At 41.6% G+C, this 70,699-nt stretch overlaps 2 protein-coding genes across 2 annotated transcripts; both read left to right on the forward strand.

Annotated features, from left to right (window-relative positions):
- Positions 1-33,547: 33,547 nt before the first annotated feature.
- On the forward strand, positions 33,548-36,261 carry LOC139915913 (homeobox protein HMX3). The gene is made up of 2 exons (XM_078282702.1): positions 33,548-33,842; positions 35,636-36,261. The coding sequence occupies exons 1-2, from the start codon at positions 33,548-33,550 to the stop codon at positions 36,259-36,261; spliced, it is 921 nt and encodes a 306-aa protein (XP_078138828.1).
- Positions 36,262-38,574: 2,313 nt separating this feature from the next.
- hmx4 (H6 family homeobox 4) lies at positions 38,575-39,576 on the forward strand. Its single transcript, XM_071904716.1, has 2 exons — positions 38,575-38,791; positions 39,002-39,576. The coding sequence occupies exons 1-2, from the start codon at positions 38,575-38,577 to the stop codon at positions 39,574-39,576; spliced, it is 792 nt and encodes a 263-aa protein (XP_071760817.1).
- Positions 39,577-70,699: the final 31,123 nt, after the last annotated feature.

Below are 70,699 nucleotides of genomic sequence, written 5' to 3' on the forward strand. Positions count from 1 at the left end.
AAATTCAAAGCAAAACAAGACACAGGAAGGGGTGCAGAACCAAAACAGGACTCCATCTTCCTGTGCGACAATTGTGTGTCATGACGATGCTGTGGGCAAAACAGAGGTCACTGACATTCTCCATTGACTAGCATGGCAAAATTTTAAAAACAAATCACTAATTACAGCTCACTTTGTGCTACTACATAAGATTGTAATTTTAGAAGTTCTTCATAGCAGAGCAGAGCTTGTAACTGTTCAAGTGGTAGCAGTCCGGTGATGTGACAAAATGAATGATTGTTTGGGAGCATTTGTTTTTGCTTGATTTTCAGCCAAGGTTAACCACAAAGTTAGCAACATTTTTGCCGAACCTTTTGCAATTTTTTGGTTGGCTGCCACTCAAACAGAAAATAACATGATTTAAAAAGGAGCTATTAAACAAACACAAGCATCAGTTGTAACCAGCCTCAGACTTCAAGGCCGTTTAGTTCAGACTGGACAAGAGCTAACAGATTTTCAGATTCTCATGGCAGCTGTCATCCATGACCAAGGGTGGAAGTCAGGAATTACATTTACTCTTGTTACTGTAATTAAGTAGCTTTTTTGCGTACTTGTATTTTTTAAAATTAGTAATTTTAATTTTACTAAGTATGTTTTGACTTAAGTATTTTACCTCACTACAGTTTAAATTGCATCCATTACAGAGTACAAATAAGATAAGATGCACTTTATTGATCCCCTAGGGGAAATTCCGGTATCACAGCAGCACAAAAAAATTGTACAATAAATTGTGCAGGCTCTCTCCATAAGCATTGTATCAGAAACTGGCTAATTGAAAATGACATCTGCATCAACCCTGCTGTTACGACCCTGGCTCGGAGGGAGGTAACATAAAGGGACACTGACAACAAAATTAAGTTGCAAAAAGGAAGTGGTTGATTATCTACAAATAATTGCCAAAACCAAAAGGGGAAAGGGGGGAAAAGAAAGGTGGTAGCTGAGAACACTGCTCCTGCCGCCTGCTGGAAAAGAGAGCGTCTGGTGGGGGGAGGAGTGCTTTTATGCAGGCTGGAGCAGGTGTGGCAGATTGTCAATCATTCCAGCGGTGTCAGACATCTTTTACTCCACCTACAGGGTGGGAGGACTAAGACAGCACTGTCATACATAACACCCGCACAATCATGAGGACCCTTAAGTGAATGAGTCGTCACCCATAGGTTTCTGAAGGGCCATTTTGAAGCCAAAAGATTGGGTTTACGATCACCGCCACGCTGAAATTTTTTGGAGCCAGTGCAGCCAAAGCGAAGCCGAGGGTCGTCCGCAGAACCACAGTGCTGCCTGCTATTGGCCTGTAATCGGCAACCTGACTATCACTGTGCAGGCGACCTGTCAATCACTAGGAAACCCTGTTTTATAACCGTTATATCCCGTTAATGACACAATTATTTTGAAAATTGCCATAAGGACACACATTAGAAGAAGGGAAATTAGCTACTGAGACCATAACGTCCTTTCGAAAAAATTTATTGACTTTATACTTTGAGTGAGAAGTTGGGTTGTGGGCCCATTGACATGCATGGAGTTGGGCCGGTTTTGGAGTTATTTGGAGCCGGCCTCTAGCGGACATTAGAGGAATTGCTGCTTGCTGACACTTCCTTATTGGCTTCAAAATCCACCCGTGGTTTTGGCTGCTTGTTGTAGTCTAGCTAGTTTGCTAGCCTTGCTAACTTCTTGTTAGTTAGCAAAAGAAACACCAATGTGGAACTGTTATTGAATAATGTGGATAGGTGTTTTAAGTTATTTTGTCACAGGTTGAATAATGACACGAATGTCAGAATTGTATTTTTAGGATGCTCAACATAGACTATAAAACGTGTAATACTGACCTCACCTTGTTTTAACATTGCACAGGAAAAATGATACAGTATATAAAGTAGCTGTTTTTTTTTTTTTTAAGTAACTCAGAGTACATTTTAAAGGAGCTACGTTTTACTTGTACTTTAAAGTAGATTTTTACACCAGTAATTATACTTCTAATTCAGTAACATAGCAAAAGTACCAAAGTAACAGTAGGCTACATCTAGTTGAGTAGGATATTTTGGTACTGTTTCCACCCCCATGAACCACCATCATGAAATTATGCCAGACTCAAGTTTTACCACTGCTAAACTGTGATTGTTTGAAGTGGCAGTGTAATAAGATTACGTAACCCTTGACTCCTAACAATGCTGCATAGATGCCATTGCCTATGATGGTGGGGGAAAAGATTTCAGCTTTAGGATGCTAGGTGATGTGAACTAGGACTGCTAAGTATGCACAATATTCTAATGAGTGTTCTTGTCCTACTGGCACTCTCATGAACATTCATGAGTGGAGAGCTGGCCCTCAGGTCACTGTAGGTTGGGAACAGTTCTTCTGCCAAGTCAGACATCAAAGCAAAAACATCCTAATCATGCTTATGTATCAAACAGATGGGGAAAATTATAAATGTGAATTGTGGACTTTACAATATATAGTATGGACACGGTGCAGTTGTGCATTTGTAAGATTTTTTGCATTGTGCAGAAATTTGTCTACTTCTGCTTGAAAAATAATGAGAGCCGTTTGTCACTGCACATAATTCAAAGTCTTTTCAGATTTCTTAAAAATTGTGGAGTCAAAGGCCATCTGCCAATGTAGACTACCTTCTTGCATGCAGTTAATTAAGGACAATGGTTAGCCCTTTGACATCCACTTCAAGAAGTGAAGTGCTTGGATTAAAATTGGTATGCTTGTAATACTTATGTGAATAGGGTGACAAAAGAAAAGGTCACACTTTATTTGGATACTCCAATGTTAATACTCAACTTCCTTTTAAGTGACTGTCTACTGAGTTTCAAGTTGTACTAAAAAATGTTTGAAAAATAGTATATTCAGTTTCTGGTCTAGGGTTTAGGTTTAAAAATGGGGTCAGGGTTAGGGTTGTGGTTAGGCTTAGGCTAAGGTAAGAGATGCACCAAATAGGCAAGTGACAGTTTGTTGAACATCTACTTTTTGTCACCTGATAGTTAGTTGAGTATCAACATTGGACTGTCCATATAACGTGTTACCAAAGAAAATGCCCCTTGCATTCTTATTGGTGTAAGACATGACTGTATTACAGAATTTTCATCGGGTGCATATTTTTGTTCCCCTCAAATACCATAATACCTGGTTTACATTTCACCAAGGCTATTACTGTTATATGTACAATTTTGTGTTATCAGGCAGAAAATGATAACTATTACTTCGCAAAAATGTGCACCCTGAGACTCAACATCAGGTAATGCATGACATGAATGTGTGAAATTTGTGGCTTTTACACTGTGGTTACTATCACTAAAGACTCACATTTACCTTCCATCTACTACACACCAGAAACTCGTCCAGTCCAACCGCGCAGCATGAAAAATACAAGGACATCACTCAAGGTTGTTCCTACTAATGAAAGGTTCCTCTTGTTAAGAGGAAGAATGGCACCTCCCTACTGAGTGACTGAAATAAGGCTGAACAGTGACAGCTTGGACTATAATAAACGCACGCACACACACATACACACACACACACACTTTGTTACGGCCCATTACCCTGCCCTCGGTGCAGAGAGAGGAGGAGACTGGCAGGTATTGATCCGCAGCAGTGAGCCCAGGCTGATATACATGCTCAGAAACAGGAGAGAGGAAGAACACACTTCTTTCTGCCACTTGTTTCTTTCCATCCTGTCATTCATTTTTACTACTCCCATCCCCCCACTCTCTCTCTCTGCAATTCCCAAAAGGAGCAATTCATTAAAAACTTCACCTCAATACTAATTTGCCCTTACAATAAGGGTAATTGATTCCCCCATTAGGACAGCTGTGGTCTTTAACTAATTTGATATTTAAATATGGTGATTTATTTTGATTTGGGTGTTTATAAAACCCCAACCTGCTTCTAAGAACATAAAACGACTTAATATCGTGAAAACCACAGTTCTTTGGGCTTAACTGTCCCAAAAAAAAAACAGATGGGGTGGATATGTTTATCGCAGCACAGATTGCTAATCATAATGATGGTGACCAGAATGAGATAAAACTCCATGTCCCTCATTCATCATGAAAGCGCTAGATCGGATGTGTAATGCTGTGGGAGACATTCTCACAGGCTTGTTCAGTGCTTTGATGTTGGATGGATAAAAGAAGCAGGGGTCAGTTAGTTGCACTGCAGCTAGCTAATAACTAATTACTGTACTCATTCCTCTACTGCCACAGAATCATCCTGATGTTTTTCCTTCCTAACAGCATCTACCATTTTTTCTACCCTTTCACTCCCCTGCATTCTTTCTCATTGTCTTCTCTCTCTCCTCTTTCACTCCTTCCAATCATCTCCTGTCTTTACTCCCTCATTCCCTTTTTTCAATCCACTTTGCTCCATTAGTACCAAATTTATTTTCCTTTTCTTCCACTACTCCATCGTTTTCTCTGCCGCTAATGCCATCACTCTCAATCGCATTTCTACTCCTGTTCCCTTCTTCCAGTTTTTTCATCCATTCTTCTTTCTCCCTCCTCCCTTGCTACCACCACTCAAAGATCAAGACAGGATTAAATCTCACAGCAGCCTCGGCTGTCCTGGATGCTGGTCTAACTTGCCACCTGATTGTCTACCTCCACTTTGTAGCCGCAATGACACCATGGTAACCATGATGTTATCATAACAGTCGCTGTGCTGGCTGGTTTTTATTGTCGATGGATAGATAGAATAGCACATCGAGGATGGTCAGAACCTAACTCTCCCTGGAGTGTTTTTCTCGGTAAAAGATCTTGGAAACTTAAAGGTAACAATCTGTGATTCTTTGTTAATATACCATGGTCAAATTAATTGGGATTCCAGCTGCTTTCTTTCATCATTACGTCCATTACGTCCCCCATTTGGAGCTTTATATGTGTAACTTGTCTACCAGAAGGAATTTGCGGGAAATCAAGCCTGAGAAGTCATAAATTAGGCTAAATTATGAGGACAAAACATATCATTGGAGCTACCGTTTATATAATTTACAATCATGCTCTTTGGCAAGCATTGGAAAGCATCATCATAACCAATTTTACAGGGATATACTAATCGCCCATACATACCGTAACATGCTAACAGGATAAATAAGACGCCGACAAACGGAGGCACTTTGATGAGAAGCACATACATCTCTCAACTTTCAGTGGGTGTCTTTCATTCTGAGAGCTGATAATGAGCTCTTTTGTCACTCTCTGAAATACCATAAATCCAGCCAACTGCCCACGCATCGCTCTCTGACGCTCACTTCTGCACTCCCTTTCTCACGATTGCTACTGATTGTCACAAAAGAACTCACTGTATGTGCTATTACAAAGATATTTTGTGCTCTATCATGAATGAAGTGTAAGATGTAAAGGTACTACATATGCTTCTCGAAATGCCCTTACACAGGCTTTTCAGGTGTACACACACACACACCAATGTAGACTAATTACACTAATTAACTTCCCTCCATACGTAGTTGCCCTCACTCCCCACACCCTCCCTTGCTATTCTCTATACCATAATAGTCACATGTGGTAGAAGGCTAAAACAAGGCCATAATAGGAGGAATATGGTTATGTCCAAGTGTGATGTAACCATGGCAACGGGCACCTGCCATTATGCTATCTGCCAAGAGGTGAGAATAATGGAGGTATACCTGACGAGATGATTTTTTTCTGCAGAGGTTGCATGATAAAGAGGTATTTTCAGATAGTGATCCAAGAGTGTATTTTAATATAATATATAACATGGACAGCCTCAACCAATGGAAATACAAATCCAGCATCATATTTCTAGATGCTCTGCCAAGTTGTTCCTGTGCATTTCCACTTTCCGTGTGTTTCTTACTCTGTTTACATGCCATGAGTCTACCACACATAGTAGGATTTGACAGTAAGCTGTCCTGCCTGTGCAGATACAGCTGTAATTCTGCTGCTCTGCTCTACTTAGATGGACACAGATTGCAGAGCTCAAATGGGTTTAACCTGCAAGTGATTGTGTGTGTGTGTGTGTGTGTGTGTGTGTGTTTGCACTCCTTAAACCAATGGGAAGAATATGCAAGTTGGCATCTTTTTATTTTTACCCAATCCAGAGTAAGGGTTCTGTAAGGGTACAGTGTTTCATTGCTGTTGTTTTTTTGTTCCCCATACATAATACAAGTACGCACTCTCTCCCTCTTTTGCCGTGACTCTCTCTCACATACCCTAATAGGTCTGTCTCATGGGGCAGGAGGGTACCATGAATAATTCATCGGCAGTGGTCTCAATGATGTGCGAGGGAACGTGTGTATGTGTATGTGTGTGTCACAGAGGGGGAGAGTGAGAGCAGTGGGAGGATAGGAGTGTACCTGTGTGTATCTAAGATTGAGGCTCCTGCCTTGGTGAAAGCTAATTTGAGTGGCAGGTGGAGAGGATCTTGTTGACAGTGATAGAGATATAAATATTGATCTATGTCAGCTCTAGTCACCATTACCCACACATTGGACAACATTGCTACAGCACCAGGGATGAAATAGCCCACACAATGACAGTCAGTCAGTCAGACAGACAACCAGTCAGTAAAATCAGTCAGTCAGTCAGTCAGTCAGTCAGTCAGTGAAAGAGCAAGCTGAAGCAAAGCTCTAGTGAGGTAGATTCTTGTAAAATTGAAACATAAGTCCTGGAATATGACAATGCCACACAGGGAATATTTACAGTAATGCACTGTACTGTAGATGCAGGTTACTTATTCTCAGCAAGTTTTTCATTCAACCTCTCCAGGGCGTTACGAACATGATTTTTGCCAGTTGTGCGCAATTTCCTTGCCCATCTTCTGTAGCACAGCAATAATAGCACAGCAAATCGAACATGTCCCTCGAGTCATTTTGAACACACAAACAAGAGAAATAACAATCAGAACTTTTTTTTTCTTAAGTAGAGGGTGGTGTCTGCGTTGTTGCAGCCTCTGATGAAAAACTATATTTGCCCTGCAACTGCAATGAACAAAATGCCTCTCCATGAGCTGTCGCACAACAGGCTGTAACGCTGTCATTCTGGGTGACAGCCACTGTCTAGACATGCAGCATGGGGTAAAAATGTTTTTTTTGTGTATGTGTGTGTGTGTGTGAGAGAGAGAGTGAGTGAGTGAGTGAGAGAGAGAGAGAGAGAGAGAGACAGACAGACAGACAGACAGAGAGACACAGAGAGTTAGAATAAAAAGAAAAAACTGTGTGCAACGTGAGACAAAATGTAATGTAAGAAAAGTTTTGAAACACACTCGTACAAATAGACACTTACTCTTTTCATGAAGTACACTGAATCCAGGTAACAGCCATTATTCCTTATTGATTTGCCTTATTGAATCTATACCAATCACAAAGCAGGAGATGCAGATAGAGAGAAGCAGACAAGGTAAAGAGGGGTTTTTAAGATGTGAGACAATTGAGATGTCGCTTGTGCACAAGGGACTGCAACTCAATACCAGGAAGACGTCCTTCATATTTTGTAACTTCAGTGTATATTAAATGTGTGTGTATATGTGCTGGTCTCTGTTTTTGTCTGTCTGTCCATCTTCCTGTGTGCTGAATTGTGATGAGAACGTCAGTGATAATCCCCTTCAGAGCAAAACTGGGGGGACAGCAACATCCTTGCTCACTTAATTTAGCAGCCCCGGTGACAGTAAAGCCCTGGCAAGCTAATTAACGGTGAAAGCTGTCAGTCGTTTAATCTCCACGGCCTCACAAAACAGCGCCGTTGTGTTTCCGACAGAGATTTAGAGGGAGCCAGAGGTAAGAGCCGACACACTACTGTCAGTCTGTCTGTGGACTCTCTGTGTGTGCTCGTCTGTGAGTGTGTGTGTGTGTAATAACATTGTTCATAATGTCTACTGTATGTGTTAGTGTGCATGTTTGTGTGATTTTTGTCATTGTACGCATTTATGTGAACTTGTGTTTCCCCCACCTCAAGACAGAGAGGCTGACAAATGAGAGACTAAATTTAGAGAGTCATCCCATCACCTGCAGTCCCGTCTCGGCTCCCCAGAGGCCTCGACGCGACGCCGCACCACTGCAGAGGAACAGCTTGGGCGGAAACATGCAGCTTCAACAGAGAACTCCAGTCTCACGACCGCATTACGGAGTCTGATGTCCTCCACCCGCGTGTAAATAAATAAGGATCTGATATGAAGTGCGGCCATGGCCCACTTTCTCCTTTACCTGCACATAGAAAAGCAAAAATATAACCTCATTGAACAACAGTCTCTTTGTAAACCAACTGAAAACAAGTAATTTGCTGCCACATGAACACAGAAAGCATCCCAAAAATCTCAAAATCCCAATTTCTGATCATTTTCCTTAAGTTTCATGTTTAAATGAATACTGGTGTCACTGGAACCAACTCTGACCAACTCCAATAAACTCCTGCAAAGCCCATTGGGATCGTATTATCAGCCCTGTGTTCAATAAGAGATGCTTTAATGTAGGGGACATAATGTAGGAGTGTCTTCTGCAGTCCTGACTCAGTCACTCTGGCCAGGCTAAATGGAAGTCACAGTCAACACATTTTGGATGACTAACTCCTTGGTGAACTTTTCAAAGGCCAGAAGAAGCTGGCAGAGTGCCTAGCGCACTATCTCGACTTTTAGAGAAGAGATCTGCGGTGATCAAGGAACACAGCCTGAAGATATTAACACTGGCAAATCATGTCTGCTGGGTCCAGACAGGAAGAGGATGGCATAATAAAACACGGAAGAATACAAAGGGAGAAACCATGGCAAGAATTATACACATGGACACAAGCATACCAGAGGGAGAGAGAGAGAGAGAGAGGGAGAGAGAGAGAGAGAGAGAGAGAGAGAGAGCGAGAGAGAGAGACCAATAACTTTCTTCAGACCAGAGTAGGCAATTACTGTAACAAGGTCTAGGGGTAAAAAAGCTAAAAGGGCTTGCAACAAGTTCAAGAATTGCCTCTGAAATTGTATTATAGGCACAAAAAAAAAAGTCCCTGGAAAAAAGGATAGGAAATAGCTTATTTTACACCAACAAGTATCATACTTCACAGTTTTTCTCTACATAAACAGAGCTATTGACAAACCTGTCCCATAATTGTTGAAAAATGCCTCTAAATGTCAGTTCACGTGTGGAAAAAAATGTATCCTATCCAGCTCTGGACTGTAATACAGTTTTTCAATGATTGATGCGAAGAGTTAGAGGTCAGGGCTTAAACCACATCTCAGGGATCATTAGCCATGAAACTCTTCTGTTGGCGACAGCATTATGACCAATCCAATTAGCCTCTGCAAGAACCAGGCGGGAAGAAAGCTAATGGTTTGGTGCTTTATGACAGATGAGTGTTAGATTAAAGTGTCCACCATGGCACCCACCTTTCCCCTCTCTTTTTACAGAAATAGCTGTTTTTTCTAATATAACTCCTTTCAAACAGAAATGTTTTATATATCTCTTCTCCAGAGCTGCAGGCTATTTTGTTTTTCAGCCTAAATACACAGCTTCTCTCTTGCATCAGCTTAAGGGCAACGCTGTCAAAAAAAAACAGGCAGTGAAAGAAAACACACCATAATTGACTGTTGTGAATACAATATTTGCCTTTGAAATATCCTCTGTCTGAGTTCACTGAAAGGCATGTTCATTACTTTGATGTTTGTCATCTAGGGTTTGTTTGGAGTATAGAAATACTGTAACTAGTTATACTGTCAAGTCCGGTGGAATCAATTTGTTAATAAAAACGGTTTTGTACATACAGCAAAATCCTCAGAAATCAGAAATTCACACATTCTGAGTGTTTAACCGAAAAAGCTTAATGACCAAAATAAGAAGCGAGGCCAAAATATGTTCTCTTGGCTTCTATTGTTCGATTACTGGAGTTTCCTCATTGATATATGCAAATAGAAGCCTTTCAGCTACAAGGCAGACTGATAAGGGTATTTTGGGATACCTGTGCTTTGGTGTTGCCCCTGTATTTCAATGCAATTCACTCGTTGTTGGAACAGACTTCATTATTTTTTTTAAGGGTATGGACTAGTCAGGTTTTGCTGTACTAATCAGATCGTCCAGTCCAGAGAAGCGTAGCTGTATACAAACTTATCTTCTTGCTACAGAAACATTACATTGGCTCCTGCATATGAGCCATTCATAGCACCGCACCCGGTACTGCCCTTAGTAATTAGAAAGTTGGAGGTGTATGAAAGGGAGACAGCCAAGACCGAGAAAGGCTCCCTACCCAATACCCGTCATGTTGTAGGCACAGACAACGAAGAACGAAGGTAAAAAAGAATAATACAAGCTAGTTGCCTATAAGGCCTGAGTATTTGGTGTTGAGGGACCTTCTTCAAGTGAGTGAACACTCCACATCTCATATTCATATAAACAGATTTGAACCCAATTCATATGTGTATCGAACTAGATCAAAATACCAGAGGAACCCTAGCGTTTAAATAACAAGCACGACTGTCAAAAGTAAAAGACAAAATCCCAGGTGCTAACCACAAATCAAAATTCCCCGTCTCTCAAGCATCTGAGGAACACATAAAAGATCACAAAGCTCCAAGGCATCCAGAGATCTGAGCCTTTTAATTGAATATTGACTTCAAATCTCTCTTGCTGCAGACCTCTCTCCATGGGCTTTCACTCACCGTTCATCTCCAGTCCACCAACTCCAGACATGAGTAATGTGGTGTGAGTGAGGAGGGAGATTGAGAGCAGGAGAAGAAGTAGAAGAGAGAGGGCAAGAGAAAGCACGCACACACACACACACACACACACACAAGAGAGAGAGAGAGAGTGACGCTGAGAGGGAGTAGAGCTACAGAGCAGAGGGAGAAGTAGGAAGTGCCTTTGGGTGTATCCGCACACGCACACACACACACACACACACACACACACACACACCACACACCACACACCACACACCCAGACTGTGGATATGCTCATCAGCCTGCCCATGCAGGTATATGTATGTGTGACCGTCCCTGCTGGCTGTTAAGTTGGACTTATAAGCAGTCAAGCAGAGAGACTTTGACAAATAGGCTCTGCTGACTCAGTCTGTGGCAGTCAGTCTAATGCTGTACCATTTGACATTTGGCCCGTTTCTAAATTCTTACTAACGCGACTGAAATATCCCGGGCCCTTAATCATTCATAGCCCTGGGGGTACAGAAACTTTACCCATTAGTAGTGAGCTGGTGACGGATGGGTAAAAATGGTTCATCGTAAAAAAAATAGTGTCATTTGCCTTTTGCATGCTCTCGCAAAAAAGTGTAGGCACACGCAAACGTATACATACACGCACACACTCTCTCTCTCCACCTCTCTCTCAAACACACACAAACACACACACACACACATACACACACACCTACACCTACACACACACACACACACACACACAGACAACTGTGAAGCGGCACATTGTGATCATTATTGCCTTGTGTCACCATGGCAGATTGGACATCATTGAGGATGCAGTATGAGGACACTGAATACAAAACACTGTCCATACTTCTCAGGATGGATGAGACCTTCAACAGTTCCCCTGTGTGTTACATGATCAACAACAAGAGTCACTGTTTCATCCACCCTGGTCACCTATTGTTTTGGAGGGAGAAGCTGTACGTTAGCATTGTATGAATACTTGAGTTGAATAGAGCTGAATTGAGTTGAACTGAATTGAAGAGAATTGAAGAGAAGAGAAGAGATGGTCTGATGACTCAAACAATAGTTTATATCAGTGGTTCCCAACTCCGGTCCTCAGGACCCGGAGATTGCTTGTTTTCGATCCTATCAGGTAGTTAATTACATTCACCTGGCGTCACAGGTCTAAATTATTAGACGGCTAGAATGAGACCCAGCAGTACTTGGGGTCCCGAGGACCAGAGCTGGGAACCACTGGCTTAAATTAAATCACCAATTACGAGGCTAATGGCTTTGACTCCACTTACAGTTGAGTCATTTTGACCTTACACTTTATTCATGAAGTGAAGAAGATGAACAAGTGAGACCTTAATAAAAACAGGCATGAGACATATGACTATGACTCAAGGTCCTATTAGTCACTAAATAAGAAATAAATGAAAGCATTGAGTAATGGGACATTATAACCCTTAACTCTGCAAGAAATGGCTTGTCACAAAAACTCTGAACATCACAAGTGGGAAGTAACTAGTTATGGCTCCTCTGGTGATGTTAACAGTCATGCAAATGTTGTGAATATTATATAAAGCCTGCACTTTTACTTGCACTTTAGCATTTTTGTAGTATTGACTCCTACTTAACCTTGAGTAAGTTTAATTTTAAGGTAAGAATACTCAGTAGAAATTGATCTAGCAGTCAAATGAAAATTTTGGACTTTACCTCCCTGATTTTGTTGATATGAGCTAAAAGGCAACAACCTCCAAACCTTGGACCAATCAAGGCAAAAGGGCCATGTGAGGATGATGGCAAAATGGGTATTCTTTGGGTCAGAAACCTCCAAAAAATGCAAAAATTACAAAAAATGTGGATGATGTTCAGTCAGCAATATGGTACCTAGTGTGAGTACTTGAGTATTTTTGGTAATTTATGCCATTTCTCAAGCAATTTGCAAGAAAATGACTTTCTCTCAAACTTGAGTAAAATTTAACCAAAGTACCATTACTTCTACTAGAATAACACATTTCAATACTCTTTGTGCCTCTGCTCAATATCAAAGAGAATACAGACAGAGCATGATTTTCGCTGAGTGGTCACAAGTACATACTACCCGACTGCGTCCAGATTCCAACATGTTTGATATAATCGTAGTGTCTCCGACTCTCGTCGGGAGGCAAGAGATTAGAGTCTGCACCCCTCATACACTTATAGATTTTCTGTGCCAACTGCCCCAAAATCTGCAGACTAGGCCCGATTGTGAATCCTGGCTAAAATCGGGGCAATAGTTGTCTACTGATTTTAACCACTGGAGGGCAAACTGAGTCAGATTTAATGAGATATACACCGAGTCAGGTTTAGCCAGATAAATACAGCACTGGCACATTGGGGCTCAGATGTTACTGTGACCAGTGTTGTAGATACCGTTTACGACTCTAAACTTGAGTTGCTCGATAATTCATTGTGTTGAAACTTACTTGACAGGAACTACTTTTCAGTCACAAAAAGTATTTTTATGCTTTATTAGGAGAGGCCAAGCAAATACTTTGCAGATGCACACATTTCCATTGGTTACGTTGCTACACATTGTTCACCATCTTAGAAATTTGGCTGATATCATTTGGAGCTGAATGAAAGTGAATGGCATCTTGAGGTAGGGAAGTAAGACACATGATACTGCTTATGTAATGGCATGTTGGGGTTCCCCAAGACAAACTGGAGGTAGACTACTCCTAGGCCTGGAAGAACCAGAGAAACATTTGCATTGGGTCAGGGAGAATGCCAGTAACCTATAGGATAGGTGTACTCAACTGGAAAGTCACCAGTTCAAGTCACAGGGTTAGCTTGGAAAAATGCATCCAGATGGGAAGGTGAAGGCATAGAGTGAGTTCAGGAAGGCCAGAATACATGAGGGGTAGTGAAGCCAAACTGTCTTATGTAAAAAATATAAATAAATCTCATCCTCACACAGAAGCTGCAGCCACAAATACCATAATAAAAGACAATGCTTTGGGCAGATGTGTAGTATTGCACTTCACATTCTTGAAGTCTGTTAGTGATCAAGACCAATGAACATGTGTAGTCAGTAGAAAACATGTTTATTTCAAAAAAGGCCAGTCAATTACACGCCATTTATGAAATTTCCAGATACAGCTGTTGCCATGCCAGATGAAGAGGCTCATACAGGATGTATGTCTAGGAACAGGCCAGGGAACCTGAAAATAGAGAAAACATTTAACAACTCCTGCATGGCAAAGACTTTGAGGCGAGTCAGCCTCACTTAATATTCAGTAACATTTGCATCTAGCAACCTTGATCAAGTTGGCAAGGCAGACCCAACTTCTTAAATGTGCCAACAACTTGCCCTTACCAGTCTACCATTCTTCATCTGTATCATAGACGACAATAGCCAGGGTATCCATAGTATCCATATCCAAAATAGCCAAACCTGAACAGAAGATGGCACTCTCAAATTAGTTAAAGCCACAAGGCAATCACTGGTGTTTTCACACCTACCAAGCATGCGGCGAGATGGATGTGTAATCAGATCCATGCTGTAAGATTCTTGTTGGTAGCCAGGCTGCTACTGGGGCTTGGGCTGGTAGCTCGGCTGCTGCTGGGGTTTGGGCTGGTAGCTGGGCTGGTAGCTGGGCTTGGGCTGCGGCTGGTAGCTCGGCTGCTGCTGGTAGCTCGGCTGCTGCTGGGGCTTGGGCTGGTAGCTCGGCGGCTGCTGCGGCTTGGGCTGGACATTAGATCCAAAAGCAGCACCTCCCTCAGCAGAGCCAAAATCCCACATGCCAGCTTTGCTTTGGACAACACCATAGTTGGTTTTGGGCTTGGGCCGGTAGCTCGGCTGCGGCTTGGGCTGGTAGCTCGGCTGCTGCGGCTTGGGCTGGTAGCTCGGCTGCTGCTGCGGCTTGGGCTTGGGCTGGTAGCTCGGCTGCTGCTGCGGCTTGGGCTTGGGCTGGTAGCTCGGCTGCTGCTGCGGCTTGGGCTTGGGCTGGTAGCTCGGCTGCTGCTGCGGCTTGGGCTGGTAGCTCGGCTGCTGCTGCGGCTTGGGCTTGGGCTGGTAGCTCGGCTGCTGCTGCGGCTTGGGCTGGTAGCTCGGCTGCTGCGGCTTGGGCTGGTAGCTCGGCTGCGGCTTGGGCTGGACATTAGATCCAAAAGCAGCACCTCCCTCAGCAGAGCCAAAATCCCACATGCCAGCTTTGCTTTGGACAACACCATAGTTGGTTTCGGGCTTGGGCTGGTAGCTCAGCTGCTGCTTGGGCTGGTAGCTCGGCTGCTGCTGCGGCTTGGGCCGGTAGCTCGGCTGCTGCTGCGGCTTGGGCCGGTAGCTCGGCTGCTGCTGCGGCTTGGGCCGGTAGCTCGGCTGCGGCTTGGGCCGGTAGCTCGGCTGCGGCTTGGGCAGGTAGCTCGGCTGCGGCTGCGGCTTGGGCTGGTAGCTCGGCTGCTGCTGCGGCTTGGGCTTGGGCTGGTAGCTCGGCTGCTGCTGCGGCTTGGGCTTGGGCTGGTAGCTCGGCTGCTGCTGCGGCTTGGGCTTGGGCTGGTAGCTCGGCTGCTGCGGCTTGGGCTGGTAGCTCGGCTGCTGCTGCGGCTTGGGCTGGTAGCTCGGCTGCTGCTGCGGCTTGGGCTTGGGCTGGTAGCTCGGCTGCTGCTGCGGCTTGGGCTTGGGCTGGTAGCTCGGCTGCTGCTGCGGCTTGGGCTTGGGCTGGTAGCTCGGCTGCTGCTGCGGCTTGGGCTTGGGCTGGTAGCTCGGCTGCTGCTGCGGCTTGGGCTGGTAGCTCGGCTGCTGCTGCGGCTTGGGCTTGGGCTGGTAGCTCGGCTGCTGCGGCTTGGGCTTGGGCTGGTAGCTCGGCTGCTGCGGCTTGGGCTTGGGCTGGTAGCTCGGCTGCGGCTTGGGCTGGACATTAGATCCAAAAGCAGCACCTCCCTCAGCAGAGCCAAAATCCCACATGCCAGCTTTGCTTTGGACAACACCATAGTTGGTTTCGGGCTTGGGCTGGTAGCTCAGCTGCTGCTTGGGCTGGTAGCTCGGCTGCTGCTGCGGCTTGGGCCGGTAGCTCGGCTGCTGCTGCGGCTTGGGCCGGTAGCTCGGCTGCTGCTGCGGCTTGGGCTTGGGCCGGTAGCTCGGCTGCTGCTGCGGCTTGGGCTTGGGCCGGTAGCTCGGCTGCTGCTGCGGCTTGGGCTTGGGCCGGTAGCTCGGCTGCTGCTGGGGCTTGGGCTGGTAGCTCGGCTGCTGCTGGGGCTTGGGCTGGTAGCTCGGCTGCTGCTGGGGCTTGGGCTCCGATTGGCGACTAGAATACATCTCAATTCCATAACTTGATGAAATGGGACCAGACCTGGCCGCAGTGGTAGGCTTGTAATTTCCAGAGGAACCACTCTGAGCATAACTGGGTCCATAACCATCAACAGAAGCTCCCGGCAGTGCAGAGCTTGGTTGCTCATAACTGGTAGAGGCTAGAGAAGGTTTGTGGCTGCTCTCAGAATCCACAGTGGGCTTAAAATGAGGTTTAATGCCACTAGAGCCTTGACCTGTGTAGCCGATAGCTATAAAGAGAAAAAGATTAATCGTTAGTCTTGTAGATAAGTTTGCTAAGTGTAACCGGGATTATGTAGCATGCTTACCGTGCACATGTTGTCCAAAAGCTATCAGAGAGAGCAAGAGCACCCTGAAAAAAGAAAGCAACTTATAAAAACATAAGCATTATACAAATTGGCAAAATTAACTACCTGAAACTGTCCCCATACAAAAACAACAAAAAAAAAAACAACAACACTACCTCACACAAATGCCAAAAGCCATTTTGTTTTAGTTAAGGTCAGCCACCAGCCTGTACAGCTCGTGCCTTTTTTTGTAGCCACACGACAAAACCAGAAACTATTCTTCCAACCAAGCTTGATGAATGTTGCAAACTCAATGGTCCTTTTAAACTGTTGCTGACTGAGTCATCCAATCACGCGTCTCACTCTGATAAAGGGATTGGAATCAGCTTGGAGATAGCAGCGGGGTCTGGGCACGTGTTTCCAGTTTAGCCATTGCAGTTTCCAATCCAGCTCTATGGCTGTGGAGGTGAGTATCATGTCACTCTTTGCCAGCACATTTTAAGAATGTTATGGAAAACATTTTTACATTTGTTAAGCAGCAGCTACAGCTATTGTATGTTTCCATCCAACTGTCAAGCTAATTTTACGGAAACGTTTGAAATGTTGCAAAAAATAAAATGAGAATTAGATGTGTTTCTGTCAGTTGGGTTAAAGCAAATCTTGTTCATCTTCATGGACATCAGAAAACATCTACAAGAAAAATGGAAATGGAGTCGTTTAAGAATTGATGCCAACATAATATATAAAACCAGTTTAAATAAAAAGGCTGCTAGACATATGGCATGTTAAAATCTAAACCCTGTTTAGATTTTACAAGTCTGTTTGTATCCGCCTGGTGTAATGAGGTGCAGCAGCCTGTCCCAGTGATTAGAGAGACCATACGGAGGGTCACAGGTTCAATTTTTCAACATTCAAAAAGTTGATGTTTGCATGATGAGACACATGTCTGGGCGAAATGGCCTTGCACAACACACTGAAACCTTCAGCCTGCTCATCATAAGTTGCCACCACCAAGTGTCACCTAAATTACTATAATGTGAATAGTGTGTGTGTTTGTATGTCGTAATGTGTTGTAATGTCAGGCATTATATAAGTGAAAACTGACACTCTCTTAAAACTCTTAAAGCCATTTTGATCTAAAGGCTTATGCTTAAATGCTTGAAATTTGTTTCTTGGACAAATATAAATAGTGAAGTTGATCCTATGTATGAATTTCTTTCCAAAGCCTTTGCCTTTCCATCAAGGCAAAGGGCGGCTACTTTAAATAATCTAAAATATAAGATAGTTTTGATTTGTTTAACACATAGCTGCATAATTCAATTTGTGTTATTTCATAGATTTAATGTCTTTATTATTATTACAAAATGTGAAAAATAGTAAAAATTAAGAAAAATGTTTGTGTCCAAACTTTTGACTGGTAGTGTTTACTAAACACCATTCCTATATGCTCACTTAATATGTAACTTTGACCCATATTTACACCTTAAGTGCCTAAAACTCAAGAATACTGAATCTGCGTCACCATTATTAAACTCTACAGTAACATCTTGTGTGTTTCTCACAGAACTGTGAGCCTGGAATGTGCAAATGCCCAAATCTCATAGAAACACTGACAAAATAACTTGTTGTCTTCTAGAAGAAGGCCTCTTATTATGCATCTCCTTAAAGTGCTAGAACTATAATTATCATTGGTTGTTCAGTCTTGTTCATATGACCTTACACTTTTTGACCAATAGCTTTATTATATTCTGTCTACATAAATTCTATCTATTACCATAATCATGAATATTCAACACTATAAAACTCTGTGTAATCATCCAGATTTTGAGTTTTCTTCCACAATAGCAACATTATTTCATTACAAAATCAAATTACCACCATTTGGAAAATGTTTCAAGTCATTATCCTTCCCAAACAGGTTTCAAGATAGAGCTATGGACCTTGGAAAGTAAAACCCTTTAAGAGTATCAGAAAAGCATACCTGAGAGAATGGCATTAAAATAACACACATTCTCTCATCCTCAGGGTGAACCTGCTGGCATTCTGTTGCCTTGACAACCAGAGAAAAGAATCCAGGAGGGCAGAAGGCTTCGTTCTCGGCCACAAAGAACGGCATTAGTTTGACTATAGTGCCATCTTGTGGGTCAAATTCACATTACACTTACTCTGCTACTAAGACTGAAAGCAAGGAGGCACAATGACTGTGCTTTCAAGAATTAAGTTTGGAGATACAACTCATAACAATACTAATAGTAATACTACTAATACTACTACTGCTACTACCACTGCTGCTGCCACTACTACTACTACTACTACTACTAATACTACAACTACTACTACTACTACTAATTATAATAATAACAATAATAATATTAATGTGGAAGACCAGCACTCTCAGAGTTGATAGATAGATAGATAGATAGATAGATAGATAGATAGATAGATAGATAGATAGATAGATAGATAGATAGATAGATAGATAGATAGATAGATAGGAACTTTATTAATCCCAGAGGGACATTCAAATTATTACAGCAGCAGGCACTTAAGACACCACACAGAGACAAAACAAAGCACCCATCAGGTACATAATTAGGATAATTAAAAAAATAAAAATAAATAAAGAATGCAATGCAAAATAAACTATGTATTTACAACATACGTATATGTGCAATGTAGCCTATATATGTGTAAAGCAGCATGTTGGACTGTATATGTGCTAATTGTTACATATGTCACAAGTGTGTGTGTGTGTGTGTGTGTGTTACATATGTTACACAAGTGTGTGTGTGTGTGCGAATGTGTGACTCATTAAAAAAGTTTAATGGCAGCAGGCAGGAACAACTTGGCGTAGCGCGTACTGGAGCAGCACACCTGAGTCAGCCTGTTACTTAAGGTGCTTTCCTGCAGATAAGAGTTGCTGTGCAAATTCAAAATCACTAAAAGCAGAGTAAAGCATTGGAACACACTGATTTTTTGAGGTTCACCCAGGGGAAAAGACATTACAAGAGATGATTACCTTAGAACACGAAGGTTAGAGTGTGTGTGTGTGACCTACAAAGGGAGCAAATGAAAACATGTACTTTGGTGCCACCTGCTGCTGCTGCTGCTGTTGCTGCTGGTGTGTGTGTGTGTGTGTGTGTGTAATGTGCCATAAAAAACAGAAACACCCAAAAACGCTACTGTGAGGAAATTCCATTTTGGTAGTTACTTGGCATATTTACAGTACTTAGTATAAGTTCTAATGGGGATCTACCACAGTGACATTATGGAATTCAAACAGTCCGATACCATCAGAAGTAGGAGCACCAGGGGTGTGAGTCCAGTGTGTGAGTGTGTGTCTGTGTGTGTGTGTGTGTGTGTGTGTGTGTGGGTGTGCATGCAGGCGTGTGCATGCATGACAAGGTAGGGTGCAAATGGTTCTTGACAATCTGGGCCTTGACAAAGGCCAGGGAACCTGCGGAGAGAGAGGAAACTGTGTGGCTTCATCCAATCATCAGCCAGAATACTCAGGGCAGAACTCAGCAGCAGGCCTCCATGTATCTAATCATGCCTTTATCACCCTACACACACACACACACACACACACACACACACACACACACATACATACACACACAAACACACATGGAATGTTCCCTCCATGTTACCTCGAGAAACAAAGTGTTTCATCTTCTGGAACTCTTCTGGAACTTCTCTGGAATTTAAAATTCTGGTTAACTGTCAAGAAAACTTCAGACCTGCAAGAGTTGTGTTGTTTGACAGCATGGACAAAACATGAGCAAAAGCAGAAGGAGAGAGGTAAATGAAATTCTGGAAACATTTCTATTCTAATAGTTGCTTTTGACATTGTAAAGAAAATTATTTGGGCTAAAAGTAATTGCATATTAAAACTGCAAGATGAAATAGTAAAATAGTAAAACTATTCTTTCTTTAATAGGATATCAATAAGGTGCAAAGAGAGCATGGAAAGAGACGTATTTGAATTTCTGATTTTTTTTGTTGTTTCAAAGTAACAAAAAGCCATATCTCCATCTGAATTAGACGGGAAATTAGAAATTGTAGCATGAATTTAATTTTAAAACCTGGACTTTACAATAAACCTTATAGTTCATTATCGAATGGGAAATATTAAGTCAATTACTGCAGACTTATTAACACAAAAAGACATTAATACAAAATTAATATTTCGTAGCTAAATATTTTCAAAACATGACCATTACATTAAACCTACAAAACGTGATTAAAAAAATCCCTCAGTGTAAAACATTTAATCTTTCATTGTTATTTTAATTTCTCTGTGAACAAAAAGCTGTAAGTTGAAAAAAAGTTCACAGAGAAATATAACAATAATATAGATTCCATTGATATTGGAGGAACTATAACAGCAAAATATTTCCTTAGATAAATATTGAAACAAGTAAATGCAAAGCAAGTTTAGTCAATGACAAAAAAAAAAATCGTACTTCATTTGAAATATATATATAAAAAAAAAAATCAGGTTTGAGATTTTAGAAAAAATACTGCCCGGTGTGGTGTTTACACAATTTAATTGTTTTTGACTGAAACTAGAAAAAAATATCAAGTAATAAATACAAAGGAGCATATAGAAAAACATAGTAATAAAGTATAACAAATTAGGAATTTTAAATGTTAAATTGTACTCAGTTTTGATATGAACTGAGGTAACAGGGTAACTGAGGTAAAGTCTTGGAAAAGTCAAAATTTTTGAAGTTACTATGAGTACGACTGAGCTTGTTTCCTAAGCAGAAGCATGATTTTTCTGGCTGAAATTTTCGTACATGCTTTGGGTGATGTAAAATAAATAGCGGACAATCTTAAAATGAAGGATGTCTTAAAATTTCTGTAGAATTCACTTTGAGACCAACTGACTCAAATTTCACAGATTGAGTCAAGAGGTCACCAACATAACTGATACTGGTGTCATTAGGACCGATCCAAAGGTTTGGCCGTGCACGCATTGGAAAGGAGAGATTCCTCAGCCTGGACACCCCACTTGAATACCAGATTAAAGCGGCCTTTGATTTCATATAGCGTCCAATCATATTGTTTCCTACAGACAATCCATCCTCCATACAATATCCCATTAGATTGTGATGGAGATTAGGGACATTGTTGTATCCCGCATCCATGCCATTGCGTGTCCTCATGTATACTAAGTCGATTTAGCCCAGGAGGGGGAGGGTCAGATTAAGGTGATCCCTGTATTCACTAATTCACTGACAGCACATTAAATGGCCCAAACATGGCTGAGGTTTTCATCACTCCCCCCCGCAAGCTGGAAGAAGCATGGAGGCCATGAAATAATCACTTTAGCCTGAGAGTCATTGAAAATAGGCCATGTCTCAGATATGCAAGTGTGTGTGTGTGCATGCGCATGTGTGTGTGTGTGTTTGTGCCTAAGTTGGATGGTAGGTCAGGAGGGCTATACGCACACTCAGGAAGTATAGTGGTGGAAGGGCGGGGCTTGGACTAACGTTGCGTGACAAGGCTGAAGAAAACAGAGTGCAGCCTGGCGTCTCACTAACACTCACGCATGCACACGCACACATGTGCACGCACGCACACACACACACACACACACATGCAGGCATACACACATACATATACATGTGCGCGCATACACAGGCTCTTTACTCTTTTATGTCACTTCAGGTTAGTTTAGCAACCCTGCCTTTTCTTCACTCTCTCATCTCCCCTCCCGGTCTTCTCTCTTCTTCTCCCTCTCTTTTCAGTCTCTTCTCCCCCCCTTGGTCACGCTCTCTAGCTCCTTCTACCCCAGTTCTCTCCTATTCCTGTCTTCCCCTGACGTTTTCTCTTTACATTGTTCTTCAACATCCTAGCCTCTGAAATCTGGATTCTCTCTCTCTCTGTCACTCTCTCTCAACCTATACCTGGATTATACCATGACTGTACGCTGCTGTTTACTCAATAAAAGTCGCCAGAAGGGATGCAATGCAGTAATAATGTCGTATTAGTCTTGTTCTCATTTCAGCTATTGTCCTCGAGTGCCAAAACACATTAGATGAAGAACAAGGGAAGATAAAAGTCAAGCCTTTTTTTCCCTTCCAATAGTTTTTTTTTGTTGTTTGATTGTTTATTGATCAGTGGAGCAAAAGAGTAACCAAGACTGTCATAGCCTACCTTAATTGTAACTTAAAACGTTCAAATTCACAAAGAATTTCAAGCTGACCCGGCCAAGTTTTAACTGAAAATAAGTCGACTAGAGGAAATTGTAGTTCCATTTCTATCAGTATTGAAGCACTCACTTTTCACTTTTTTTTTCTGTTGAAAAGTATCAGTTGCAAGAAAGTTACCTTTCACTTATAAAGCTTAGTCTGATCATTTTTTTCCTTATATGAATCCAACTCCACCATGACGCCGGGTGTTACACTCTATGGGGTTTGTTGTCGCAGCTGCTATGTTTTCTTTATGTGAGCACTATTCTTTGTCATTGCATTTTGTAGGCCATATATATTTTGTTGTGATTTTTCCTCCTTGTGTTTTGTTGACACTGAGTTGCTGCTATATAATCAACTTGGGTCTTCATTTGTTTTTGGTTTTTACGTATTTTTTTCTTCTTTTGAGCCGTTTTACCTTAGTGTTTCATCACTTCAACACTTTGTTTTAACATTGTACAATATTACTACGCACATAAATAAAGTAACTTCTAAATCACTTTTATGTATGAGAATACTGACAATAAGACATGGGTCATGTAAATACAACCTTGATTTGGATCATAACCTGAGTATCCACGCAGCGATTAAATCATGTTCATTGCTTTGATGTTAATCGTATTACTGGCTGGTTGAACATGTTTACACCTTGTTTACGCTGTAAGCCAAGACATGCATACATCAGAATCTGAGTAATCCTAAAATTTCATTAATTGTTCTTCTTCAACGAGTTAATTTGTTAAAATCCGTCTTTTTTGCTTATTGAGTTTCACTGTTGGATAACTTCCAGGAAAGTTAAATTGAAATAATGGATGTAGGAGCAAAATGAATGCAGTTGATGACAAGAATGAAATGACTGATGTTGCTTGTGCCCTAAAGGAGAGGAGGGGATCCATACATTTACCCACTAATCACAGCATGCTGTATGAAAATGTAGAAATTTATGTATTACTCTATTTTTCCATGACACATAACCAGAGGGTGGGCACTGGGCAGTCATTTATTTACTGTGTGCATGCACATACACACTGGTGGAACATTTGATGACAAGCCTCGCCAAGATTCAATGATCAATATGCTGCATTTTGAAATGATAAAAGATGTGTATTTTTGTAGAGATTTCAGTGAACAAGACAAAAGACAAGACAAAAAAAAGACAAAAAAATAAGAATCTTCTATTACAAACAAAATATAAAGCGTTTAGGTAATCATGATGTTTAGCTATGTTGTTTTACATGTAATGCATGTTACTAGTGATTTGTGAAGGCGTTGGTGAATGTGTTTGAGTGACTTTTTCATTGACAACAAAAGCTGTCACAGTCTGGGTGCTAAAAGGGAAGCTTATGACTATTTACTGCAATGTAATATGAGTGAGAAAAAAGAAAAAAAAAGAAAGAAAAAACGATTTCCTTTATTTAATAATTATTGTTGCTTATGTGCAGCATCCATGTACTGCAGTCTAAAACAAACAAAAAAGAATGAAAAAACATTCTGAAAAATTACTTAAACTATTAAAAAATTCCCAATTCTGATTAAACGCATACAAAATCACCCAGATAAGTGAGCTCCAATGTTTAGAATTAGAATATTTTGATTAAAAAAGTACAAATCTGGGCCCTCTGGTCCTTAAAGATATGAGCAGCTGCCAGGTCTCCCTTGAAATCCCACTCACAGCCTTGGGTGAAAACAGTATAATGCACTCAGTTTCAGCAAATCCAAGCTGCAAATTCGTTACTAAACTGAGTTGGAGCTACAGGATATCCCCGGGACTTTGAGGAAGCTGCTCTCTTTATTCTTCCAAGCCAACCTGCAAATATGAAGTCACCATATTAGGTTTCAAAAAGCTGTAAAGCCTCCAAGATATAATGATGCTAGTTGGTTAAGGAAGTTATTTTAACAGGATGTTGATGGGGTGTGAAGCCACAACCTGCCAGACCGTCCTAATTAGCTACGCGTATGCACAATTGATTTAACCTCGAGGGCGCGGAACGGCGGCGGCGCGCGCCCCCGAGCCCGTCTTCACACTCGGTGCGCTTCTCGTGCCCTCCTCTTCTTTCTCACGCGATCGTTTAATTTGATAGGCGCTCATCTGAGCATGAGATGAGTGAAGAGAGAGAGAGACGGTCCCCCCTAGAAAAACCACCAGTTAGCCTAATTGTTTGAACATACAAGCTGAAATTATTGCAAGCAGCTCGAGGGCGCGGGGTTGAATAAACAGCCTTTAAAACAAACTCAGTGACTGAGGGCAAAACTCACATGACTTGCCTTGTTGGATTTGAATTTCACTGTGGCGCAAATCAAATGAGATTTGTAATTTGTGGTCAGCCTAATAGGCTGCTAATCGGATTTTTAATGAGTGACTATTGGCTAACATACGGTCATTAACGTTTGAGTGGGGGAAATATGTAACACCAATCGCCTTTGTTCTTTCTCATTTGTGGATGAATTTAAACCCGCGACGTTGTTGCGCTTTCAAATGAAGGTGCAGTAAGACAGAAAACACCCCAGACACAATTAGACTATGTTGCAATTTTCATTGGCTCAATTATTGTAACCTATAGGCCTGGTGCATGCATCTATCACGTGTCACCGATGGATTTCTTTAACTTGGAACGGGGCCAAACGCAGTGTGGTTATACATAGTTTACAGTTTTCCATTTCAGCACCATTTGCCTTATGACCGAATTCCTGATTTCAAAGCCTGATTCAAATACGGCACTGAAAGCTATGCAGGTCTTGGCTCTTGCGCACATTGATCCATTTGCCATAAGCCTATTAATGTCGGTTGGTAAGGGCAGGTCAGCAAGTCCCCCTGCCACGTGTTTTCAACTATGGCAAGAAATTATAGAGAAATATTATACCTTGCTTAGAGGGTATTAGCATGTAATGTTCCCCTACAAAGACAGATCCCAAGATTTGACTGAGAGACTAGGGAACTGCAGCAGTGCCGTTTTCGTTTGGACAGCTATAATAATGTGTCCAAAACTGATTGCCGTGTCTTTACTCTCACATTTATTAACTTCTAAGCAACATTTACTTTTATTCAGTAGACTTAATGTTTGGTCCGTCCTGGTAGGAGCCGTAAAGTTCCCTAACGAAAAACCACTAGACCTCTAGGGCCTCTAATATTCCTATATTATTCCTATAGGGACTGAGGCCATAGTGTGTTTGTGATGCTCAATAGTGAGTTCATAGTGGACTTAACCTTTATGACATTTTTTTATCTTATGACATCACTATAATATTACCGCAGGGACTTGAGTCTGTGGTAAAGAGTGAGTGTATGACCTTAGTTTATGGTATTTTCTAATCTCCTATCGCATATTCCCATATAGGTTTGCCATAGCCTAGTATTTGTATAGTGTCCCATAATTTATAGGATCATTTCTATTTCGTAAGGGTTTAGGAGACTTTCTAAGCGCTTCAGAGCCGGACGGGAGGCTTGGATTTGAGCGCAGGGTCGTTCGAGGGGGAAAGGTCCCCGCTTTTCAGCCCTTTTGTACTGCGCTGACGAGTCGCTCCTGACAGGGGTTAACGTACCGTAAAGAGGTTAAACAAACGGACATTCCCGTTAGAAAACCTCCAGACACATAAGGCCGTTATACGTGAAGAAACTGGAAGTGGTGGTCTTGGGTACAGACGTCCGAGTGAAGTTACAGCAGGGACAGTGGAGGCTAAACTCACCTAAATTCAGTTTACCACCTTTTTTTTTTAGAATGACATAAATATTTATGATATGAAATTCAGTCTATACATCACAGTAAGTAGGCTACTACCAAACTTATTTAATTTACAAGGACAAGGACAGTCTTTTATAGAAAAACATAAATATTTTTTTAATGTAATTTTGTTTATATTGGTGTTTGCGATTCATGATAAAGATGACTTAAAACCAGAATTTATTGAAGGTTTTTTTTTTTTTTTTTTTTTTTTAAAGAAAAACCTGGTTCATGCAACAAATATGGATATGACTTTCAGAAATATTTGAGAGAATTACTATAAAGTCTGCCATCGGGCTGTTGGCAAATAGGCTGATAGTATGGGCTAATCGCATCCATCATAGTTATTTTTTAGTTTATTTTTCAGTAGCCTAAGTGATAAACATTTCTGCAAGTATTATTAACAAAAAAACGAATATTGGAGATTTCAACTATGTTTATCTTTAAATTGGCTCGTTTGATCTCGGGCTTAAGGATGGCTTAAGTATCCTAAGTATTAACATTATCCTCGTTTTGTGGCGACCAATTGACCAACTAGACAAATAAATACAAAATAGATATTCTATTCATGCTTAGATTACTCACTTTGCTTTACACCTTGTCTATTTCAATTTGCCATTGATGGGTCTATATCATTTGCCTTTTGCTACAAACAAAACAAACAAAAAATATTGTGATTGTGTGTAGCTGATTTTTGTATTTTTTATTTTGATATATTCAGCTTTGCATTCGAGACAGTTCAAAAAAAATATTATGTGCAAATAAACACCAATCAACTGTGGATCTATGTAAGATTTAAGCTAATGTTTGACTTTCTCCTGCACAAATCCATATCTTGCTTGTAGCAGTAAGCCCACAGCAAAGAGTCAGGTGCAGCAGCCCAGCTTAGTTGCACCAACAATTAAGATTTTTTTCCCATACAGCCCATTTGGACGTAATTTGATGTGATGTACTTATGCCATTGCCTATGAATTCCAGACTGTGTGGACTGCCAAAGGCCTATGGATAAAATCTTTGAACTTGAACATTTGACTCTACATAAAAGGTCTGACCCTTCAAGTCAGGTTTTTTAAAATGACATTATCCTGCATGCAAGGTTGATAATGATTAGATGTGTGTATTCTAAAGGAATCTGGCCAAGGCATATAAAACCAAGGGTCTTCTTCAAATAGATGGCCCACTGACACAAATACATCAGACAGAATGATAAAGAAACTAGGTTACAGCAGGCTCTGAATGCATACTTAATAATGAAAGAGATATGCACATCAGAGACAGAGAAAACAGATGTGGAAGGAAAATAACATTGTTAGTAAGCATTTCTCAAAAGTTAGCAACTGACCTATGTTGTTTATTTAAGTTATATCTTGATGTTCTGCCATCTTCTATTACAAATGCATGTTGAGATACAACGGCATTACTAAAGTTTGTCTTGTAAAGCAGAGAAACAATCTGTCCCGAGGTGTAAAGCTCTTGTTTATGCTTTTGGAAACAAATGTGCATGTGCTGACTTAAAACCCTTAGCTTGTTTTGAACACATCCCAGTACAGTAAGACTAGATGTAGAGCTCTGCCCTTCCAAAAACCCCTCTAAAGTTCTTTGAGCTCTGAGTCTAAAATCCCTTTCAAGCATTCCTCAGTGTGAGGCTCAAGCTGATATGGAGCTAAAAAGGCCTCGCTAAGGTCTGGCATTTGTAGGCTATGCTGTTGACTCGCACTGAGGGGAAAGAGAACGACAGAGATTATGGGCAATTAAAGCCCACTTTATGCTAGTCTGCTGGCGTCACAAAGTCTGGCCAAGAATGCTCACCTCGGCTAATACTATCAATGGGAACAAACTCTGCAGCATCAACTTATTATGTACAGTGAATTATTAATGCCAAAGCCAGCACACTTCAGCTAAGCTGGCTTGCCTGTTAAGGAGAGTGAGGATGCAGTGGAATATACAGTATTTGTTAGAATGTTAGAATTTGTTAGAAGGTGAGATCTACATAGTGAGACAAGCTTAGATGGCACACTTTGGGGAAATAATCCATGTGACTATTCAATAGGCTACACACTATTTGTAAATGCAACACACCACATTTGTGGGTTTACAGGGAGGGGGAGAACCCATTTTGTATTTTATTATGGTTCAATTAGTTTAGAATAGTCAAGACTTAATCACCTTTGCACCACTTCCATGCTTTGCTGAACTTCCAGCAGGAGGTTAGTTTGCCTACAGAATACCAGCTGGGAGTTATGCTAGTTTATGAAGTTTCTGCAGGAAGCTGCTGACTAATCAGCATGGTGCAAGGTGGATTCTTGAGATTTGATGGTGAGATAACTATTGGAAAATAATGTGTGATGAATGTCTTTAAGGTGCATTACAGGCCCTTGACCATCAGAGGGCCCTCCACAAACCCAAGACAAGATACAGTATGTGTCTGTCGATAGGTAGTAGTTGTCTGATCTCCATGTAGTTTTGTCAGCTGTACTAATGTTCAGTTACCTATCTTTTGTTTTAATCACAATTCCTTCACTGTCAGAAATGAACAAACCAAAGGAGAAGTTAAATGTCTGTGAATGCATGTGTGTGCGCGTATGAATTCATGCTTGCGTTAATTTGTGAGAGCATGCATAGCCTCACATAAAAGTCAGCTGAGGCCACTATACTTCACTGACTCACTATGGATACCTCTTAACATAAGAGAGTTGTGAAATGCCCCACAGGACATGCATGCCTTCTTCCTGTCTCTGCCTGCCTGTCTCACAGCCTCCGCCATAATGAACTAGGTCAAACTGTCTCCACTTTCATTGACTGTAAACCCCCTACTGAGAACGGTATATTCCAGAGCCATTAAAATCACATGTAAGAGTAATGGCTGTTATGGAATGGTGATTAGATCTAGGTGATTTTAAACTTTAAATCAGGAAGCCACAGAGGGAATATGATTGCTTAATTGTTTAGTTGATTGTCTGAATTATTTGGAGCAAACATTTTTCAAATAAAATGAGTCATATACATAGAAATGTACTTAAATGCAAATCCACAAACTTTTCTAGGAAAATATTGGACATTTTTGACGCAGTCTTGTCAATTTTTTCTGTTTCATTCTTGTTAGTTTCTGAAGAAATGATCACCTGTGTCTCTTTCTTAGCCTAATTTAATTTATCCCTTTACTCAGAATAGGACAAAATGGAATTGAGGTTTCAGCAGACAAGAGGATTTGAAAGTCTTTCATACTGGACTTGTGTATGATTCCCTAAGCATATAAGTTATGCACAGTAAATGCAATGTGTTTTACAAAAGCGCTGTGATTTAGTCTCACTTCACTTTGTTCTTGCAGGCTAACAACACAAACTGTAACATTCTGTTTCTCTGCTCACAGGCCGGGTGGCATTAAGGGCTGGAAAACACTAACAAAAGCCAAGTGCTGAAATATGCTCAATTTGATGCAGCTGTCTACTGCAGTACATATTGATGATATGATTTTGCCAGTGCTAAAATTGTATTTCAATTGTAAGCTGATGTCATGGCTGTGGTGGCATGGAGGGGACCCGGGCTGCGGAGCCGGGTAGCAGGCCAGCAGGCCATATAAAGTAAAGGGCACGCCAGGCTGGATAAGGATCTGAGGAGGAGAGAGAGGAGAGAGGAGGGAGAGAGAAAGTGAGAGAGGGGCCTCTGGGTCGGGGCTGTCTGCCCCCAGAGCAGGGGGCGCTGGCCAGGGTGCCACATCGTTCAGACGGCCCGGTGTACACAGAGAAACCTGATCTAATGCAGTGTTTCAACTAACACACAAACACACAGTATGCTTACACACATGCACACGCACACACACATACACACACACACACACACACACACACACACAACCACTTGTATAAAGAAACACAATCAAAGAGATACATGAACACTTGACCATGCATGCTCTCAAAGTTTGTTTTTATGGACCTGTTTAGGAAGATCAAATTGGGGAAAGAGAAAGAGGATGATGATGATGTTATTGGTGGTGGTGATGATGATGATGATAAGTGGGAGAGCTTAGGGAGAGAGTAGAATGCTGTGCTGTTTGCTGAAGAAAAAGCATTAGCTAAGACAATATCGCAATTTGGCTTTATATCACACGCCAACTCTGCACTATGCTTACTCTTGTTGGACAGCCAACCCAAAGAAACGCCCATTATAGATCATTAATATGAATCAATATTTTGAATTGAACAAGGATCACTTTTGAAAGATAAGATAAGATTGTACTTTATTGAGAGAGAGAGAGAGAGAGAGAGAGAGAGAGAGAGAAAGAGAGAGATTATTTTTCTTGATAAATTTGAAAACAATTATCTGCAACAGAACAAAACACCTCCCAATCATGTAGTTGTGCCAACTAGCCTACAGGGAGAATCAATATATTACTACAATGCAAGCCGCTGAAAAACATTGAAAAGCAGTCAAATATATGGCTTACGATGTTTGCATGGAACATATCGTCGTCTAAAATGACGAGCTAATGATCTTTTTTAAATTTTAGACAATTTATGCAATGCATGATCCATGAGCTTCAAAGCAGGCTGCAAAGAGTGTTATTTTTGCAGAAAATAACAGGTCTCAGATGTCCTATAGCCCCCCTGTCTATCGGAAGTCTATGATGACTTTTAAGATATTTAAACTAATTTAAAAAGCAATGGTTGACTGAGTCCCAACGAAAAAATACCTGCCCCTGCTCCCTGCAGGGAGTCAAGATTGAGTTCACAATGTCCTTATCGCGGTATTTTGAGCAGCTAGGTATCACTTTCATATTTCCATAGGACATTATACTTAATGGGTTTGCTATTTGTATAGCACTTCTAAATAATATTATAAGATTTTAGGCCCAGTTGTTTTTCGTAAGCCTTGTTTCTGCGTTTCATTTTCTCTACATCTTCACTAAAATTAAGGTTCAACATTAAATAGAAAAATTAAAAAGAAATTTCCTGGTGCCGAAGCCAGGCAAATGTCAGAAAGAAAACGGAACTTTTTTTTTGGTAGGGACTATTAGAATTTCACATTATAAAATAGCAGGCGCTAAACTTTCCGCAACCAGCCTCACCTGGTGATATTACTTCTGTTTTTATGCTTGAGGGAGAAAACAAGGCTTTTTGGCCTCATTGGGAAGACAAAGAGACACAAAAAAATACCCCAAAAAAACAAGCCAACACACATCAGTCAGCGCGATATTATGTCGCGTATTGACCGGGATATTACAAGACAGGTGTACGACCTCTGCAACACACGGGTCATGTTACTGCTAGTTGTCGGTATTGAGTGTTAGGTTGAAGAGCAACATTACTCTGATCCTCTGTCAAAGGGTAAGTCTAGCCTTGGGGGGAGGGAGAGAGAAAGAGAGAGAGAAAGAGAGAGAGAGAGAGAGAGAGAGAGAGAGAGAGAGAGAGAGAGGTGGGGGGGTGGGGGGTGGGGGTAATGCTAAAGGTCACTGCCGCTGACTCCATTGAGGGAAATAAAAAGCTCAAATGTCTTGCCATTTCAACGAAAAGGGTAAAGACGCCCGTCAGCACTCATTTAAATGTTTTAGATGATCGAATAGTGATAGGCTTATCTTAATCTGCACAGTGAGGCTGCATTCACGGGTGACATATTAACCTTAATCAGTGAACTTTTTAGTGTTTGTACAGTAGGCTATAGACCTACACATCCTGTTTTCCATATATGCCATAAGCACTAAAGCCGTAAGCAACGCTTGTATAGGTCTACATTCATTTGCATATAAAATAACCCTATAAAGTATTCATTCTTGGCCGATCAGTTCAAAGTTGTGAAGCAGGAGAGGCAGCATGACCTCATACAGCTTGGGGAGCATGTCATTTTATATTTTAGTGGGTTTGTGTTTATGCACGTTTGGACGTGTGCGTGTCCTCTAACTCTATTCCAGTATGGTAGGCTATATTATTTAGTGCTTCCCAAATTGCTGCAATCTAACTGTTGGGCCAATTAGGAGACACCTTAGTGTGCGGGACTGTTGCTGGAAGTCAATTGGAAAGGTCAATTGGAAATGAGACACGTCTGTGTTTTAGCCTATTCTATATAAGAAAAATGAGTAGCTTGGCCTATTGTAGACAAACTGAAGACGCCCGAAACGTTTGTGTTATTTGTTCCTGTTGCTGCTTTTTGCAATAATTCATTAAGATTATTTTTTGAATGCGATCCCCTGATTTTTTTCTTATTGTATGACAACGGAAAATATTTAAGACGCTGGCCTAATGGAATCATATTATTTAGCTTGCGCTGAAAACACATGGCTATAAAGGTAGCCCATTACAAAAGCATATGCCTGAATAAGTAATTCTATAACGATCAAATCTAGATAAAAAGGAAAACAAATATAGGCCTAATTAAGGCACTTATGAATATGAGAAGGAAGACAGCAGGACAAATGGTATTAGTAATAGCATATAAGTAGACCTATAGACCTATTACACACAGTTTGGATAACCTTTGACAGCAGACGTTGATGTCTCATGTGCCAATTTGCATGGTTCAGTAAATACATACGTCTATGGTAGATAATATCACGTCACTGTGAATATAAAGAAAAAAAGAAAACAGAAGCACGTGCATAAATAAATAAATAAATATACTTCAGGGATATATATATATATATATATATACACACACAGTATATATACTGTATAGCTGCATGTTTAATGCAAGTATCTGTATTAAAGTATATGGGGCAACACACACACACACACACACACACACACACACACACACACACACACACACACACACTACCTCTTATAAAATGACAGGCTCCGTACTGTCGTTCCCTGCAGCCAATAGCTCGCAGTGAGCGCTTGCCCTGTCAGAGTGGACTGCAGCGGCTCGACCCCGGGGATGCAGGCCGCCCGGCGGATCTTTATTTTGATTTGCACCCTAATTGACCCAAATAAAGAGTGCTGTACCACGAACAGAGGTTTTCTCCTGCCTGCATGGCCCCGAGGGGACGAGCCTGCACGTGAACACACACACACACCCACACACACACACACACACACAAGACAGTAATTCTCCTTTCCTTGGACAACCCCATTTGCTATTGTGCTCGTCCAATCGCTGGATGCCCTCGGCTCGTTAAGCGTTTGACTTGACGTTTCACTGTACTACTGCTTCCGTCTCCCTGTCTCTCTCTCCTCCTGCTGGCACCGAGGAGATCCCCGTCCCGTCTTTGCCATGACTCCTCATCCGATCGGTGTGGAAAAGGAACGACGTTTGAAATGATTATTTGGACTTTTGGTCAGGAGGGGAGCCGCTCGGTTTTGCGTAACGCGTAACACGGTGACAGAAAGAGACGGAGCCCGGACGAGGCTGCTTGGGGTGGCTCGTTTAATATTATCGGGAAACATGCAGGAGAAGTTAACAGACAATCAGACTCCCACTTCATCGAGGGCTTCGTCGTTTTTTATTGAGAATCTATTGGGCAAGGGGCGGGATGGACAGGGGTCGATGGCGGACAACAGTCGGGGGGATGCTGGTACGGTCTCCCCCGGCCGAGTCCTGGACGCACACCACGCCGAGATGCGCACTCAAGTGCCCGTCGGCTACAGCACCACATCCCGGTCTCCACACAGAGACTCGTCGTTGCAGTGGTACCGCGGCGGGGCTGCCTTGAACTTCAGAGCTCTGGAAACACCAAACAGTGAGTACCGAGTTACACTTGTGTGTTTGCAAATAACCCGATTGTAATATTATTTCTTTCGTCGATGCGCAAAAGGGCTTTGCATGCAAATGGTATAAGCTATGGGCATCGTAGTCTATGCAGCCTATCAAGCAAAAAGCATGACTGTTTGTTGCTGCAGCTATTGCTGTTATTGTTAGCAGGGATACATTGGAGGGTAAATTCACTTTTCACCCACATTGTTATGTATGGAATATAGTTTATCTACATTTTTAGGCTTACATTAATATTTATATGATATGAAATCATCATAGTAGTCTATCACGTTGATATGAGCTATGAAAGAGTCTTAAGAGAAAATCATAAATTGATGCTTTTCTGAAAATATAGCCTAATTGATTTTGTTTAGTGGTTGCTGTTTGCATATAATGATTGACGACTGCAGGTAGTCGTTAACCACCTTTTATTTACCACTACATCACTGATTGTTTGGTGAGATTATTCACGCTGCTACGTCGCTGATTTACCGGGGAAATGTATCCCGGTAGACGTGGCCTCGTGAGCGGATCAAAGCTACGGAAGTAATTTTGAAGGCTGGCACGTCGCCTGTGGCTTCTTGCTTCATTAGATAAAACCAATAAAAATCAGCGCGAGTGTGTGGAGCCCAGACTGCCGTCGCCGTGGCTCTTGTTCTCTCATTCTACCTCCTCCGTTACCGCCAGGCTTTCCAAACTCGTTAAAAAGCTGAGCGTGCACTTGGTTTGTCCGGTTTGTTATCCTTGTAAAGGCAAGGTAAATCTCTAAAGGGCCCTGGGCTCAGACACCGCATCGATCTGCAAAACATATTTAAGACCTTCTGTTTTTCATGTGTGATCACTGTAAGCGCTCAACTGCACCTTCAGCTGCCAAGAGGCAGCGAGGAAATTCCAGGGTTGTTTTTCGTCAAGCGATCCTATAGTGGCCCTGAAGGTTACACACAAATGCCAAACGTCCCACCAACAGAAATCCAGCAGCACTACACACGTCAAAACGAAACTTTTACGCACAGCTGACTTAAGCTTTCAGAGCCATTTGGGCACTAGTCACTAAGCGCCCTCAGGTCAGATGTCCCTCCCTTGGGTATGTACAGTATCTCCATCCATCTGTCTATACAACTCAAGGACGCCTACACACCATGGCCGAGGCCTAAACCCACACAATAAAGTTGTAATTACTTAATGGAGTATTTTTGGTAGGCTACTCTCTTACTAAAAGTTATAAAGTTGTAATTTCTTGCTGGATTGTCTTCAACAGGATACTCTCTTTTTATTTTATTCTTGTCTATATCCTAATCTCTGCTGCTGCGATGACCCAACTTCCCCACAGTGATCATTAAAGTTTCATCTACTCAAATCAAATCTCATCTAATCTACACTTCTAAACTCTGCACATCCTGCACACTTCAACTTTATGGGCATGAATGCACAGCAAGACACAAGCATATCTTAAAGGTCTTTTAATCTAAGTTAATATATAGTCTTCATATATTTTCTTAAAGTAATGTGAAAAATCTGCGAGTAGATAGAGGTAATGACACCTTTTAGCAGTTAAAATCAACTTGTTTTAAGAATTTTCTTGAATCAAAAAAGATATTGACACTTGTTTCGAGAAAAGTGGGTCATTGGTCTCACCCACTGGCATATTTTTTCACTTGTTTAATAATCAGACTATGAGACGACTTGGCAAGATGGGCATTTTTGCAGTGTACTTTTTCAAAGCCATGATTCATGTTATGTTGTTTTTCTCCCCCCCCCCCCCGCCCCCCCCCCATTCAGGTCCAAGGGATGATACCAGGAGTTCAGAGGAGCGCTGCTGCTCCATATCGACCAGCGACAGAGATTCCCCCGCCGTGTCCGAGCCAATAACGGAGGGCAGCGACGAAACCGACCGGAAAACGGGCGACAGCAGCCTGACGGACGACAACGAGGACGCGCAGAATGGCTTTGACGCGCGGTCGGACCAGGATGCAGCTTTGGACCCGAGCTCCACCCGGAAGAAGAAAACCCGAACCGTGTTCAGTCGCAGTCAGGTGTTTCAGCTGGAGTCCACCTTCGATGTGAAGCGGTACCTCAGCAGCTCGGAGAGGGCCGGGCTGGCGGCGTCTCTCCACCTGACGGAGACCCAGGTCAAAATATGGTTCCAGAACCGGAGAAATAAATGGAAGAGACAGCTGGCGGCGGACCTTGAGGCTGCAAATATTTCCCACTCGACCCAGCGGATTGTCAGGGTCCCCATCCTGTATCACGAGGGCCCCGGACCCACAGCAGCACTGGGTTTCAACCTGAACGGGCACCAGGTTTCGCCACCCGTCGTGGGATTCTCCAACTCCATCAATTACCCTCTGTCCTCTTTCGCTCACTCCATGAGTATGTTAAGGTCACAGATGACCGGCTTGGTGTAAAGACTGTTGAAGACTGATATATCAAACTTTTTTTTGTTTTGTTTGTGCATATCATTCGCCTACCCTGTTGATACTGAATCGTGCAATAACTCACATGGTCGCAGAAAACTATTATTGACTGCATCCAAAGATAAGACCTGCAGAGAATATTATTACTACACAGAATAAATGATGAATCATCTGTATGTTTCCGTTTATAAGTCTCTACAAGAGTCTCTGCTCTTGTCACAGTAGGCTGTGATAATAGTCAAGCATGCCAAGGCCGAGGGTAGAGGCCGAAGCTGTTCATGTATGTTTGAATACACGCATATTTTTGCAAACTTTTATATTTAAAGCCACATTTTTCCAACTTTGTCACTTTTTCACATAATAGATAAATAAAAAAAATCAAGCACAAAAAATATGCGCCGTCTTGTGTCTCACTGTAGTTTACCTTTCTGTTGTTTGTAACGCCAAGTCAAATGTCTCTTCATTTCTGCCAGTTATAAACGTGTAGGCTATAGGTTTACTGTGTATATTATCGAATGCCATGCGCCTGTCTGTGAAGTGAATCCATATGTTCTGTGACGCCACAAACACAGAACAAAGCAATATAGTCAGAGCCTGTGTGTCTTTTGGGAAATGACAAAGTTAACCTACAGACCTACTGGCCATTTCTTCACGTTCTGCTGATGCAAGTAAGGTCTGTTATTAGTGTATGCACTCTCTTCTCTCTCTTGGCGTCTGGGAAATCCATCTGCAGAGTTGATACTTGTGATGCTCATTTAGGCTTTAATACAATATTTAATAGGGTGTGCATAACTTACACGTGAGGAGACGTTAATGAGTTCAAGCAACTTGCAGTTAGCCAGCTGAAATACAAAAAAAAGATTATTTCCCAAACGGTCTGCATTAAACTTATGTGTATTGCAAATCTGTCATAAACGTTTTTCTCTTTAACACCATTTTGGGAAAGTAAAGTTGGGTAACAAAACTCGATTAGACCAAAAGCCTAGCACAGCAGACGAAAATGCCCAACACACCACAAAACGTGGATTCTGTTGTGGATTGCAACTCTCCGCTGAATGTCTCTATATGCAAAATACACATTTTTCATAGGCCTATAGATTAGCCTAAAAATATAAGATAGGCCTATATAGCATTCTTTTAAAAAATCAAAGAGAGTAAAAACACCCAGCAATAGTTCTACCCAAAATAAATAAAATTATAATAGCCTAATAAACGCTGACATTGCACTAACAATATAACAAGTGATATAGGGGACGATTTTGAGGCTATGAGAAGTTTTCGCATCGTCTTTCAATATAAGAAAAAATACATCTTTGGCTAATAAATAAATAACTGCTACAACTGACAAGATAATTTTGTGAATAGAAAATGGCATTACAAACAAACATTTTGTTTGTATTTTCTATAAAAACGTAATTTGTTTCTATATGCGTAATGCTGCACATACTTCAAAAGAAGTTGGTAATAGCCAAACTTTTAAAATATTATATTCTGTTGATATTTGTTCTAAAAATGTTAAATTCTAAATAAAGAACATGTCCATCTGGGAAACACCATTATGCAATTATTGACACACACACACACACACACACACACACACACACACACACACACACACTTAAAATGCAGGGGCCACATGAATGATCCACTCAATTATCAATTTGGAAGATTATGGAGCAGTTCAGAAACTTTTCATGTCCGGGACCCCAAATAGATGTTTTATGACAATGTAATGTCCTAAATTATACAACTGCCTGTACTGTAGTTGGGATGATAACAGTGGGGAGAGTCAAACCTATGATCAAAACAGCCATTCCCATACATTCTCTCATTGCGCAGATATCTAGGGAGTGAAATAACAGTGAAATTTAACTATTCCTGACTTTCCTGGACGACACCCGGAGGTCCCCGGGCCCTACTTTGAGAAACACTGCTATATATCTCCATGCAGCAGATGTATGAAGAGGAGGAGGAGGAGAGGGCGGGGTGGGGTGGGAGGAGGGGGGCGTGGGGACCAAAATACAACAACATTCTCCTGCCCTCCCTCCCCTTCGCTCTAATTGGCCCGTGACTCTGCGCTCCTCTTGACCAATCAATGAGGACAAAACGCGCTCCATCCGGTCCGTTCAGTAACGGTGGAGGCAGAGCGTCGCCAGCCCAGCAGTGCCTGGTCAGTGGCTGCTGCTATGGTGCTTGGAGTATCAAGACGTTAGTGGTGAGATTAACGTCCCGTTCAGAGCACAGCGCGCAGCGAATTCCGTCGCGGAAGTTAAAAAAAGAGGACTAATAAACGCATTGGAGAATATGAACAAAGTGGACGGACCATGTCGACCCGCAGCCTCTCTGAAATTCACCATTGACAACATCCTGAACCTGAAGACAAGCGGGAGGAACTGTGACAGTTGTCACCCCGCCGGACTGCAGGATGACACGGCGATGCGTAAAGACGGTTTCCAGCGCCGCTACGAGGAGCACGGAGTTCAGCAGAGGCAGGATCCGGGCCCCAGACTTAACGAAAGTGGTAAGGGTGTAAACTAATGTGTGGTGCGTCGTCTGGTGAATTGATAGCTGTATAATTGCACGACATTAGAGACCATGTGTCATCTTTGTTCACCGTTACGCACGAGTCTCATCAGGTGATTTTACTACAGCTTAAGTCAGTTTGTATGTTTAGTCGCACGCTTTAAGCCTAAGCCACAACAGGCTAAACGTCGTGTAATTTTATTCTCAGAGTTGGTCACCGGCAGCAACGGAGCAACGGAATCCGTCGTCATCAGCCGCGGAGACCCGAGAAAGGCGACGGAGGCGCGCTTCGAGAGCGGGGACAGCAGCTGCGACGACAGCAGCTCCACCACGACGACGACGGACCCCCACAAAGGAGGCACCTCCACCAAGAAGAGCAAACTGATAACGAAAAAGAAAACACGCACTATCTTTTCCAAGAGACAGATTTTCCAGTTGGAGTCTACCTTCGACATGAAACGCTATCTGAGCAGCGCAGAGCGCGCCTGCCTCGCCAGTTCCCTCCAGCTCACGGAGACCCAGGTGAAAATATGGTTTCAGAACCGCAGGAATAAGTTGAAACGGCAGATCTCGACTGATATCGACGGACCCGTTACCGATTTCCCCGAGACTGGCAAGCCCGTGGTGGTGGGGCAGCTCCCGGCCTTGTACAAAGAGAGCAACCTGCTGGGGAGATGCTTGTTGCCCATGCCGCTGCCCGTTGTGTACACGGGGAGCAGCACGCCTTATCTCTGCTTCTCAAACGCCAGCAAGTACTTTAGCCTGTATGACGGGGACGTATGATGGTCTCATTAATTCGCCATGTGAGAGAGACACTTTTTTGGTCGTCTGTTGCCAAGTTTCAAGCATTTATGGTGATTAGATTGTGGGGCCGGAGCTGCGGCCTTGCTGTTTTGAAGACTGCAAGTACAAAGAGAGGAGGACTAATTACATATCACATAAAAATAAGCTGATTCGGTATTATTTATTTTTGAGATAAATTTATGGATTTGGTATAGGCGTAACACAACCTTGATATACTTACACATAGCCGTTTGTAGTATGAAACAAGAGATTTCCTTTAATAGGCTAAGCTAATGATAGCCTGGGGGAGGCCTAAAACAGCAGCATTTTATTGTTTACATGATATTTTCATATTATTATTATTATTGTTATTATTATTATTATTATTATTATTATTATTATTATTGTTGACAGCAGCATTTCCAGCAGCCTAAGCCGCCAAAGAAACTACTATAGCCTAGCTATTTGCATGCATTTACTGTATCATAATGAATTTTGAATTATTGAAATTATCTATGTATTTAAATGAATGTAATTAACATTTTATTCTATGTTCACGCATGTCTATTTTTTTATTTTTCTTAGCAGTATCCTACTATTACTTTTATCCCACGTTTTGCCTATAGGCTCATTACACCATTTACTGAAACTGTAATTAATTAAAACATCTTCATTCAAGAAATATTATACAGAATTGATTCAGTATTTTGAAGTGAACTTTTTGTGTTCCAGAGATCATAGCTTTATTAGTAATTGCAGATGATGGGGATACTATGTTGTAATGTCCAGTCAGCTGGTTAATCCAAACTGTAGACAAAACGAATCCACTGACTGTTTATACCTTTGTAATTTCAACATAATGCACTCAATGGATTTCATACGGATTAAGAGTGATAGAAGACGAACTGAACAGAAAAAATACAAACTTTGACAAATACTTAAAGCAAGGATTTATACTTTTGGTCAAAGGCCTGACTTTAAAGTGAGACAATTCATGCTGATCCATTGGGCCTAAACTGCCTGTAGGCCTACAATTTTTTTTCTGCCTCAACTTCAGGCCTAAATATGTAAATATGACCATGTATTATGGCCTATATCCTAAACATGTAAGCAAAGCAGTGTGAACAAATGAAAAAAAAAAAAATCAGCATCAGCTCAACTTAATTAATGCATAAGGTCCATTAGACTTTATGCCTTTCACTGTACACTGGTCAGAGCACTGTGACCTACATATGCAATCACATTTCCTACAGGCAGGAAATGGTGGACAGATGCAAACAGGAGGTGAGGCTCGTGCCGATGCAAGTTTCTCTGGGAGAATGCATCCAGATTCTCAAACCCACTTCCTGAAGAGTAGGCTCTTCCATACGCATAGAGCAATATACCAATACCATTATCATAATTTAAAGTGTACACATGGGGATGTGTGTTCCTATTGCTGTGAAGCCAAGGTTCAATTAGTTTTATGGGCAAGCTTTAAGTCAGCTCCTAAAAGATCTGCGTTTGGTCTTTGGAAATGTAGCTAAGGCTGCAGAATGAATTCATGTGCTACACTAATTCCTACACAGATAGATGGGCTTACTGTCCCTGGTAGATCTCCTGACACTCTGATAACACATCTTAGTTGTCATCTGCTTTGTGGAATTTCTAGCTCTGTCTAATCTGATCAAGGAGAGCAGTCCAGGAATGAAGGAGAAACGTTAGTCAGTCACCAGAGAGTCAAGTTCAAATACCGGTCCATTTCAACTGCAATAATGCTGAATATCTACATATACTGGATAATTTCATGGAGTCAAATCTGAAATATGAATATTGATGTGTTACAGCCTATATATTCACTATTTAAACTAGGCATCCTGGGTTATCTGTTGGCCAATGAGGTATGCGTTTGCCTAATTTTGTTCCTTTTTGACAAACTAAAATATTTTGGACAAATGCTGATGCAGCAAAATACGACCGTACCCACACATTTTTATTTTGATGGTTTTTCTTCCACTGAAACACTTACCGTTATTGTTGGGCTAATTTAACGACAATCATACTGGTCTTTCAAATATCTTGAGTCATAGTGACAGTCTGGAAAGTTGTGACCATCGAGGAGTGGGATCTTTTAGCTGTGCAGAGTGGGGCTCAATCCAACTCTCGGCTAATAATCACAATCTCAAATCATACTCCACTATTTGTCAATGAATGAAAAATGAGTTATTTTATGGCCTAATTAAAATCCACTTCCTGTATTCACTGAGTTGAACGTGAGTTGACCCCATCAGTGCTGCTGTCTGTGCTGCCATTTGACCTCCGGTGCACTTTGCCACACCAATGCACCCCATACAGCTTTCACACTGCAGATCTAAACCACAGTGAATATGATAATATACCTAAACTGTACAGGCATAGTTACATACTTGCTGTAAATAGGATTTCTCATCCTCCTCTGTCATTCTCCTCATTTTTCCACCTTTTATCCCTTTATTCTAAAGGGATACTCTCTTTGAGCAGAACAAGGAATGAAATCTCTCTCACTCACACACACACACACACACACACACACACACACACACGCACACACACGCACACACACAACTTGAGGTGTCTGTGTCAAGGGGCAGGCTACAAATGTATTGATTCACATGATAGAGGGTGATCATGTTGCGAGAGGTCACATACTGAATTCATGCATCTTATTGCTAAGATGCGACTTTGGTAAACTGGGTCTTAGGCAGCAAGGTTAGTCTTTCTTTACTCTGACTGCCAGAAATGAAAAACTAAATTGTCAACATTACAAAAACACACACAGTTCTAAACATAATAACCAAATTATATTCTAAGACATCTGAAGAAAGCAAGCGGCCAGTAAGAATCAGTCCACAATATGTTCATTATAGATCCGTCGCACACAATGACTTCTAAAGAAAGCTCCAAGGAATTTGTATGTCATTGTGTGTGTGATTCAGACACTGATTGTGTGTGCGTCTGTGTATGTGTGTGTGTGTGTGTGCGTCTGTGTACGTGCGTGTGTGTCCATCCACTGAACAAGAAAAGAGGCCTGTTATGTCCGGCGGGCTGTCTCGTGTTTCAGAGCTGCTAGAGAGTCACACCACTGCTCAGTACCCACAATCCCTGGCGGCTACCCACTCAGTAATGACGGCAGACGGGCAAGATGTGGAGAAAGAGGCGTGGCCAAATGCTAGCCACTATTAATGTTTAAGTCATTCATATTTTTGGTTATTTATTGAAGAAATAAATCAAGGATAATACTTTGCTAAAGGCAGTCACAGGATGAAACTCTGGAATCCACAGAATAAAGTAAAAATGTTTTTATTGCCATGCCACTACTAGGCTACTGTACTGATTACAGGTCAGACATACATTTACGTAAAGATGAATACACTCATTCACCTCTACGCTTATCGTAATCAGTGCTAATTGTTTCTACTACTGGCCTCTTATTTTGTCACTCCATTCGCCTTTCCCATTCTTGCTCCTCTTGCCTCCCGCCTCTTGCCTTGTCATAGCTCATCATAGTAGTCTGTGCACTGAAGCCCAACTGTGTGTGAATATCAATGAATGAGAGAAAGAGTGGGGAAGAAAGTGTGTATGAGAGAGAGAGAGAGAGAGAGAGAGAGAGAGAGAGAGAGAGAGAGAGAGAGAGAGAGAGAGAGAGAGAGAGGAGGAGAGATCAGTCAGAACCAGTTGATGAGTGTGTGTTTGTGTTGGGATACCTACGGTCACGTTTGTATTTCTGCACGGGTCTTTGCCCCTCTATAGTCGGGGTCTGGCTGGTCAGGAGCGAGGGAGAGCTGTTCCTGTTGGTTGGAGAGACTGCATATTAGAGAGTGACCGTGTGTGTGTGTGTGCGTGTGTGCGTTAGTGTGAGAATTCTCTGGCGGCTCCTTTCTGCATGACTAGATGGGGGCCCCTCTGTCAGCTCGCCCGTTACTTTGACCCCTGTTGACCTCTCCCAGTCATCTGACAAAGGTCATCGCCCAAGACGATGGGACAGTCTGTCCCCGAAACATGAAAGTACAGAAGAAGACTGTCACCGTAAAACATCACATTAAGGATCTCCACATCTATGCTCTGTTTAGTATACAAGCCAGTCATTGCTCATGGTAAAATTAATAGTTCCGGTCACACATTGGTTTGGTTTGGGTTTAATCAGCGTGTGTGTGTGTGTGTGTTTGTATGTGTGTGTGTGTGTGTGTCCTTTTGGTCTTGACCGTCATCAGAAACGGAGCAGGAGATGGATGGTTATTATCAGATTCATTGCTCAGTGAACAAGATAAAGAGACTGAGGCCTCATTCAAACTTTCATTTTAAAACATTAATTAATCTGGAGAGTTTTATATTTGAAGTTTGCAACATTTTAGTAAAGTGATGTTCTCAACCTGGTATGCAGTAAGAAAAAAAAATCATATTGACAGCGACCATCAGTTCAAACATGCTTCCTTGACAAAGTTGCTATAATTTGATTGCCACTGTGAATATTCTGAATTAAAGGACTTTGATTTATGCAGCTTGTGAATAAATACAGACACTATAAAGCTGTGAAAACCATCAAACTGAAACATTTCCAAAACAAAATCTGTAAAAATGTGTTCAGTATTTTCAAGGCAAGAGTGAGTGCTCTCTGCTATATCTACCAGCATTGGAAAGACTGTGTACAATTCCCCAGTGTGTCCCAATGCACCGGGGGACCTGAAACCAAAACTACATGACACAGCACATCGTAAAGTAAACAACAAGGCTATTAGTTAGAGGGGGAAACCTGATACGGGACGTCTGTGTGTGAGTGTGTGTGTGTCACACTTAAAGACTGTTTGATGACCTATTGATCTGCTAATTTAGTCAACTTCTGCCACCCTTCTCCATAATGCATAGTGCTTAAGGAAATTGAAAGATGGCAGAAGGGGTTAAATCCCCAAAAAGAAAGTGATATAGAGAAAGGGATAAGAGGTGACAGACATGGGACAGGAGAGGGAGAGTGTGTGTGCCGTGTGTGTGTGTGTGCGAGAGGGAGAGGATAAGGATGACCGGACCTGGGACAAATATTGTCTGCACATTTAGTTTATTTCTAGAACACTTTTAACAAGCAAGTTTGTCACATGCTGTGTGTGTGTGTGTGTGTGTGTGTGTGATTGTACACTCATATGTGCGTGGACAAACAGCCTGTTTTAACCTGCCTGGTATACCATTTGGGTGGAGGTGGCCACAAAATAAGTCTAACAAAGTTTAGGAAATCACAACAAAGTATTTGAAAGTGAATCTAGAATATTTTTCTCTGACCTACTTGATGCCATAAACCCAACTGATCCAGTACTCTAAGCAGGTTAAAATAAAAGATAGAAATTATTTGTAACTAATATTTGACCCAAGTCTGAAGAGAGAGAGCAGAAGAGAGAGACCATTCAAAGGATGAGGATAAGACAAGTGGATAATCTCTTTTGGACAGGATGTATTTCACGGTTATCCCAAGAGGAAGAAATAGTACAAGAAATATTGTGTGTGTGTGTGTGTGTGAGAGCACAAGCACACGTTTGAGATCATGTGAGATCAGCTATCATGTCTGATTAATTCATCTCATCACAGCAGAGCTGTCAAATAAACATGACTTCATCCCTCCATTAAATTAGAATCACAAACAACAAATCTCTCCATTTGTGAAGCAATTAAGATTCCATTATTTATCATTCAGAATACAAATAGGTTTTTATTTTGTTTTAGGAGAACCTACACAAACAGAATACAACAATAAACAATGTGTGAAGCTATATTAGATGAAATAACAAATTTGAGAAAGCTGCATTAATTCTATATAAAATAATCTATATTTGATGTGCCCATTCTTTCATTCCCATTCTGTCTCACACACACACAAACACACAAACTGTATATCAATTAAAGAGACTCGTCTCTCACACCCTCCCTCACGTCCTGTCCCCTCAGACACCCTTGTCAGGAGGATAATGTGCCATTAATCTACCACTGAAAACACATTATTGACCAATCAATAGGTAAGATGGAGGGATAAAGGCAGAGGAAAGAGGAGAAGGAAGGAGGAAAAGGGGAGGAGGGGGGAGAGGGGTGTTCTAAGTCTGAGGCGGTGGGGGGGGGGGGGCAACACTTATCTATAACACCAGAGAATGTGCTCCACTACTGTGCAGACATGGAATACTTACTGTGGTTTCATGCTGGCCAGTCAATATAGGTCCATTAACAACAGATAAGTTGTCAGAGTATCCTAACTTTTTCTCCCCCCGCTCCCGCGTCCTTTGAACCACCCATCTCTCTCTCTGTCCCCCACAAACAAGCATAAGTATGAATACGGCTTTGAGAATGTGTATGTGTGACTGTGAGTGAGGTTGGTCACTGTGATTATTTGGCATTATTCTTATAATTACTGGAAAGTCTTTGCTTCATTACTGTGACTCAACAGAAGCCACAGTATTATTGTGAGTTTCCAGGTTGTTGGTCCTAAGGCACTTGCCGTAGCTTAGCAACGTCATGCTCCTTGAAAAGTGACAAGTCATTGAGAATTATCGTATTTTTGTTGGGTGAGCAGCAGTGACCCCCTTCTTGTTTGTGATCACGCACCGATACCACACACACACACAAACACACACTTATATCCATTCCCAGTTGCTACTGTGACCATGTTACCGAGTGATAATTAAAACCCTTTCTTGGCTGTAACTCAGTCTTACTCTCAAACCAGAGTCCCTGTTCTTAAAGATGATATTAAGCCAGCATCCCAGAGAGCTTACCTCTAGTAAAACCATTTCATCAAGGTTTTGTTATTACTTGATATTGTGGCTCATAATGTAGGCAACATGAACTAAACACAGAGAAAACAAAAAGTACATACATTCTCAAAAAGCAGTTAAAAGTCTTTGGGCTTTCAGTGGAATGTTGGAAATATGTAGTGGGAGTATTGCAAAGCCTAAGGATTAGCAATACATTTTTGATGTCTCAGACAGGTGTCATAGTGATAATGAATTCAATTTCTCACCATTGATGCTAACTTCATCTGGTTCTTTATCAAGGTGTTCCTAGCATGCATAAAGCTTTGCCAACTGCTGCAGTCAAGTCAGTACTATTGTCTACTATGCTTCAAACAACATGTACGCTACTCACCACTGGACAGATTGCTTGAGAATCTACAAGAGGCAACAAACATGTGCACACACACATAGACACACACAGACGCCCTCGTGCAGACACACACCTTCAACCACAAAAGTGCATACACACACATCCGTCAAACCCACGCGCACCTTGCTGGTCTTGTACTACAGGATGCGGTCATCCAGATCTAAGGAGAGCAGAGCATGTACTGTGCGTGTAGCAGAGCTGACCTGCATGCCTCTACAGTGACATGACACACAGCAACACCCAGGAGACAAGACAGACACTGGCCTGCTGCCATTTACACCTCCACTGCTGCTGGATGGAAAGCCGTAGAGGGACCTACTATACGAGGTAGTCAAACCTTGTTCATTGGTGTGCACCAAAATGCCATGAGTGTTCCTAAATACTGCTTACTGTCAAATTTGCAATGAAAACACCTTATGGCTTACCTTAAAGGATAAGTTTGGCGAGAAAAATAGTTCAGTGATTTCCTGATTAGTGAAAGTGTGTTAAAGGACGGAATTGTGTCCTATTTACTCTCAACTCCCCTGTGGAGCCAAAAAATGGCTTTTTTGGAGATATTTTGACAAACCCCATTTGGACTCATTACTTTGGACTCGTGGACTTTTTAGCAGCAACAGACCTAGAAACAGAGCTCACCGTTTCAACTGACTTGGGAGTCAATATTCTCTGCGGGTCCAAGCGCTACAGGTATGTAAGAGACAAATTATATATATATATATATATATATATATATATAAATATATATATATAGATCCAAAATCACCCATCTTATCCTTTAACAAGGAAATTTCACTTAATTTAATTTAAATCAATTCAAGAATTCCTAAGAACACACCTGCCTCCAAGTAGAGAAGCAAACTAATAAAAGGTTGCTGGTTCAGTTCCCCAGCACAGACATGATAGTGTTTCCATCTGTGATGTGGTGACTGGATCTAGTACCCACCAACGCTGCCAAAGTGCTCTTGAGCAAGGTGGCACGCCCCAAACTACTTGAGGGGGCATTGCTCTGCAGGAACTCTGACTTCTGTGAAGAAACATATGTGAAAAGGATATGTGAAAAGACAAATTCCAGTGATGTTGTGTAACTTGGCAAGTAAAATGATCAAATCAATAGAATGTGTTTTTGCACTGCTGCATCTTTTGTCCACTGCAGTCTGGCTCAAAGGATCCTCTTGGAATTGGAGGAGGTTCTGCATGAAATGTTCATAACACTGAAGCGCATTAAAATTCCGGATTATGGTTTATTAGCATATGAAACCTGCAATTGTACATATTCTTAAATGTGTAGATAAGTTTTTAGTTGCTTGGGTCAACAGAGATAAGTATCTATGAAGGGTAAACCAAGTGTGCAAGTAAAGGATTTAAAAACAAGTTTATGTCTGGGATTCAGAATAGACTAGATCATACTGAACCGTAGATAATGTTATGAGGTGACAGAGTACAGAGGTTACTGAATCTGTATAAGCACTGACATTCACGTTCTCATCACTACTGGTGGGAGTACAGTATAAACTAAACTAAGATAGATACTGAAGTAATACAGATTGAGGCAGAGTAGCAACTCTGTGGGTGAAAAAGAGGATTTATAACAGTGTTGACGTTTACATACACACCAATACCACAATTATTGGGAATGATCAGCTAATATTTCTATTACAATGTTTACATGGTTCAAAGTAACGCAAATTCTCTCATAACCTGGTTTACAAGGACTCATTTAAAAATTGGTCAATTACTTGTCACTGCACTACAGAAGCTGAGAGCGGCTGTGGTTGCTCATATATTTTTTAATCCTGTTATCTCCACATAAGGATAAGGATAAGGATGCACTTTATTGATCCCCTAGGGGAAATTCGGGAAATCATGATTTACGCATGTTACTGATTGTAGTTGCAATTTCTGCCTGTGTCATACCATGATTAAATGAATCAGGATCTCTCCTTCTAACATTGTCAATTCTACTTAAGTCTTTACAAACATTGGCAACACTATTAGGGTTACCAGGCTTGGCAAAACCATTAATTTGCTATATCGAGACAAAAAAATACGACCAACCAAGGTTTACATGGCACAATAAATCAAAAGATTGAGCAGATATCTACCTGTGTTAACCGGGTTATACTTACTCTTTTACTTACTCGTTTATGACCTTACCCCTATTAAGCTAATCAGATAAAGGTGTTTATATGACAGTTTAAATCGTCTGAGTATTGCCTTAATCGGTTTAAGATTTAATTATTAGTGTGCATGTAGACTTGACTCCTATAGAGTGACTAACACAGCACACCAGGGACAACAAAGAGCCATACCTTGTCACCATTTACACTTCAGCTCCTACAAGCGACACAAGAGGAGCAGGCACAGAGAGATGCTCGAAAGCAGAGAGAGTGTACATTTAACATAGGGAAGGTTTACTAGACATGAAATTAATAGTCCTGTGATGAGAGTCAAATCCCTGTTGAAAAGCATACAGCACAAATTAGCACAACATGATCAACGGCAGCATTCCAAGCTGTATGATAAGAACAGAACCACTGACTTTTGATCAACTTTGAGTTTCTGATGTCAGTTTGCTTTCAAGGAGCATAGGATGTACCATGATATTTATATCATACACACAGAGTCCCAGTCAGATCATCTCTTTCATAAACATCGATATAAATTACAAAGAGGCGGCTTGGCTCTGGGTTTTCCAAGGGAATTGGTAATCTAGCTATAACTGCACTATGTAGTGCTTGAAAGAAAAAAAGAAAAAAGATCAATTCATTTTTGCTTTCATTTCAAATATTCTGAGTTAGCTTTCACACACTCCATAACTCTCTGGAACCTTCCCCCCAAATAACACACAACAAACACCTCTTAGCCCTGGAGCGAGTGGATCTCACGAGGATTGTGCTCCCCTCTGGCCAGTTCAGGAGAGGCTCTAAGTGCTCTGTAATAGCCAGCAATCAGCACAGATGGATAGAAACCAACGTCTCGCCCTCAGGAAAGAAATATAAATAAATAAGATGAATAAATAAAAGCCCTGTGTCCTCACAACCACATATTGCGTTGGGCATGTGTTTTATAATGAATATAGATTGAGGGATTGAAATATTTATGGTCCAGGGGCGGTGTGAGGTGGGGGGTGGGGGGGGGGGGGGGGGTGGGGGCTAATGGTGTGAAATCGCATCCCAAGTGGACGGAAATGAAAAAGGAAAAAATTTCTCTCAGCCCGGAAGCTTCCAAGCAAGTGCCCTTTGTGATGCCTCAATGGGGATTCGCTAAAGGTACTCTTACGTTTTTTTGGGGGTTTTTTTGCGTCTGAAAGAAAATTGATTGTGGTGTCATTATGGAACCCATGACCCATTCTTTATCATAGAAGAAAGCAACTGTATTCAACTGCATGTCTTAAAGGACTAAACTCTGTGTGATGTCATAAAGACACCCTTGGTACTGTCAGCTTTTACAAAATGCCTTAACTCTCGGTCTCCCCCAATGAGCCCTACACCCCCACTGCCTAATTTGCTTGTAAGAAGCCTACACATAGCAACCATAAATAGTTAAAGTCCTCCATTGGTCAGCGGAGAGGTGTCTGGGGACGCAGGCTGACTAAGAACAGCCCAGGGGCCAGATGAAGAATAACTGAGCAGACTGCTGCAGAGAGAGAACATATTGTCCCTGACAAGAACAAACATTAGACTGATAAACAAGTGGCTCGGGGTGAGCAAGCGTTTTAGTGAAGCAAGAGATAGAGAGACAGCAAACTGTAAGGGGGTAAGAGAGAGAAGAGAGCCGAGACGAGTGCCGACTCCAAGAATAGTCACGCCAAGGCCCCAGGAGAGCTCCGAGATTCAATGTTTCCCTCTTACATCATTACCTGAGATCAGCCTCAAGAAGTTCCGCGTCTGTGTGTTTGAATGAATGTGCATATACAGGTGTGTGTGTATGTGTGTAAGTCTGTGTCTGAAAGAGAATACGTGCGTCTGTGTACAAGTGTGTGTGTAGGTATAAGAGAGAGAATGTCTGTGTGGGTGTGTGTGTACGCAAGTGTGTGGGTTTACATTCACTGGGGACTCCAATTGCTGACTTAATTTAACCAATGGTTGAACTATGTAACACTAGAAAGCATGGAAGTCACCCAGGTTAACCTCTTGCTCACGAAGGCAACTGAAACCGGAATGCAATGCTCGTCATCACTATGATGCACACCAATTAAGCGAATAGAATAGAGCCGAACATGAGACCCAAGTCGACACTAACTACTTTTGCCCCGCAGCACCGAGAATGTCTATCAATAATAATGTGCATGTCTCATAAAAGTGTCTCCCGGCTCCTCTGGCGATGATAAAAGAACACGTCATATGAGATCTCCCTTTTCATAGCTGCACCACTCCCGGCGCTTTCGCTACTTAGAGGCAAAAAGCCCGCTCGTTGTCAGACAGCAAATATTCCTGCCTGGAAGTAAATATTTTGTCCTGCATTTGAGGGGCGGTTTCAGACTTAAGTGTTTTAAAGTGTCGTCTGGGGTTAGGGGGCTTAGACGAGGGGTGGAGAATATTTGAGAGAAGGAACTTCTGCAGGCCTGCGTAATAAAAAGTTGATAGTCTGCAGAGAGGGTTTAATAATGAAACGAGAACATGTGGACTTGTGAGAGTTAAGTACACTTGGAAGTGCACTCAGAAGTGTTGTGGAAGAGATACTGCATGACAAGGTGGGATGAGGAGGTGCCAGGATGACGGGATGACAAACCACAGATCAGAATCTGGGTCAATTCACTATCACTATATAGGTCGAAGAAATTGATTTCCATTCATGGTAATTGAAAAGATTTGTGTGAATGTATTATATTCGTAAGTAAGAAGTACTGGGTGCTGGTGTCTGGATGTTATGATGGTGCTGAGTGTGTGTGACAAACAATAAGCAGAGGTGTGCAAAGCGTGTATGTGTGTGTAAACATGCATATGTGTATGAGTGTGTGTGCTTGTGTGTTTGTGTGTGTGTGTGGCCTTTCTCTGCCATCAGGAGGCTTTAATAGAGTAGTATATTCCTTTGCATTTTACATGACTCTAGGGCAAGTCGCTCTCGCCTGTCTGTTCTGCTTAGATCAGACGCTTAAATTGGAGCACAGGATGGACTGCAGGTCTTCATACTAACTCGCTCTGCTGTGTGTGTGTGTGTGTGTGTTTGTGTGTGTGTGTGTGTGCCTTTGTGTGTGTGTGTGTTTACAGGCATGTGTATGTGTGTACTGTACATTACTATCCTAAATATCCTATACATTACTCTATTCTTACTATTCCCCCAAATTTTGATGATCATGCCTGCCATCATTCCATCACCTAGCCTGAGTCTGGAACCAGACTATCCATCACCAAAAACAGTCTGAATTAATTCTACAAATGGAAGCAGCTGTCATTGTGCTAGTTAAATTGAACATTGTGGTCATGTCAAAGCCAGACTCCAAATAAACCATTTTATAGTCCATCCAAGAAACTGAAATTTAATAACTGCATTTTTTTTTTTTTTAATCTATTACTCCATGCACATGTTGCACATAGGGCTTGAAACTGTGCCCTTTACTCCCAGCTTTTGTACAGAAAATGCCAATTTTCTCAAATCATCACAATTTTAGTCTAATGACATAAACCTACCAACAAGAGAGTACCTGTAAATTTTCATTTGTGTTGATGTTTTTGACAATTCTTGCACCTTTGCCGCAAATAAATACTGAAAACACCACAGATTTGTTATGTATTTTTTCGGAATAGCGGCAGTAAGTAATTTTTTGGCAGGATCAGTTGATGGCCACTGTGGGAATAATGGTACACCAGCCCTGCTCTCCCTCTCTCTCTCTCTCCGTCTCTCTCTCTCTCTCACCATCCAGTGTGATGTGTGCCTTTGTTTACACAACAGTACGACAGGTCTGCCAGGCCCCTTCCTCACTCTTTCTCTCACTTCTCCTCTCCCACGCCCCCGTCAACCTCTATATTATATACAGCCGAAAGTCTCTAAACTATTCATGATGTTTCCTTTTGAAAAGCCAGATTAATCATTTATCATTTCATACTTTAATACAGTGTACAAATCTATTTCCACGTGTGTCGGCCAGTAAGCCTCTCTGATCCTCTTTTAATGCTCACAACTTCAGTGTGAAATATTTGACCTATTCTGGGCATGGAGTCAAACGGAACTAGAAAGAATAGCAAAAAGGGAAATCATTACAGCGGGGACCGACGAAATTACAGTGCCACTCCGACTCTCGTCCCAGACAGTGAACTTAACAAGCACAGTGGCCTTGACTGATGATCGGCCATCACAAATGGGGGGCGACGCTGCACATCAAAATGTCAAAACCATACACAGGCCGACATAATAGTCACTGACTTCAGCTCTCTTATCATTTATCAAGACCTAATCTGTTCAATTCTATCATGACCACAATAACTTGTTACCGCATTTGAAAAATGCTGTACCTAACACTAACTGCTAACTTAACTGCTCACATTGAAATTGGCCCAACTACTGTAGCATGCTGGCACACCGAGCACTGAGAGAGAGCCGTGAGATTAAAGTGATGCTGAACTTTGGTAGTACCTTGGGTTGTGTAGCTTCATGGACATGATATAACCCCAAAATCGGCAATTACCTGTTATCGGAGTTTCCCTCCATCTTTTCCTTCACTGCTGTTAACCTCCTTTTTAGAAATCAGTCAAAGGAAACTGATGGAACGAAGAAAATAGTATAGTAGGAGGAAACTAATGGCGATGGAATGAAGAAAATAGTACGTTTACCAATAATTTTTGAATAGGCGAAACTAAAATTTTTATATAAAAGTTTTTTATATATTGGCACAATCTGCTTTGTCAAAGTCCTGTCTGTCACTTTTTTCCACCTATTTACAATTATTGGTAAACGTACTATTTTCTTCGTTCCATCGGCACCAGATTTCAGTGTTACACTTGTTCAAACTGAAAGGTTTAATAAACATAAAGAAAGCGATTCACTTAACTACAAGTGAGCAGTGGCAATGAATGGAGAGAGAAAAAAAACATAATTATCCAATCGCCTCTACCAGACCTACGGTACTACCAAAGATTGACAGCACTTTAAGGCTCACATATTTCCACACAAGAGAGCAGTGAACAAGACTGTGTGGCAAGGTAGCCATAGCATTGGTTGAGAGAGAGAGAGAGAGAGAGAGAGAGAGAGAGAGAGAGAGAGAGAGAGAGAGACTAAAAAAGGAGGTTGAGAACAGTGAGGGAACAGATGGAGGGAAACTGAGAGACAGGAAGAGGGAAGAGGTATGCTGTGTTAATGAGAGACTGTAAAGTTTAATATACTCATCAGTGTGTAACAGGGAAATACCCTTCACTCTCACAAGGCACATTATGGTGAAGACAGTTATGTTAGAGTTACTGGACTTTAAAGAAACACCAATACAGGGATTATAGATGTTGCATGTGTGTGTGTCCGCGTGTGTGTGTGCGTGCACATATGTGAATATTTACATACACACACACACAGCCAGTCTGTCTCTAGACGTTGTGACCCTTTGTGTATAAATGTGTATGTGTGCTGCTATGTGTTTCTGTGTGTAAGAGTATGTATGTGTGTCTCTTTTAACTTAATGCAAATTTAATGAGACTTGCCCTGCTTGCCTGAAGAAAAGTGCCGCCAAATCCTCTCATCTCTCCTGACAGGGCGAGGAGTGAGCTAGGAACTATTGCTTATTAAAGAGAGTAATTGCCAACAAGATAGACTTGTTACACAAAGGTACAATTTAGACTGAGGAAATAAGCTCAAGAGCGAGAAAGACGAACAGAGAGAGAGAGAGAGAGGGGGGGGGGGGGGGGGGGGGGGGATACAAAGAATGGTTTTCAAAAAATAATTAGCTGTATTCCAAGTTATTTTTATACAACATAGCTGTATGGATAAGGGTGTAGTTAGGTTGGGTTGTGTTTGTAAACATCTCTCTATATTTCTGTCACTGCTTTTGCAGCATAACCTGAAATCAGAGAACCATAAAACCAAAAATCTTGGGAGCCTTTTCTATTTTGCAGCGTGCATAGAGAACACTGAAGAAGTTTGACCACCTAAAAATATCATCTGTATGCAGCACTCTCCCCTCTCTCCATCTTCACAGTAAATTGAGTGGCTGAACGCAACTCAATTCACCGAGCCTAGGTAGAGTTATATTGATAAATATTAGATGGGATACTTTTATTGCACTGAGCTTGTTGTGTTTGTTGTTTCAGAAATGCGCTGCCTGTACTTGCACAGCAAGCCAGAGAAGGGAGGGAGAGAGAAGGAAAGAACAAAGAGAAAAAGAAAAAGAAAGCGAGCAAGAAAGAAAGAACGAAAAAAGTAAAGAGCGAACGAACAAGACTGAAGAAAGAAAAAGAAAGAAAGAAAGAAAGAAAGAACAAGCAAAACACACACAAACTGATGGATATACAACACAAGCCACACGAAGAAAAAGAAGATGAGGGCAAAAATGTCAAAACTAAACGCCACTCCATCTGAAATACTGACGGTATTTCACCTGAAGGGATCCAAGAGGTGTTTCCTAGTCCCAGGATTTCTAAAAAAGCTTTTAAAAATGCTGCGGCATCTTCTTGATTCAATCAATATTGCAAGGATGTTGTGGAGATAAATAAATAAGTGAATAAAACACATCTTCCAGTCTGAAATGCTCTTATTGCTGCAGAGTTTCCATGTATGCCCTCTGGCCAAGCAGCAAAGGAACATGTGTCCCATTACAGAGTGGGACTGCTCGGAGGAGACAAACCCATTGCTTTGTACACAATAACATGGATAAAAAAAATAATAAACATTCTACATGGAACGTGGAATTTGTTTTTAATAAAGTGGTACTAAATAAAACATTCTGTACACTAAAGTTTTCCACATTTCTCTCTTGCCCGTCTCTCAATCTCTCCCTCATCACATATTTCCAATTTGCTTCTCTTCTTGTCTAACCATCTATCAGGTTACAGACAGGCCGAGAGTGACTTCATCTTACGTCTCCCTATCCTGTGAAACATCCACCAGATTTATTGTTATGGTTTGACTGGGTCCGTGTGTGTGTGTGTGTGCATGTGTGTGTCTGTGTGTGTGAGAGAGAGATCGAGAGAGAGAGAGAGAGAGAAACAAAGAGAAAGAGAGTGTGTCTGTGCAGTGATTTATGATCCTGTATTGGTAATCAATATGGTTCTTTTAAGTCATTTAGGCGCAGTGATTGATACTTGGAGTGGTCAGCATATGGATTGGGAACTCGAGCTGTAGTCTGACCATTCCCATATGGGTAACACTATCTGGGCTCAAACCAATGCATTTATTGTTTATGCTCAAGTGAATTAGCTGGAAATAAAAAGGAAATTAAAAACCACTTGTCAACAATGTATCCTTTCTATGTGATGAATCATGTCAAAAAACCTCAAACAAAATACCTAAAAATGTCGTTTGACCATTGCAGTTAATACATTTGATAAGCTCACTTACATCTCAAATGAAAAGAAAGCTGTCACCTTCTCTGGGATAAATCAGTTTCTATAGATAAAGTCATATTAGGTATTGCAGTTTAGATTAGGGGGTGTTTCTTGTTGGAACGTCTCTCTCTTTCATGTGCAAGTTGATTTGACAGGAGGGTTAGATGGAGATAAGAACATACAGAGCCTCTCTTTGGTTGTCTGTCAGCAGACAGAGACAAGACTCCCCGCAACAGACATACTTTACCTCCGGCCAGGCGAGGGAAGAAAGGTAGCCATTTTGATTGAGCTTTGATTAAATGTTGTTAACAAGAAAGAGAACTGGTTTGGCCTTCTCCTACCTTGGCCGGCACGCGGGCGGAGGGGCCGCGGACAAAGACTACAAAGAAGTCTCCCTCGCGCTTTTAGAAACACGAGATAGATAAACTCTCAAAGAAGCTGTTGGCGAATTAAACTGTCATGTTTTGGCCTCTGTGCTGCAGTATTTTTTATTATTTTTTTGGGATGGGGGGCTTGAGAAAGACAATAACGAGCACACAGGCCGATAAAAATGACATTTTTTCCGATATATATTTCAGTAGAAGAGAATAATTTCCTAACTCTGGTATTACGAAAAAGAAAAACTATTTATCACACCTGTAGCTGTAATTGTTTAAAGCATTTTTTTCCTCAATATCCATGGTTATCTTTACACAATCTATGCTGCAAGATGTAATAAAACAAAAAAAGTTCTTTTTTACACATAATATCTGTATAAAAGTGCCGATTGTGTGTCTCCTGACAGAAAAGTAGTATTATTTGAGCTTTCTATTGGAGCCGGTGGACACAGAGGTAACGTTGCTTCAAGTGTCTGGGTCTAACCTGTGTTAACAGCCTCTGAGGCTAATCTGAACTATTAGAAAGGAATGTTTCATCCAGGGCGATGAAAGACAACAACTACACTCATCTTATCAGCCCTTGGTGATCAGGACGGATATTCAAAACCCTGCATGGAGGATCAGAGCACCGCAGAAAAGGGGCATGCAGGCACACACAGACACACACACACACACACACACACACACACACACACACATAAAGTCATATCCGCAAAAGCAACATGCACGTGCACTCAAACACACACTCACACACACTATAAATTACTCTAATCTAAATAATGAGTGAACAACTACAGCGGAAGATGATGACAGTCAAAATAGCCCCGCAGAGAAATAATCCACCCAACAATGGCTCTGTTATTTCAACTTTAGGACCTCTCTCGGTGCTTTTTCTGGTGATATTCCACATAATTCACTGCATAACTTCTAACCCCGTAGAGATTTAGATTTTTTCTTTTTTTAAAGGAATGAAAAGGGAAAGCATTGACACTAATCAGATTTTACAATTAATGCCTCTAACTCCTCCTTATAATACAAGTATAGCTTTATTGCTGTTGTAGAGATTTTTCAACAGCAGTAAATTTAGCTTGTGATGACCAGCAATACTTAATATGCTTAATATGACAGATTTGTGGTATAGCCCTCTATAAATAGCAAGAGAAATGCATTTCAAATGTAAAAGCATGTGCTATTTACATTAGGCATTACACATAGGATTCTCAAACTGTGCTCAATAATTTAAAAAGGTGGCCTTAGCAAATACCCGAGGTCAGCTACTTTCCATGGACAACTGTGTATTTCTCCTCTGCTAGTTCAATCACCTGCTAATCTGCCAAAATGGAATTAAGAGATTTGGTTGGAAAGCCAACCAAAAAATCCAACCTCCAAATCTTCCCAAATACAGGCATATAGTGGCCAACTGGGTCTGCTGTTATTGAGATGGCCATATTTTATTGCTAAGATTACAATAGCTCTTATAATTATTCTGGTAGCAAAACCATGAAGGGATCTTACACTGTGGCATCTTTAATAAACACACCCACACTGAGAGCAAACAAATATGCAAAATACATCATTCTACATGTTTCACAACCACTCTACCAGGTGCTTCATTGATTATTTTGGACTGAAACTGCAACAAAAAGCCATCTGAACACAAACAGGCATGCACACACACACGTATCAGATCACAGAGGCCTGTATTTCATGTCCACCGCTGTACTGATTGCAATAGATTTCAGATGAGGATCAACACTTTGAAACTGAGTCTATGACCTGAGGGCTGAGAGAAAAGGAGGGGGAGAGAAACAGAAAGAGAGAGAAAGGAAGAAAGAGATAGAGAGCGAGAGAGAGAGAGAAAGACATTAGATAGGGTAATCACCGGAGAAGGGGAGTGAAAGAAAGAAAAGGAAGAGGACTCCAGAGAAAGAAAAAAAAAAAAGAGCAGAGTACAGGTAAACAACTTAAAAATCAAAGCTTTTGGTGGATCTAGATCTAGGTGTAGGTGTGTGTGTTGAGTCTACATGGTAATAGGAGTCCCGGTGTGTATATGCGCGTTGCATGGGTGTGTGTTCCTGTGTGCGCAGTATAAGAAAGATGTATTCATAACTCTGTGTTCATAATCCAATCTGTGACTGATTTAGCCGTCTGCTGCCCAGGAGCCAGGCAGGCGCTATGGGATACCCCATCCAACACTCTCCCTTCCCACACCGGGACAGCGGGACACTGGGATACCCCCGCGGGGCCGGAGCTGGGCCGGAGCTGGCCGATCACCTTAGTCTAAACTGACGTGTCTGCTTAACACACACACACACACACGAAAACACACACTCTAGCGCAAGCCCACATAAGGTGCCGTGCATGACAAGGGTTTGGAAGTGATACTGCATCACTAAGGATATGTGTTTTGGCCTATGGTATAGAATATCGTCCCTGAAGGGGCTTGGGAGATGTGTGTGTGTGTGTGTATGTTCGTGCGTGCGTGTGTGTGTTTGATCTGCTGTATGTATTTCTAAGTGTCCGTGACGATGTGAGATTGAGCGTTGCATGTTTTGGCATGTTCGCCAAGTTGTAATAGAGACGAAAAGGTTCTAACAGATATATTTTACTGAATAATAATGGTATATTTGAGCAGCCTGAAAGACATTCTAACAGTCACACAAACCACACTGAGGAAATACTCACTGGCATTAATCCTCAGGCAATGAATTGAAATAGCCGTCCATGTCTGGATAACAATCATCACCATGATTTTCACCACCGTCTTTCAAATGATCAACATCTCTTTGGCCATTGGCACTAGCTCTTTTTTTTTTTTTTTAAACCAAACTATCTTCTATTATTGGTTTCATACATGGATCGCAATGTGAAAACACACCACAATGATGAAAATTTGTGTAATAGCTGCTCCCTAACCCTATTTAGCCTTTCCACGAACACAGAGGAACTTACCCAACATAACCCAAAACTGTAGCCTGTAATCATTCAATCCTCTTTCAAGGCCTTAGGAGTTAACAGCCAAAAACCAACAGAAAAACATCCTGGGTCCAGGGGTCATGGTAACTAGGGGGTATTGTTGTTCCCTGGATCTCTCGCCTCTTGCCCTCAGTAATGAATATGAGAGGCCTAATAGACCCTCAGTCTGACCTCCAATAAGTGCTCCACGCTTGGAAACATGAATTGCTGTCTTCAAAGAGCTGCCACTTCCTGAATGTTGCCCTTTCATTGAATATGTGTGAACACTGAGTGTGTGCGTGTGTGTGTGTGTATGTGTGTGTGTGTGTGCGTATGCCACAGAGGTGACTGCCCCCTCAAGCAGTGAAGAGAACCAGGGGATTTCAGGCTCACACAAATTCCTACACAGTCACAATTATTCATAATTGCAGAGAGAAGTAGGGTGTGAGAGAGAGAGAGAGAGAGAGAGAGAGAGAGAGAGAGAGAGAGAGAGAGAGAGAAAAATGAAAAAGTTGAGAGACCCACAGACTGAAAGACAAACAAACTAAACAAAAGGCGAAAAGAAATTCAGTGAACTAGAGGGGAAAATGGAGAAAGAAAGAGGGTAAGACTTCCATTGTTCCTTGGGCCGGAGCTGGCACTGATGAAGGCAAACGTTGCTTTGAGTTGTCATGAACAATCTAACACCGATTCACAGTCAATGACCAGAGCGCCAACATGGCAAAAGATTGAATAGGCGGCAATAACCGTGTTCTGCAAGCAAACAAAGACATTTAACCACAATCTACCACCAGTCTCTGAAATTGCCCGAATTAAATCTTACCCAATACAATTTTATCGACTGGAAATGACTTATACTACATGCTTCTTCTTCACTCTTCCATATTGAGAACAAAGACCCCAACCCAAAATAATAATAATAAAAAAAGAAAATACAACAAAGACAAAAGCTGAAACAGGAAAAAAAAAAAAAAAAAAGAAGAAAAAAGTAATCAACAAAAAGCAAAAACACAGGAGTTATTATTTCAGCTATATGTGTACTTTCACACGCTTCCCCAAACAGGACACAATCAACTGCAATTAATCTGATCAATGGAATGTTAAACGGCGTACAGGATACGGCGTGGCAAGACTAACTGCCCTCGAGCCCCATCGCGGATATTCAACGCGATGGAGAAAAACCATGTCCCCGTCTCCTCGGGGGGCTAAATCTCTCCCATGTTAGATAAATTAGTCTGGGTTAGTACCTGGACTTCCTATAGTCAACTTGCAACCTTTTGATCTCTAACTACAGCAAAATGGATCCAAGCTGATGAATTTGTACGCCCGGTTATGATTGATTAGGTGGGCGCTCGGGACGGAAAGGCCCGCCAGAGTTTATTTTGAGGTTTCTCCCGCTGGAATGAGAGGTGGTTTCTCCCAACGTCGTATTATTTGTTGAGAAACGCAGATGGAAGGGGAAAATAAATGCAGAAAAGAGAAAAAGACAAAGTAAACACACACACACACACGCGTACACACACTCACATACAGCATCAAAGGGGGTGGGGTTGTCAAGTACGCTGTGTGTGTGTTGGGGGGTGGGTGTGTCCGTGTGTTTGTGCGTGTGTGTGTGCGTGTGTGTGTGTGACAACTGAGGTCCTGTGGGAGGCGTAGAGTGGGGCAGAGGGCAGATCCTATGTTAAATGATGACTCTAATGAATAGGGCTTTAATGATCCTGTCCGTAACGCCTGGTTCCCATACAGACCTGGGCTAAGGCACGGAGAGATGGAGAGCCAAGCTGGGGGCATTCTCACACACACACACACACAGACACAGACACACACAACACACACAGACAGGACAAAATAGAAACATGTGGTGAGTGTGTGCATGTGTGTGTCGATGCGTGTAGGACACACATACATGCACACACACATAAAATTACTCAACACCCCACCACTCACCCCTCTGTTGCTCTCTCTTTTACACGCGCCCGCACACACACACACACACACACACACACACACACACACACACACACACACACACACTAAACTATTGTTTAGAGTTTCAAATGACGCCAAAACATCACTGACTGTTTTCAGGTTTGCTTGGAGTGTATAGGCATCCCTTACTGTATCACAGACCTGGTGCTGATGGGAAGTCGTTGGATTGAGAAGTGTTGAAAACTACAGCTGAAGTCATCCTTTGTTTCTAAAACTATGTAAAAGTCGATGTTAGGAAGTAAATGTGCTTATATTTTGCCAAATTGAAAAAAGCTACAGGATTTATGAAGTAACTTTCAAGTCCCAAACAGTGTTTTTGGATGACACTTGTCAAAATAAGGGACCATTTTCTAGACAGCCAACAAGACAAATAGGAACAAAGACTCTTTAAACTGGTAATATTATGATTCTATTTTGAATTACATTACATTATTATTACAGACATGAGTAGAACTCATGTCTGTAATATCCATATCCAAATCCATGCGATCTCAGCCCAAATTCTGTCTAGAAAGTTCAACCTTAACTAACACTAACCTGAAGTGAAAAGTACTGCCCACTGGCACGTAGTTTAATAAAATCTCCATCCCTGATCATTACAAATATGTAATGCCCCTCCTCATCAACTGGTGTCTTTATACAGCCTATGCTGTGCCTGCTCAAGCATTAGTAAAGCCATATATGACTATGTGATGAGTAGAGTGCCACAGCCATATAAATACTGCATCCAAATGAGTGTTCCACATGTGACACTGTGTGACCCCAGGAATGGATGATGAGTTTCTACACCAAATGAAGCATCGTAATGATGAGGTTCTATTGCGAAATATGAACAAGTAGCTCAAATCGTGTTAGCTTTGTTCAGCACTGTTACCTCCACCAATGAGGTTATGATTTCACCTGTTAGTTCGTCTGTCTGTATGTCTGTTAGCAGGAAATATCTCCAAAACTTATAAATGGATTTACATGAAATTTGGTGGGCAGATAGGCCTTAGGCCAAGGAACAACTGATTTGATTTTGGTGGTGATTCAGATCTGGGATGTTTGCCATCAGACAATTAGCATTTTTTTAGCCACAACTATGAAACTAATGGAAATAGAGACTTCATTCCAAACCCTAAGGATATATTTGAAGGGTCAAGACATCAATTTATCTTAAAAATTAAGTGATAGAAATGTCTTTGGGTATAACAACGATTTGGAGAATTGGTCAGTGTTGGAGGTTTGCACTCTCTGAGTGTCCTCTAGTTTTGATACCTTTTTTCTTTACATGTGCGCTTGAGTGTGTGTGTATGTGTGTGTAAAACAGTTTCATAAAACTTTGTGAAGTACACACAAACTGAAATGCAGGTTACATGTTGGGGACATGAATTACGTGAAGATTATGTTCCTCCACCACAAACTAAATTATGTGACAATAGCACAAATTGGATAGCCTGGTAAGACCATCCTGATCACGTGACCTCACATTCTGTTTCGCTCCACGGATCAGTCTGGACTTCTAGCCGCCCACGTCGATTTCCTTAAATTACAATGTAACCGGGCCAATCAGGGACTGCGTAGTGGTTGATGATGTAACCGGGCCAATCAGGGACTGCGTCGTAGTTGATAACGTGAAATACAGGCCGCCGCTGGCAAAACAGTAATGGCGTCTCCCGAAGCAACGAGCGTTAACGTTAACGTTAGTAGAGTAAACACAGCCATAAGTGCAGTTATTGCAGAAATAGACTCAATAACAACAATTAAACAAGAACAAGAGTATGCAGTAGCGGAGTTTCTCAGCGGAAAAGACGTTTTCGCCGTTCTTCCGACTGGATTTGAATTTGGATTCGCTGATGGGCTGAAGGAGTTTGTCTGTCAAGGCAAGTACTCCCGCCCACTGAAATCGATGTGGGCGGCTGGAAGTCCAGACTGATCCGTGGAGCGAAACAGAATGTGAGGTCACGTGATCAGGATGGTCTTACCAGGCTACAAATTGGACACATTTTCTCCTGTTCGTGACATGGAAAGGTTAGCCAATGGTTAAGTTTAGAATATTTAGGTTACATATTCTAAAAACAAAAAAATGTAATAACTGTATTCCATTATGTTACCTAACAAAAATGTATTCTGATAACAGATACTTATGGATGGACTTCTAGGAATACTTTTAAAGTGACACTCTCAAAACCTGAAACAAATTTCCTTAACTTTGTAATTTTTCACTTTTTCTTATCAGTACCTTCATACGTCAAATGTAATCTGAAAGTAACTGAAAGTCTTCAGAATACATCATTGAGTTTGGGTAATCCCTTGGATGATGTTACTAATTACCATTTTGATGAGGTAAATAGTAACTGCACATTTTTATAGTAACCTTCCCAACCCTGCTGCTGCCCACCCATCCATCCCTTGATCCATCCATCCATCCAAATGTTATCTGACACATAAATAACACAGAAAAAGCATGATGTGACCCAGAGGCACCAAGTGTGTGTAACACCACTCATAGAGTTCCATGGTGTGTCCATCACTGTCCAACTAGGTGTTGTGGTTATGGAGCTGGACATCGGGGCATAAAGGCCTAAACTAGGCGTCAGGGTAACAAAGGTCAATTGTCTCCACGGACACCGTTTGGCATTTCACTTTATAGCCCTTTTGACTTGGAATTGTGAGGGCAAAAGTTAATGGATTGTTATGTGTGTGTGTGTGTGTGTGTGTGGTGTCTTTGATGCTCCCTTCCAACATCTTTTGATGGAGGGTCATTGACATTGTGGGTCTGCTAGTTGTACTACTGCCAGTCACCATTGAGTGTGCAACTATATAGGCAATAATGCAACACATTGGAAGAAAAAGTACCAAAATAAGTTCACAGGCTAACTAACTCTCTGTCTCAAAATATCACTTCACTGGGAACTTTTAATACTTTTAAAACCAGGCATATGATAAAACATTTACACACAGAACAGCCAGTGGACTCCATTTAAATGTCCTATGAGCTGTACATGCGTGTGCACAAGTACGTGAGAGTAAGAGAGTGCAGTGAGGGAGAGATTCAAAATCAATAGAGTACTGGATTTCCTGTGAGTCTGTGTGTTCATGGGCACAGTGTGTGTTCACATGACATAAGTGAGTGAGTGTGTGTGTGTGTGTGTGTGTGTGTGTCATCTGTCCAGGGTCCCAGTCTTCACCTCTCCACATTAACAGAGTGCTGGTATGACTTACTCCCTGAATAAACTCACTAAATAAAAAATAAATACAATCTGATCTACTTTCAACAGCTACACCTTTTCATCCTTCTATCTTTAAGGCCCCCCCCCCTCACCCCGCCCCAGTGTTACCATGGAGATGACCAAATGCATATCATATGCATGCATGAGTTTGTGTGGCTTATGCGCTCAGGGCTGGGCGGCAGGCAGAGGGGGAGAGCGGGGAGAGCAGGGCACGACACAGAAATGTGTTCTACTTAAAATGCTAATTTTACATATTTAATGCCAGGGAGCAATTTCTAGTGGGAGATGAGCGGAGAAGCAGTGAAGCGGAAGGAGAAGGGGAGAGCACTTATAGCGTACATTCAACTGTCCAACAAGAGAGAGGGGGTGGGGGTGGGGGACGATGAAAGCACAAATTCCCTTCCCTCCACTTAACTCATTTATTCATCTGTTCGTACCCTCTCCCCTCTTCTCTCTTTCTGTCTCTCAGTGTCCCGAGCCTCCTTATATAATTGTACTGAATGTGTTGAGACAGAGATTCACTGACAGTGGTCCAAATAGTTTCGCTTCAGACACACAATATCAAACAGAGAGATTCCTTGACCTGTTGCCGAAAGCACCGACTCACTTTTGTAATATTACACAAGAAGCCATGGGGAATAAGATAGAATAGAATAGAATAGAAGAGCACGACTACTCTCATTTTGTTCCCAAGCCATTCATTTCTAGTTAGAAAAGAATAATCTGGATCATAATTGCAGTACCTATTGTCCACAATACAACATCACATATCAAGTCATATGTGATCTACAGAAGAACAAAAGACAAAAATACTGACAGAACAAACTCAAGACAAATTCTAAGACAGAATATAGCTCTTACAGATTAATACTGTCCTCTGATGATGTACGTCACATCATGACAGAACAATATAAATCCACACCACATCCACATCATTTTGGACTATTAGTTCAATGTCCCTGTATTCTCTCGAGGTCTATTCCTGTTGTGCTCCCTGACCCCAGCTAGCATGCAGCCATCAGTGGTTTCATGGTTGATTACAGCTGTTCCTGGATTACCCCTGTGTTGTCTTTGGGGCTAAGGTAAAGCCAGATTAGCTCGACATTGGATCTGTGAACTCAGCTGGAAGGCCAGAGGGCTGGTTCTCATGGAGAGAGGATGGACACACATGCAGAGACACACACACACACACACACAAACACACAAACACACACACACACACACACACACACACACACACACACACACACACACACACACACACACAAACAAACACAAAAGACAGAATAGGTGAGCTAATGTGGAACAGCCCCTGAGCCTGGACACCTGTGTCCAGCAGCATTGCATCTGTGGCACTTTTTGGGCACAATTATGGTGGAAAAAAACAAACACTTGGTAATATAAACAAAGAGTGTGTCACCCTGAACAACAGTCTACCATAGAATAAAATACCACTAATTTAACATGTGAGGCTTATGATTTACCACATAAACCATAACACCTAAAGTATAATAGCTGCATAACATAAAGTTACAAATTTCTGAATCTACAGGATCTGTTCTATGTATACGAGAAGCCTGGTGAGGCTGCCATATCTCCAAGCATCTTCTGGGACAAATTTTATAACATATGGTAAGATGAAAATAGGTGAGACATAGCCAATTTCAGACCTACAGTATTTTTTACCCAGTTCTGGTCATTGCATGACTGAAAAACGCTCGATAGGTGAAGATTTCTAGGTTTCGTCTGGTGCAATGCTTTCTATTTTAACAACAAAACTGACAGTTATTAAGATTTAAAGTTGCCTGGTGGGACTCTTCCTCTGCTGGCTTATGTCAGTTGCTGTTTAAATATTTGCTGAATTGTAGATAAATGTGATGCATTTACATTTTATGGATCTCTGCAGGATATTTTGAGATCAAGCTAAAAGCTGTTAAAAATTGTGGTATTATCAACAAAGGCATCATGTACCTTCCAATTCTGCAGGCCCTTCACAGCCTTAGGATTCAGGTTATGGACCATCTCAAACTCTAACCATCTCTGGCCTTGCTCCACTCCACGGCAAGTCTCTATGGCTCCTGGCTTCGATATTCACCCTCTGCATTCCTAATACCTAACCAGAGGCCAACAGTGGAGCCCACTCAGTACAGTATGTTTCATAACGAGTCTTAACTCCCTAACCCTGAGGCCCTCCGCATCACGCTGACAGGTTGCCTCTGCTCTGGAGCTCAGTGGAGCCGGTGAGTCCTGGGTCTCTCTGGCTGATGATGCCCATGGCTGGCTGGAGCCTTTGACAGTCCCCTACACTGACAGCAAAGCAATCTGCCCCCAGAGCTCCTGGGTTGACCGTGTGTGTGTGTGTGTGTGTGTGTGTGTGCGTGTGTGTGTGTGCGTGCACGTGTGTGTAAGCCGGCCAACTGAATCTCCAAAGCCAACTGAATCTCCTCTGGAGCTGGAGATGTGGAGTTATTTTAACCCCAAAGCCCCTCTCTCGGGTCTAGACTCCTGTAATGGGGTGGTCTGCCTGGGCAATAGGCCTCTAAGCTTGGATTATCATTCTAGCAACCTCTGTGATAATGATGGATAGAGGGAAAGGGCAGGCACCATGGTTCCTCAATCCCCAGTGATTAATTTGTCTTGGCTAGTATTATATAATTCAAGAAAAGATCACAACCTCTACCTGCAACTATAGGTGTAACTAACAGATCTTCAATTAAAGTCTGTGAAACTTGTTGCTACAAAGTCATAAAATTGGAAAAGAAAATGGTTTTCCGTCTTGCCACTGGGTGACGCAACTAAGACCCTCCTCCTACATCATAAGATTTGGCTGTCATCATTTCTGAGCGTACATTTAAATGATGAGGAAAATATAGGATGGCCTTTTGTTTGTAGTTGACCCGACAACGAGTTCCATCTTGTCACTCAGTGGATTTCCTGATCCACTATTTTAATCTGAGCAAAGACAAATGACATAAGATAAAACTGACAGGTTAACCTTTTCAGATATCTCTTAGCGATGAGGAAAAACAATGCACACTGTTAATACAGCATGGCATGAAGACAATCGAAATATCATTGCTCTCTCTTCCTGTACATTCTTACTGTAACTCTGCAAGCTGCAGCACATAATAAAATGCCCAGACAAAACTGTTGGACTTCTATTCCACTCCATACTTGCAAACAAAGTTGAACTTGCCTGACCGAAGCGTCAGTAGCCTACATCTCTCCGTGTCTTATGTCTCAATAAAACAATAAGTATAAAAAAATTAAAAAAAACAATCTCAGTGAGTGGGCTGCCAGGCGCACACTGCTTCCCCACCCCTCCCACAGGCACCAGTCCAGCCCATGAGGTCATTGCCTGCCGAGACCCAGGATTATAACTCCAAAGGGACCCTTGGAAGCATGTGGTTATACGTTCTGACAGCCCTCTAGCCTGATTAAACCCCCTGTTTGCTAACGCTAATGCTAAGCTAATATTAGCTTTGTTGTTAGCCGAAAGGTGCATTTTTCAATAGCGCAGCCAGGCTAAGCTAGGCTAAGCTAAAGCTACGCTAATTTCCCCCAACGTAGCTTTGTATTCCCTATCCAAATGACTTAACTCGGTGTGAGAGATTCATCATCATGTAATAAGCTCAATGCACTGAGCTAACAGAGGATCACTTTGGCCTAATGCAAGATTAAGGAGGGTCATATGCAGAGGATTTGGGTTTAACTAGTTAGGAGGTAGAGGGGGGCAACAAGACTGGAAAGGGTGAAGTGTAGCATGAGGGGGCAGAAGTTTCATATTGCCGATAGCTTCAGGGAAAAAATTACAAGAGCTTTTTAGCAGATATACAAATCTATAGCCTACATAAATCCCTCAGTATGATTTCACAGTTCCAAACTGACCAGTCTATTATTAATGTTAAATAACTGCAGCAGCCAGAAAAATATTCCATTTTTGTTTTTGCAATTATTCCATTCCAAATTAAATGGTTTTGTGATAGGCCCACCGATTTTCCAAGATTTTCTTTAGTTTTCATCACTTATTTAGTTTTCATTTGAATGATAGCAATGTCTTGCTACCTCTGTGGTGACTGTAGCACTTTAGTTTCCTGTCAACATGTTGCACATATAGTTTTTCTTATAGTATTATATGTCATCACAGTTGGCAGATTTTTGGTATTCTTGGCTTGACAGGTGTTGATACCTCAGATAATTGTTTGGCATGTTTTTCCATTAAGATTAAGGTAACAATTTAATTCTGAGCTGACTATGATAATGACTGCCACTGGTTTCCAGTGTATCTACACTGATGTGTACAGATGTACCTAAACATCTTGAAAAGGCACGAAAATCTCCAAACTTGAAGACAATGCCATGCTAGCCCGAGAGGTAACGCTTTCTTCCAGAAAATACAAACACTGTGCTCTATACAGCTTCTGAGAAAGGGTACCACTTCTTTCCTCTGTAAGTGTTAAGTACTTTGAACATATTGTGACATTTCAGGAGTCAGCATGGCATTTTCATCAAATGTGCTGATATTTGTAAATTTAAAATTTGCAAATGTTCTATCTTGTTTGAGTTGCCTTACTTGAGATTGGTCTATTTTTGCATAGGAAATATTATGTTTTTCAATGTTATACTATTCAGCAAATAAATCCTGTATTACCGATAGTAAACCATTTCCAAAACAGATCAAACCCATCTTCCTCTCTACATTACTCTCTCTCACTAGCTCTCTCTCAATACACAAAGATAACCATCAGCGCTCAGACTATTTGGTGGTTTTAACATCAATTAAAATCCCAGCACCACTTGCTGAGCTGCACCGTGCACTGTCACATCGTGTTGTGTGAACTTGCAGTGTGATGAGCTGTGACAATAAGCTCCATAGTGTTCCTCTGCAACGCACACACACACACACACACACACACACACACACACACACACACGGCGTATGAAAACATGTATGCATAACATAAATACAGCCATTAAACCAAAGCGTTTGTGTACACACACTTAGACTAAAAGAAGCATGCATGCGTGCACAAACAAGCAAACACAATTGCCAGATAACAAGATTTGGCTGAGAAATCAAATGGAAATGAAAGCTTCAGTAAATAGGCTGAGAGAGAGACGAAGAGAAAGAGAGATCCGTTTGAGAGAGAACATCGACCATCATCATCTCCATCCAGATGAGTTCTCCGCTTCACTCTCCCCCTGTCCTAACACATCTCCCAGTAAACAGGCTGAGGGGAATGGCTCAACTCAACGCCACCACGTGTTATCCCAGAGTGTCTGCTTACGCCTCTCTGGGCCTAATCAGCTCTGACAAACCAAATATCTCTGGAGAGTTTCCGCCACTTGGTTTGACTCGTCAGTTGACTTCTAACTACACAGCAGATTGCATGGCTTTGAGGTCAATTGCATTTCCAGCAGTCACGTGATATTGGAGAGAATCATAAATTCATAGCTATTCTCCTCATTGCAACAATAACATTAGAAAGAAAATAGCCATAAAAGTAATGCTCCTTGTTCTGGCCTGTATGATGACAAACAAAAAAATGTCAGGGTGTTGAGTGGGAAGCACTCAAGGACCCAATCTAGCGATATGAAGATGGCTTTGACATACAGACGGAAATTGAAAATTTGACATATAGCCTACATTTTCTCCTGTTGATCTTTTGCTACCTAGCTGGTTATTGTGTATAAACTGAAAAAAAAGAAACAAGATACAAAGCTGATGATTTAAATAAAAGCCAGAATACATAGATGAGGAGCCATTTTTTAGCATCATCGGTACGACCCGTCTTATATTTTGAGCTTCAGATAAGCCTCCAGTTCTACTTAAACTGCATGTTTTATTTATTGTTGTCCAATCAATTGTCTGCTTTTTAAGTCTAATTTGGCTAATTTCAACACGCTTAGAGAAGTAGCTTGAGCCTGGGCATCATCATCATCGCCAAGGCTGTCTGTGTGTGTTCAGTGA

The sequence above is a fragment of the Centroberyx gerrardi genome, chromosome 3 (genome assembly GCF_048128805.1).
Source record: "Centroberyx gerrardi isolate f3 chromosome 3, fCenGer3.hap1.cur.20231027, whole genome shotgun sequence".
Taxonomy (NCBI): Eukaryota; Metazoa; Chordata; class Actinopteri; order Beryciformes; family Berycidae; genus Centroberyx; species Centroberyx gerrardi.

Excerpts from the sequence above, each read along its gene's own strand:
- hmx4 (XM_071904716.1), top strand. The coding sequence starts at position 38,575 with ATGAACAAAGTGGACGGACCATGTCGACCCGCAGCCTCTCTGAAATTC. Across the intron at positions 38,792-39,001 it reads CCCCAGACTTAACGAAAGTG|AGTTGGTCACCGGCAGCAAC; the intron begins GTAAGGGTGTAA and ends TTTTATTCTCAG.
- LOC139915913 (XM_078282702.1), top strand. The coding sequence starts at position 33,548 with ATGCAGGAGAAGTTAACAGACAATCAGACTCCCACTTCATCGAGGGCT. Across the intron at positions 33,843-35,635 it reads AGCTCTGGAAACACCAAACA|GTCCAAGGGATGATACCAGG; the intron begins GTGAGTACCGAG and ends CCCCCCATTCAG.